The sequence below is a fragment of the Epinephelus fuscoguttatus genome, linkage group LG10 (genome assembly GCF_011397635.1).
Source record: "Epinephelus fuscoguttatus linkage group LG10, E.fuscoguttatus.final_Chr_v1".
NCBI classification, from domain to species: domain Eukaryota; kingdom Metazoa; phylum Chordata; class Actinopteri; order Perciformes; family Serranidae; genus Epinephelus; species Epinephelus fuscoguttatus.
The window spans coordinates 25,648,897-25,720,985 of record NC_064761.1 but is presented as its reverse complement, the minus strand read 5'-3'; the positions used below and the strand labels follow the sequence as shown (position 1 = coordinate 25,720,985).

The 72,089-nt window shown below is 41.2% G+C and overlaps 4 protein-coding genes and 1 long non-coding RNA gene across 6 annotated transcripts; 3 read left to right on the top strand and 2 right to left on the bottom strand.

The window, feature by feature from the left end:
- Positions 1 to 12,809: 12,809 nt before the first annotated feature.
- ccdc50a (coiled-coil domain containing 50a) lies at positions 12,810 to 39,105 on the bottom strand. Of its 2 annotated transcripts, XM_049586951.1 has the most exons (12): positions 38,778 to 39,105; positions 35,309 to 35,371; positions 31,584 to 31,713; positions 28,452 to 28,542; positions 27,685 to 27,787; positions 19,969 to 20,832; positions 19,064 to 19,215; positions 17,966 to 18,010; positions 17,394 to 17,561; positions 17,180 to 17,259; positions 16,938 to 17,050; positions 13,393 to 15,064 (listed from the first exon to the last, which is right to left on the bottom strand). In XM_049586951.1, exons 1-12 carry the CDS (start codon positions 38,830 to 38,832, stop codon positions 15,045 to 15,047), a joined length of 1,884 nt encoding a protein of 627 aa, XP_049442908.1. In that variant the 5' UTR covers positions 38,833 to 39,105; the 3' UTR covers positions 13,393 to 15,044. The 2 variants fall into 2 exon arrangements, with proteins under 2 accessions (XP_049442909.1, XP_049442908.1); XM_049586952.1 differs by lacking the exon at positions 19,969 to 20,832 and having other exon boundaries at positions 12,810 to 15,064; positions 38,778 to 39,101.
- A 3,870-nt stretch (positions 39,106 to 42,975) lies between these two features.
- uts2d (urotensin 2 domain containing) lies at positions 42,976 to 44,460 on the top strand. Its single transcript, XM_049588780.1, has 5 exons — positions 42,976 to 43,130; positions 43,331 to 43,435; positions 43,523 to 43,560; positions 43,820 to 43,910; positions 44,038 to 44,460. Exons 1-5 carry the CDS (start codon positions 43,022 to 43,024, stop codon positions 44,061 to 44,063), a joined length of 369 nt encoding a protein of 122 aa, XP_049444737.1. The 5' UTR covers positions 42,976 to 43,021; the 3' UTR covers positions 44,064 to 44,460.
- Positions 43,792 to 46,121, bottom strand: LOC125896320 (uncharacterized). The gene is made up of 3 exons (XR_007450247.1): positions 45,531 to 46,121; positions 43,983 to 44,059; positions 43,792 to 43,892 (listed from the first exon to the last, which is right to left on the bottom strand). It is a non-coding gene; the product is annotated as an uncharacterized LOC125896320 (long non-coding RNA).
- Positions 46,122 to 47,789: 1,668 nt separating this feature from the next.
- Positions 47,790 to 51,688, top strand: LOC125896316 (platelet glycoprotein V). The gene is made up of 2 exons (XM_049588777.1): positions 47,790 to 48,181; positions 48,793 to 51,688. The coding sequence occupies exons 1-2, from the start codon at positions 48,163 to 48,165 to the stop codon at positions 50,724 to 50,726; spliced, it is 1,953 nt and encodes a 650-aa protein (XP_049444734.1). The 5' UTR covers positions 47,790 to 48,162; the 3' UTR covers positions 50,727 to 51,688.
- Positions 51,689 to 51,941: 253 nt separating this feature from the next.
- LOC125896317 (carboxypeptidase N subunit 2-like) lies at positions 51,942 to 67,113 on the top strand. The gene is given in 10 exon segments (XM_049588778.1): positions 51,942 to 52,146; positions 53,046 to 53,152; positions 57,091 to 57,230; positions 58,126 to 58,232; positions 58,725 to 58,884; positions 62,175 to 62,314; positions 63,214 to 63,320; positions 63,815 to 64,676; positions 64,679 to 65,694; positions 65,956 to 67,113. Coding segments are annotated over 3 exon segments (1,893 nt in total). The 5' UTR covers positions 51,942 to 52,146; positions 53,046 to 53,152; positions 57,091 to 57,230; positions 58,126 to 58,232; positions 58,725 to 58,884; positions 62,175 to 62,314; positions 63,214 to 63,320; positions 63,815 to 63,817; the 3' UTR covers positions 65,974 to 67,113.
- Positions 67,114 to 72,089: the final 4,976 nt, after the last annotated feature.

Below are 72,089 nucleotides of genomic sequence, written 5' to 3'. Positions count from 1 at the left end.
GTACAAGGTACCCTGGGTGCGTTGGTTGTTAACGATCTTGGACTCCGTGTCAAGTTCTGCCTGTTACTTGCATTGTCTTCTTTCAAAATACACTCCTGTTTTCACAGGAAATTTACCTACAGTTTACATACAGTCTCTTTCAAACTAACAACAATCAAATTGCTGTTTTTTCCTCCAACAACAAACGCACAAAACATAGGTTTTGGAAAAAAGAACAGGGTTTGGCTTTATGATCATGTTTGTTGGACCCATCCACCACCCCTCCCACCCACCCCTTTCGGACTTTTGGCGCCTTAACTTTTGCTCTTGTCTCAATGCATTATCCCCTGACGCCGCTGAGTGCTGTAAAATTATAACCGTGACTGGCCACATATCACACCGACGTTAAACGACAGCTTTTTCGTCAATGTCTGACTCCGCGAGTCAACGCCCATGTGCCAGATTTCAATGACTGAGACTGGGTTGGGATATAACTAATCTCTCAAGACAGATTTTGCAATTTACATTATAGAATCTGTCGGCAGCCCTGCGTGAAAGACGACTACAGAGGGGGGAGGGCGGGCTTTGAGTCTGAACGATGGCTGAGACGTGCAAGTGTCCCCAGGAAATGTGTACCTACAGAAACAGCAAGCTCCGCGTCCATAGAGACAACTCCACACAAAACGCCGTCTCATCAACGTGGAAAAAAAATTTTTTTCCAGTGGATGTCTGAGTTACAACATGATTGAGCTAACTGGAGTAGTTTCATGTCGTAATCCGACAACGGGAGGCTTTAAACAGATGACGTCCTGATGTTAGCTTTGCTAACTGTCACTGTTAGCAGCAGCCACTGATGCTTTCTAGACATCGTGATTTCCCATAACTGAATAAATACCACACATAGCAACACAAAGCTGTTTTGTTAGCTCAATCATGATGTAACCAAGATATCCGCTGGAAAAAATATTTTATTCACGGACCGTTTATTGAGTTATTACCTTATTTTTATACAGTCTATGGTTATTACAGACACCGCTAACGGCTAATGTTAACAGCTAATGGTTAGCCCAGCTAATCTACGATAACCATGTTAACATACACACGGAAGTAGTAACGTTTGTTCAATCATTGTGTTTATAGACTTAATAAACATCAGATTAGTCTACATGGTGATATATAGCTAAACTCTGCTGGTTTTCTGCCCGAAGTATTTGTAAACAACACAGCGATTCCCTGGGGGCACTGCCGGAAGTGAAGGGCGTGAGGCCCCTGCACTTCCATTTGTCGAAAAACTCCGGGCTGTGCCTCCAGAGGTAAAGGAAGAAAATTTATTTATTTATTTTTTTTACCGATGGATTTCCAGACTGGGATATAACTGCTTCATTTCCTATCAGAAAGGGCTGTTTAAAGGCAACGTAAAGCAGTGAAAATATTCTGAATGTAGCATACACTTCAGCTGATAGTGATTATTTTAGGTGGACCTTTTTTGGCGGCTCAAATATGTTTTGCTGCTGACCCCGACCACAGCAGTACATTGCTCAGCTTTTGTGGCAGGACTCCTGGCCTCTCCAAACTGGGGATGTGCTGACTGCCATCAACTGTAGGTAATACAATCATTATGGATAAATACCTCATACAAGCCCACTTAAAAACAATCCGAACTATTCCTTTAATTTATATATTTCTCTTGTGACACTTTGTTGCTTCTTGGCATGGCCCTTCTGTGTGGAGTTTGCACAGTCTCCCCATGTCAGTGTGGGTTTTCTGCATGTTTTAGCTTCCTCCCACAGTCCAAAACATGGAGGTTAGATTAACTAATGACCCCTAGGTGTGAATGTGAGTGTGAATGGTTGTGTGTCTTGTCAGCCCTGTGATAGTCTGTCAACCTGTCCAGGGTGTACCCTACTTCTTGCCCAGTGTGAGCTGGGATTGGTATCTGCGACCCTGGACAGGATAAAAGGTTAAATTATTGGATGGACTGGGAAGAATCTTTTATATTGCCACTGGCCTAACTCTGTATTAGTATTTTTAGTTTTAATCCCTGGCATTGAACCTGCTGGCTTTTCACAATTGCTTCCAGTAAAAACGCTGAGGTCGATTCCTGTCTTCAAACTTCACTAGAATGCTTCAGTGCATCTGTACCTGTACCTCTCTGATTCATGTAATTTTAGTCATTAAAACAACCTCATTTCACCACAAAAATAATTTGGTTATATAATGTCTTATGTTGAAATGGTTCGTGTAACTGATCTGCTGATGTTGCATGTCATTCTACAGGCACTTGTAAAGTGTAAAATTCTAAGAGACAGGGCCAGTTGATAACCAGCCTTGTGGGAACACTCTTCTTCATGAAGCTGAATAAATCAAACTGACTATTTTGGACTTTGTAATATAGGCACAAGGATGTCATCTCAAACCACTGCAAACATATGTTTGTTCCGATGTGATGTACGAACAATACTTTGAATCATCTTGACAGATGTGGCTGTGAATCATCTTGAATCATCATGTCGTGGGCATTATGTGTTTTGTAATTTGCAACTAAAATTAAATTAGACCCCTACACTTCCCTTATAGCTGCCCAAAAAGCTGTTTCCTATTTTGCTCAGAACAGAAATGTTGTCATTTAAAAAGGGGAAGAGGCCACAGATTGTGTGTGAATGTATAAATGAATCTGTAATATCAAGTATGACACTTTTTATGACGTGGGTCAAAAAAGGGGAGGGGTCACTGTGTGTGAGTGTGTCAGCTCAGATTAAGGATTAGGTGGTTGGCATGACTGACGCTCGATCAGCGTATACACCCACTCCCTATAGTGGAGTCAGAGTCTGTATGCCTGAGATGAAGACATTTTGGAAAGAATCCAATGTGACGCACACACAGCAAGGACCACAGATACTAATTATAGGTGTCACAACCCACTTCTTACAACAAATCTGATGATGAAACATGCCAGTAAAATGTTGGACATTATAGAAAGATAAAAACATCGATGATCCTTAACCAGTCAACAGGGAACATGTTAGTAGTATGATCTAAAAGTGATTAAGTCTTATCAAATTCTTATCTACAGCTGTAAATACACTGAATCCATATTACAGTTGGGTACAGTTGGGACAAAGACAAACTGTTGGGTTACAATTACTGGATTGCCATGAAATTCTGTACAGACATTTATCAGTCACCAATGGATGACTGACCCTTTGTAACTCTAGTGAGTCCTTGATGGTCCATCTAGCAGCTTTATGTGGTCAAAAATGTTATTTGTTTAATATTTTGGATTGTGGCTAAATATTGGCAAAACTACTGACACTCCCTGTGCTGCGTGTTAAGCGCTCATTAGCAAATGTTAGCATGCTAACACCCCAAACTAAGATAGCGATCATGGTAAACATTGCTCCTGCTTAGCATCAGCACGTTAGCATAGTCATGATGAGCGTGTTAGCATGCCGATGTTAGCATTTAGCTCACTAAGCCACTCAGTCTAGCATGTAGACTCTACCCTAGTTGGAGTCATCCCTATGTTCCCAAGGGCCCAATCTAGCCTCATGTTGAGTTTTGAGCATGTGTCTCTTGGTATAAACTAGGGTTGTCAAACTCATTTTAGTTCATGGGCCACAAACAGCCAATTTGATGTCAGATGGGCACACCCCCATTTATATGACAGTTCTTGTGCCCTGTACTAAAATTATAGCAGTATAGTAGTGAAGTGTGCTGCTCGCGTCACTTGCAATGCTTGCTCATGTTGCTTGCATCGACTATGAAACGGGTCCATGTTATTGGTTCAACAGCCCATTGGTTCGACATCCCATTAGTCCGACTGTCCGCGTTGCTGAATGGCTCGCGGTGGGCATATGGTGCGCCGCGACCGGCTTGAGGTGGAGCAGGCTCACGGCTTATGTGTTTGCCACTTTCTTTTTCATTTTAACTCACACCATGATCTTTTCCTGACCCTAACCAAGTGGTTTTTGTGCCTAAACCTAACCAGACCTTAACCACAGGGGATCATGATGATTTCGGAATGGACTTAGGAACAATGAGTTTGATATGTTCGGAACAATGGGCTGTCGAACCAATGGGCAGTTCCCCTATGAAACGGCCTTTAGTCTAGTCATCTAGTGCAGTGGTTCCCAACTGGTGGGTCGCAGTCCAAAAGTGGTTCTTGGCTCCATTCTGAATGGACCGCAAGTGACTTGCAAACGTATCAAGTTTGGAAAAAACACACTTAAGTTTTTTTAGTGAATTTCCAGCAAAGAGCTTGTATTTTGAAGTGCCATTTCCTGCTGTATAGTGAATGACGGACAGCTACTTGACAGAGACAGCAAACTAGCTTGATGACATGGCTAAACACAAGTATGACGCTGAATAAATTTAACTATGTGGACCTGGAACTAATGACTAAGGCGAAATCTGGACCCCAAATCTGGACCAGTTGGGAACCACTGATCTAGTGGGCAGGATTAGACCGTTTGGCGGGTTGGTTCTGGGCCATGGGCTGTGTGTTTGACACCCGTGGTATAAACCATCACTGTGAGAGAGATTTACATTTTAAATGCAGTCTGAATGGTTGAAATCAATTCAGCCATTGTGTAGATATCGATGTCCGTGAATACTGCCTTACCACAAATTTGAAGGTGTAGGTTTCAGAGCTATAACATCAGCAGACTATGAGCTGTATGTGGGTCATTTCTACATACATCTGACTCTGGGCAAAAACACCGCTGAGAACATAAAACACTTTGAGTGGTCTCCTAATGCAGTGGTTCCCAACTGGTGGGTCGCAGTCCAAAGGTGGGTGCTGGTTCCTTTCTGAATGGTTCACAAGTGACTTGAAAATGTGTCTACTATGTAAAAGTCATTCTTTATTTTATAAGTATGGCAGATTTCCGGCACAGAGCTGCATTGCTTAAGTGCTGTCTCCTGCTGTAGAGTGAGTGACTAACAGACAGCTGCTTAACAGACAGCAAACTAGTTTGACGACATGGCCAAACACAAGCATGACGCTGAATGTATTAAACTGTGTGGACCCTGAACTAACGGTGAAGGAGAAATCTGGACCTCACTTGAGAGCCACTGTTCTCATGTGTTATACGACAATATTGACCTTGGGAACATGGGACCCCTGGGAGCAGAGGAATTATGCTGGACTCCCCAAATGGGTAGAGGAAGATGTTATGCAATGCAAAGAGCTAAGATGACATAATCAAATTTTAACACTTACATTTTTATGAAAATGAAAATTGACTCTTTATCGCTGAAGGAAAATGAGAATTTTATTACACAGCCAAAACATTCCCTGAATTGACCCCCCAAACAAAGAAAGAGGCAGTTATTCCAGTCTTTATCAAAAATCAGCAGGCTGAGATAGTTTCCGCTAACAAGCAAATGTCTGGGTGTTTATGTGGATATGAAATATGGAATGGCCAGAAAGTGTAAATGTGGTAGTTAAAAAGGCACAGCAGGTTGTTTTTCTCAGGAAACTTTAGTCCTTTGAGATCAGTTGTAAACTCTTAACTGTTTTCTATTAAAGCTTTGTGGCCAGTGCCTTGTTTTATGCTGTGGTACTACAGTATGTCGGGGTAACAGCATTGCTTTCGATAAAACGGGAGCAGGATTGTGAAGCTGCAGATGCAACGCAAAATATTTTAGGCTACGCAGTTTCTTTTTTTTAATGCGCTGAGCTGTGAAACGTTTTGACATCTTTGTGTATATCTTTCATCGTGTGTGATTCTCTGTCATCTGTGTGATTTGTTGTTTACGCACAAGTGACCGAACCAGTTTCCCCTCTTAAATGATCTATCATCTTCTATCACACCTATCAGCCTTAACAGGAAGTAAAGATCCCAAAGAAAACACAAACTCAAAGCTAACCTTTTTGGAACTGGAGCATGACTTTATACACATCAATTCACAACTTTCAGTTTAGGGCGGTGTGCTTGAGTGAACCAGTAAAACAGCTGTGATACAGCAGGCCAAGAGATATAGATTGACTGCAATGCATTACATATCAGCAACTGATCCCTTTGGAAGAGGTCGGTGCATACAGTGAAATACAAACGGTTTCATTTTGTGTGACACAGTGCATCACCTCCTGTCTGGTTTACCATAAATGTAGGGTGTCATAGTTCACGATATAAATGCCTTTCCCCCTTACAGTGGAAAAGGATGGAAGTTACGTCCTTTCACTGTGTGACTTCTCTGGACTTCTGTGACCAGCGGTCCAACATGGCTTCCTGAAAGTGTTGCCTAATGCACTCTGTCATTGCACAAAAGGAGGAAGCAGACATTGGGCAGGAGTTGCAGTGTAATCTCGGTTCTGGGAATAGCAGCAAGCCTTGGAGCTAATTGCACCAAAATATTTATTCAGTAGAGTTGCTAAGTAGAGAGAAAGAAACGAAAGTAGGTTAAAGACACGTGCCTTCCTATAATGTTTAAATGTCCAAAGGATGTGACTAAAGGATGTGACTAAAGAACACAGATTCTCAAAGGGGACAGCAGCCAGCACCTTATGATAACAACATTACGAGTATGTCAACAAGTTCCCCAGACCCTGTGAGTAAAGCCCATACACAGTTCCACAACCTGCAAAGTGCTGATAAAGACATATCTTATCAAACAAACACTTATTAATGACCACATGGCCGAGGCTGCTGGGAGTTTGCTTTCAGTACAGCAGATTGAAAAAACTCAACACAGCAGTTATTACATCAAATAGAGACAAAAATCAGCACTTGAAAATTATGTGAGGTGAATGCCATCTAGTGGCTGCTCTGAGCAAGACAACGTCAAAGAGCAGGTGTCACTGAGGACACGCTGAGACACCTGTTACACTTCCTGTTCCTGACTTCACCGGCACTGTCGCAGCAGTTTATAGTTGTGATCTCAGTCTTTTCTTCACATCTACAATATTTATTGCACAAATCACACATGCATGTAGTATATATGGCACATTTACAATACTTATACTGTAATATTAAACTGTTTTACAGACATAAAAGTCAAGTTATCAGTGTGTAGGCAAGTGACTCAAACAAGAAGAGTTAGAAAGGCTTTAACTTAACTGAAACTGGCATTCTTACTTAGTTCTTTAAATACTGTAGGTGTAAGGTACATATAAGACTCAATGGTCAGTTGGCTTCTGGGAGGACTGACTGCTAGTAAGGCTTTCCAAAACTGGATTTTATCATCTTATGAACACTGCCAGAGTGCGACTGTTTCTCTCCCATGCCGACACAGAGACAATGACGCATGCTTTTATCACCTGCAGAATTGATCACTGTGAAGCTCTACTGTCTGATCTTCCTCAGAAAAACATTGCTCAGTTACAGTTATGACAAAACTCAGCTGCACATGTGCTGGCGAGGACCAGAGAGAGAGCACACATTACACCAATTTTAAAGTCTCCAGCTTCCTGTGTGCTTCAGAATTGATTTTTAGATCCTTATATTGGCTTATAAAGCTCTTAATGGTCTTACCTATTTATCAGATTTGCTTTTATTGTATGAATCCTCTGGAACCCTCATGTCCTTTGGTGGTGGCCTTTTAATCGCCCCAAAGTTAGAGCAAAAACCCACAGTGAGGCATCATCTCAAAACTACTGTCTATGTCTGTGGAGCAGATTGTTTTTGTCTGAAAAGTACTGTATAAATAAAGTTTGATTGATTGATTGAATAACATTATTGATGTCTGCAATCCATTCTGTGTTTCAGTGGCAAAGCTCAGGTACTGTGTAACTCATAAATATGCTTGTCCTGCAAAATCACACTGTCTGCTGTGAGGACGGTCTGTAAGAGTGCATCTAGTTTGTACACATACAACAAGGCAAGTGGAGTTAGTGTGGTTTTGAGATCCTGTAAGTGGTTTTGTTTAATATTTACTGTGTAGAATAAGTTGTTAATCTAGCCAGAGAATACTAGTCATTGTCTGAAGTTGGCCGTGTCACTTTGTCTCTGATTTGTCCATGTGTCACTGACATTTTCTACCTTTTACTTTGACATTTACTTTGTCTATTTTTAAGGCTTGTTGGTGGAGATTTCTTTCACTCAGTGCAGGCGTTCCTAAACTGTGTTCTGAAACAACAAAACAGACAAAAAAACTCACCACAGAGAAGGCAGTCTTCTTAGTGCCTTTTAAGGCAGAAGAAACACGATGAGAGGTGCATGGAAAGCATCTAAAATCATGCTTAATTTTGACAAAGAGAGAGGTTAATGCAACATGTAAAATCAAAGATGGTGCAGGTTTTCTTCTCCCCCCACCTGGAGTGCAGCTCCGCAGCAGTATAGCGCCGAGGCCTGCTCCTAGTGGAGGGAAGACGCATTAAAGAGACTGTTGCTGCAATGGAGCTGGACTCCTTTGGGTCCCCTGAGGTCATGGAAGCAACACTCAGAATGTTAAGACTCTCTTTAGCAGAAGCGATAAATGCTGCAGTCCTCATGATGCACTGGTGCCATTTAAATTAAGCACATGAAGCTGCTGAGCAAGAATCCAGAACATGTCTATTGTTAAGTTATTCAGGAGCTTTACCAGGCATCCCAACAGGCCTTTTTCACAGCAGACATTTTGACTTGTCATAGCAGGAAGAGCACAGGTGCTACTATTAACATTAACAGTTCTCTATTTAAGTGCCTCAGTAGGTTGTGACAACACCAGGACCCTGAAACTGAAGCATGTGAACAGAATTAAGCCATCAGAGTTGAATTAATTACACCTGCTTTTACTACTGTGACCACATCAAAATGGTTTCAGTGAAAAGGCCGTTCACTAGCACACTTGTATCAATAAGCTAAATGACTGAAAGCAAACTGTCTCTAAGATGTCTGAAATGTCAGTCGTGCACCTTTATCAGGATTAAAATTATACACTGTAATTAAGAGTCAGCGCCTAATCTTAAAAATAAACAATATGTTTTATAGTTTTTCTCATATCCAATCTTTTTAGGTTTTTATTTGGCCTTTTGCTTTTAACTGCAACTGTATATCAGTGGATCAGTATCCTCAGATAATTTCAGTAGTGGTGTGTCCCTTTGCGCAAGATAAAACAAAGCACCTGAGGATTGCCTTGGCATGCATACAAGGGTGACTCCCTGCAAAGATGGGCCTTGGTGCTGCTCCAAACCAGTCCGATGTCATTCCTGCATCAGGCACAGCACGGAGCGCCTCAGGCCCAACGGCCTGTTTAATTTTTACACCTCACGATGGGAATGTTTGCTTTTGTCCACATGCCAGCACTCAGGAGCCGTCACCTCCTGCAGCTCAGTTTTAACCTTTAAAGCATGACAGACACTCCTTAAGGGCCGTGAGAGCGTCATTTTTCAATTGATTACATTTGTATGAGAAGATTTGAGCCAGGTTAAATTTAAAAAGTGGAAACATGAGAGCAGACATTAAGCATATGACCACAATTGTCATACGTGAACTGGTCCTTGCCTGATTTTAAAGCTCTCGTAAGTACAAGGGTGGATGAGTCGGTTGGGTCTTGTCATTGTGCGCAGGTGTTCAAATATTTCTACCTGTTACTGTAAATCTTTTCTATTTTTATCCTGTGGTTGTTTGGCTGTATCTTTCTGTGTGCTGCTGTCTTGGCCAGGTCTCCCTTGTAAAAGAGATTGTTGATCTTAACAGGACTTACCTAGTTAAATATGGGTTCAATAAAATAAAAATATCACCTCTGACAAGTGTTGTGGAGTAACTAGTTACATATTACTGAGAAAAATATGTAATTAAATTACAGCTACTACTAAAATCTGCTGGTTATTACAAAGGGGTTACCTCTGAATATATCATTTATGGTAAAAAGTTTATATGCAAAATTAAACATTTATTTTGTTGCAGTGCATCTTTTCACCATGCAGGAATAAATTATTTTGCCGTAGTGTATTTCTGCATTTTTCAGCTTTGTTGAAGAGTTTCAAACATTGAAAAGTAATCCGATGTATTAAGTTACATTACTTTGATGAAGTAATTTAAAGTAGTTGCATTACATATTACATTTTTAACAGCGTACTGAGTAATCTGTAACCTAACACTGCCTCTGACATTAGTCTGATATTATAGGGCATATTAAGTGTTGTGCATTTACTAAATGTATTCTGTACAGACTGGTGTTAGACTATGGGCTCTTTTCTGTGAATGCAAAGTGGATAGATGTATTAATATATGGAAACATGGTGTGTGGCTGAAGGTGTGGCACCACAGACAGCTCTGCTGATGCAGTCCTGTTTGTGAAGCATTTGCAGTGCACAAAGTGCTTGGATTAAAAAAGAAAAACTGGAAATGTAGTGTTTAAATAACTTAGTTCAATTCTCTTTTTCCCTTTAATTTACATTTTAATCTGTAGCTGGCTGTAATGATCACCTCCCAACGGAAAAAAAAAGGTCAGAGTTAGAGTTTGGCTGTGCTCTGTTGAGGGTTGGATCAGTTGAACGCCTGACAAAAAAGCTCTCTGACTACCTCCACCGGTTTTTCCTGAAGATGCGCCCCAGGCTTCATCAGGCTGAGAGAGAAAGAGACACACACACACACACACACACACACACACATACACACACATAGAGGGGGAGAGGCATGTGATGCATTGCATTAAAGTGACTGGCACTTTTTCCTTTACAGATCTCCTATCAAAGAGTGGAGGGAGCACATGTTTTATTTCCTCTCTGTGAGCTGGATAGACAGAAACCTGCAGACCTGCAGTATGTAGTGTGTAGGTAGTCCCCCTCCTCCTCCTCCTCCTCCTCCTTTCTCTGTCTCTGTAATAAGTGGGTGTGTCTTCGTGTCTCAACACGGCGTGCAGCAGTTGATAGACAGCAGCACTCACCCTCTTACCTGCCAGGTGAGACACAGGAGAAAAAAACACTCAGTCCTCAGAGATCATTTCACTCACTCGGTGAATACGGCAGCTCCTTCATCACTCTGGTGCCACTTGATTACCTGGAGGACAGGTGAGTTCAATTACCTGCTCATACTTATTGATACTCATTGTTCAGTTTAGCAGTTATGCAACAGTGTCACCTGCTCGTCACGGTGCGTGTGATCGTGCTCCTTTGTCAGTTTTCAGTGCAAACACCTGTCGCGGCTGTTGAATGATCGTGTGCTCCACGGTGATGAGTCAAATTAATGAACCCAGCGCATCAAACGAGTTTGAGCACATGAACATGAATCAATATTTGCTTGCAGATGTGAGCTGCAGGATCAGTGTGTGTGTGTGTGAGTGTTTGTGATGCAGCCAGTGTAAGAGGAGCACGATCAAACATGCAGGCCTCCTGTGACGCGCAGCTAAGCTTTATATTGCTGGTAATAACTCTTGTTTCTTTTTCACAGAGGGGGTTGTCTCGCAGTGTTTCTGTTGCCCATACAGCTGGAAACTTTGCCTGGGAATTTCTGTTTTCAAAAATTTCAGTCATTGTTTCTGGTCGTGTGTGTAACATGCATCCAAGGCCAAAGAGAGGAGCCACAGTGGAGGTTTGGATGGATAGTTTGACTGCAATCTTCACACTGAGGTACAGAATTGATCTCTGCTTTGGACAAATGTCTGATGTCTGTGAGGAGGAAGAGGGCCAAATAGATGCCAGCATAAAACTCTGCTGAGCTCAGCTGCCTGGAGAGCTAAATCTGCATCTTCACTGTAGAATGTATTGATCTGTTAAAGCTGCATAGCCACATGATGGTCCTCCTCTTTTAACACATCTCATCTGAAGAGCATTTTAACTTTCAAGGCCACCAGGAGCAAAACAGATCCTGTCTGCTTTCGACACTTTTTAATCTCCAAACAACAGCAGTGGCTGCTTTTCTGGTTATGGAGGTGTAGCTACCAGTAGTTTAGTTGTGACATATCCCACTGAGGGCATGGCAGTGGTGTTACCACATGCAGACGAGGCATCAGTATGTCAGGTATGTTGGTGAACCAGATCCACTCAGCCATTCTCAGATGATGGGTGTAACTCTGTACTTTCCTCGCAAGTGGCATGATTTATTAAAACTGTTGACAATAAAAGACTACCTGACACTACACACAAGGAAGTGATGGCACATTATTGAGTTTGAGATGAGTCAGGATCAAAGTGGAGTGTTGTGTATTAGCTTCTGCTCACAGTGAATGTATTTGTGTGTGTCTGTTCCTGCAGAAATAAATGAGAAATGCTTGTGAGGAAGTCAGCTTTCTTGTCTCAGCAGTCTTTTAGCTTGTGGTTAGTATTTGTGTGCGCAAACAGCTGGAGGTCTACACAGCTCAAACAGGTTTCTTCAAGCCTGGGTTCATTTGATAAAGCCAAGGTGCAGAGCGAATTTGTGTGAATACTGACCAGCACTACCTGCATTAACACTGCTAACAGGTGAGTGAGACATTATTTAACATTCAGATGACCCCTGGGCGTCAGGCAACACTGCTGCAATTTTAAATATGCTATTTTTGTAATGTAGATTTGCTGTGGGCCTGTAGTTCCAGCAGGTCAGTGGCTGGAGGGACGAGATGCAGCTTAAGATAACACGCACAAAATGCCTTTTCCATCTTTCCTGGAAAGCTTAAAACCTGTACTACAGGTAGACGGTGTGTATTCTCTGTGGTGAGGCAACATTCTGACAATAAAAACGCAAAGTGTGGTGTATAAATGACTCAAAGAAACCTTAAGGTATTCCTCAAGGGTTATATGAGGCCTCCGTTTAACAGGTTGAACTGCGACATGCTGAGCGGCCTCAGGTGTTTCAGGGGCCTCACTGTGACTGAATGAGTCGCACTCATGAACAGTGGAAATGCTGATACAGTTTATTACATTTTGAGATGCTATAGATAAAAGCAACTTGTTAATTCATTGTACTTAAAAAAAAGTTCTGTTACAGCAAGTGCCAACATGAGTTGATTCATGATCTGTAGATTGCATACAAGCCCTGGATTAAAGAACATAAAAAAAACATAGCACTCAATGTTTGATGTAGACAGCACTTGATCCCAAAGTAATGTCTGATGCACAACATCCACAAATACACAAAGAGGCATCCTGATCTCATCAATTTTGTACTTTTCCCCCCCTCATTTTTCAACATGTCCACACGGTGGTGCTCTCACCAAAGAATAAATAAGGAGTCCCACCTCTGTGGGTGTGGTAGCTCTGCTACAAGCACAACTACTTTAAGCTCTTCCCATTTTCAAATCCCTGAAAACAATTACAAACATATGGCACAAATCTCATTCTGTCAACAGTTAGCACATCATATATCTCCATAACATCTGTGTGTTTGTCCTTGGCAACGCAAACATCTCACACTTTCTCTGAACGGGGAGGGAGTCATTTTGGAAGGCGGTTTATAATTTCAACATTTATTACGACGTGTGAACTTGGAAGCAGCACTGAATGGTCAAAGAGTCACTTTGTGGCCACCAGAAAAATATCAGTAAACTTAAAAGCCTGGTTGTGTTCTTCATTTTCCTCATCACCCTTATTATTCCATATGAACAGAAAATAATGGATCCCGGAGTTGTAAAAATGCTAAAATAGGTCCCTTTGAGTAGTAGTAATATAAATTAGAACTGATCGTGTGACTGATCTCCCTCCATCCAGACGCCTTCTATTGTGGGAATGTTTGTCTTTTCTGCAGGCAGGAAGTGACGTCTGCCTTTGAGCTGGACACAAAGAAGAGGACTGGAAGTGACAGCGGGGAAACTTTTAGAGGAGACAATCTGAGGAAAGACCAACAAAATATTGTAAAAAAAAAATAAAATATAAAGGTTCCCTTTCTGAACAAATATAACAAGTGGGAGATAAAGAAAAGGAATGAAAAGAGAAGCGTGTTTTCCACAATGGGGAACAGAACTGGTAGCAAAATTAAGAAAACAAAAAAGATATTTACATTTAAATAAAACAGGAGCAAATATTCAATCGCATGACGTCTGTGCCGTAAGCACAAGCATGAGTTCAGGTTTGACACAGACAAGCAATGTACATGCATTTCATTTTGGTACTGGTTCTTTTACGGGCCAGTTTTGGTTTGTAAATGACGAGGCCGATGTGGAGTGGCAGAAAGGTGATATATTGTACAGCAGTATATGAGCTGACAAATTTTGTTCATTCACAAAGAGAGAGATTATTGGCTTCTTGTGGCTTTAGCCCTTTCTGACAACAAAGAGGGAGCCAGATAGTTTGATATAGAGCTGAAATGCAGGTACACAGTTGTACACTTTCAGTAAGCATGCACATAGAAACAGTGAGTCATACACAAGAGTATCATCCATCCACAGTTTGAAGGGTGACGGGGTTGAAAAGTGCCCCTCACAAGCAGAAGACGACAGCCTACGACAGCCAGTTAAATGTCCATGGATCATCACAAAGCTCCACCTCCTCTGCACTGGAACAAGGTGGTACAACAGGTCAAAGCCAAAACTACCAGCATCTTGATAAAGGCTTATGTTTTGTGTGTAGTTTGAACACAGCAACAGGAGCGTATCCCTCCGGGGTCGTATGCTGTGTGGCACATGGAGAGGGCCTGTTGAGTCTCGTTGCGCAATGTGATGAGAACAGAACTGCAGCATGGGTGTACAAAGCAGCTGCCATGTTGGTATCTAAGACACTGTAGCAGCCAGGCACGTCCCATGAAAGAGTCATGAGGGATTTTGAGATTGCATGGTTATATCCAGCAGAGGCCTTGAGCCCTTGTGACGGAATGGTCCACAGATGGGACGAACATCAGCACATGATGACGACAGAAGGTGAGGCGCCAGTTCCTCGGTTTCCAACAGCTAAAGGGTGGGGTGGGGGGGTGGTGTCAATGTCAGGAGGCTGCCATATTGGCTTGTTTGATGTTGAGTCAGTTAAAAGAAATAATAATAATAATAATATTCATTACAATTAACAAATTAAAAAAACGGAAAAGATGAGTGTGCTTCCAGCACTCACAGACCCACTTCCTTTACTAACTTTGGAGGGTATTAAAAAAACAATCCCATTGCCAACTCATTAGATTGTCCGAAGGCTTTTGGTCAACAGAGTGCGAATGGTTAAAAACAAAAAGATAAATAAGAAAAAAAAAGGGGGACAAAGGAGGATTGACAGCATGTCTGGACATGGTGGAGAGCCTGAGTCACCGCTTGTAATAGGCACCTGGAAAAGATGGAGGAGACAGAGAGATCTATCAGCAGCTTCATACATCACAACACAATTTAAGTTGGATCATAGTTGTTGTGTTGTGTTGTTTTTACACTTTCCAGACATCAGTTTGTCTTCTTTGAGATCTGGGATTTATTTCTGCTGTCTGCTTTCTTCACATAAGTCTTCTGCTCATGTGAAACAAGCACTGTTTATCTCTCTGTGAAATGCATCACTAATCAGGGCGCTCTGCTGGTCGAGAGGCGAAGACCATCTGCTGCTGCAACACCGCTGGTTCATTTCCTGTCATCTCTTAACTGTCATCTTACTAAGAAAGGCAACTGTTTACTGGCTGTTGTTTTATTTTTGATTTTGTTCAGTGTTCTTCCCCTTTGTGTTACACCCTGTGCTTACATATTTGCAAAAAAATCCGAAAGAGTAACGATGAAAAAGAAACAAATGTAGAGAAACAAACAGAGCGCTTTTTAAGTACTCTTGAATTCATAGTATACAAACAAATAAATAATAAACATATATACATATAAACAAATAAACATACATTTTTTGCACCCCTTGTTTTCATACATCAAAGGAATGAGTTTTTTTTACTTTAACACCAACTTCCCGATTAATGCCATTATCTAACAGCCACAACACACTCATTGAGCAAGTATTGTCCATTTTATTTTTTCAGGATTAATACATTATGGTTAGTGTGTGTGAGCAGAGGAAATCTATTGGCATATTTCTAGCTTTAGCAACTTTAGAATCAACACTTCCTTCCCAGAATATTTGCAGTTGGGACAGTCATGTTTTGTGCATGCACACAGCTAAGAGTACCATGAGAAAAGAATCACATTCAGCTATGAAAACTGTCCGAAAGAATAAAGATCTAATATGGTAAAAGAAAAATAGTGAGCAGTAACGTTAACAATATACAATTTGTGATTAAATTAATGAAGAAAATACACTTGCTCAAGTAGTGTAAGTGCAATTGTGAGGTACTTAAATTGCGTATTTCTATTTTTTGCTACTTTATACCTTTACTTAAGTAAGATTGTGAATAAAGGACTTTTAATTGTAACGAAGTATTTCTATATTAAAGTATGGCTACTTTTAAAGGAAAAGACCTGAATACTTCTTTGATCACTGATCCTTACTCTTTCTTTTGGCAGCTCCTGCTGTTCTTTTGTCTCCGTGTTCCATTCTCATCCATCCCCTGCTGTATGAGAAACTATGTCCGAGCAACTTTAAGTTCACTTTGATAACAGCGTAAAGCATAAAATGCGCAGTACTGTACATTTTACAAATCAAACAGCTCATTTCACTGTTGTAAACTGCAAGCCAGTTAGCCTGGCACGTGTCTTTGGCTTGCTGCTTCACTTTACTAACGTTACAGTTACCGGTCTTGGAGACCCAGAGGATCACTGTTGTTAACACTGACAACACTGGCTGTGCTGTTTGTGCTAGTCCCTTCAGGTTCCGCTGCTTTTTTCTGAGTGTAAATCTATGTTTTAGCCCATGGTTCATGTTGCATGCCTTCAAGATAACATCATTGAAACCTGTCTGTATATGTTACTGAGAGATGCGACAACGGCAGAGGCAGACATAGCTGTGCAGGGGACGGAAGTTGGTCTGTCTCATGCAGCATTCCGGCCAGTCCGCCCACAGGCCACATTCCACACCAGTGCAAACACTGACTGAACATCATTTGTTGTAAATGTGTGCAGAAATTTACCACATTTAAGTGCCAGATTTGGGGGAACAGATAAAATTATGCACAATTATCCAATACAATCACGGCGCTGGGGTCCATCCTTATTTAGTCTGATATGACTTTTTGCTGAAAATTAAGCAACACAGCCGCTCTGTCACGCGGACATCATACCTTTGTAAGCAGCCTCAGGCCTAGTGGGAGCGCGAGGCGGAACAGCGTGGTCCATGTAGCCATAGCCACCAGAGTTCACATTCTCATAGTTTGGTGCACGAGGCTGAGGAGGCCTGAGACACACAGAGGGAAGGACAGAGACACAGAGGAAACAACAGAGACAGGAAATTAATGAAATAATTGAGTTTCTTCTTCTTGACTGACTGGAAATATTTGGTCATGAGCAGTAATGAATCTTGTACCTAGCAGGCTTGTGGTTCCTCTGCCTCTGGTATTCATACTCGTCTCGTGTTCGGGGCCGCACTACTTCCTCTGAGTTTGGCTGGAAAGCAGCAAAAATTATGGTTGTGGTACCACAGTGGAAACGCACTTTCACAGAAAATAAAGTCAGAGGCTGCAAAAATATTCCACCCCAAAGCACACATTTTAAAATGGAGTATGGTTAGGGAAAATTACCCTGTAGTCTCCCTCTGCCCGCCTCCTTTCCATTGCCATCCTCTCCATGGCCAACCTCTCCCTGTCCCTCTCCCGTTCCTTGTCTTTCTCCCGCTCTCTGTCATGCTCCCGCTCTCGATTCCTCTTGTACTCCTTCTTCTCTTGTTCCATTATCAGTCGGGCGATTTCCTGCCGGAGCGAGACATCAGACACATCCACATCAACTAGTTCATGAACACGACCACAGAAAAACCTCCAAATCCTTTGTGACTCAGTGTGTAGGCGGCAGGTTGATTCCGTTTCCCGTCACATCATATTTGTACTATACATTCTATAAATATGAGATCTGCATGTAGAAAACACCTGTTTCACAGCCATACTTAAAAGAGCATTAAATAACTATAAGGTCACTTCCACAGTAGTAGAAGCGCTCTTCTTACATAACCTTGGGTCAGTCTGGTTTAGACATGGCTTTATATACTCAGGGTTATATGACAATAAAGTTAATTCAATTGGCTTGGCTCTGGAAATGAAAGGGTATAAAAAGAGGACACAGAACATAAGGAAAGTTTCCATACTTCATACCCACTCACCTCATCCTGTGCCACTTGGGCTGCACGCACATGCATCTTGCTGGCCTGAAACCAGAGAACAATCAAAAAGTCACATTCTCCCCGGAGTAGAACACAAGAACACACTGTCCCGACGTTATATAACATAGGAAACGACTGAGGTTGAGGCTTTAAAGTATGTTTTTTCAGGCCTCAAGTCATTTACAGCAAAGACTGTTAGGCGTATTTATCACATCGTGCCATTCCTGTGCGTCTTTCTCACAACATTTGCTCCAGATATTGAAGCTGCTGCAACAGTGTAGTTGCATGATTATTTATAGATATACTACGATGTGTAGACTCATACAGAAGTAATCCCTCTCAACTTATGACCCAATAGGAGTGTGTGGAGGTGTATTTATCTGCAGAGACTCTACCCTCTGCCTGTACTTTCTTATCTTCTGTGCATTTATGGGCGTGTCCCCCCACAGCACTCAGGTGAGGTCTGGACTTTATAAAAAGGACGTGACCAGGTGCCAGGCTTTACTTTCACTTTCACCGGTGGGCATGTTTACAAACAGCAACTGACAATCCTGCATAGTACACCTTTAAACATGCCAAATGAAAAGTAGACTTCACACATAATTTAAGTGACCTTACATGCTTTTTCTTTTATAATTTTTCTCATGCTATTAAAGGAATTCTATAGACGGCTGAAAAATTCCCCATGAGACCAACAGTGTACAGAACCGATACTGTACTAGTTACAATGAGCCTATTATTTCTGTGTCAGACTTATCATAAGCCTTCTGTCAGACTCTGATAACAAATTTATTATCAGCTCACTAACGTTTTATATCTGACCTGACTTCCCATTCAAGCATCATTCAGAAGCTGGGTAGCTCTTTGTAGCCTTCAGTAATATCAAGTTTAATTAGATCTTGGTTTACATGCACAAACTGCTCAGCAGAACACAGCAGCTTAACGTGGGAGCAACTGTTAAACGCATAAAATGTATGTACGATAAGATACCTGTCATTTTCTCTGGGGTCTCTGGGATTTGATTTTAATCTCACGCATAAAACTGTTTACCTTTTATATGCACATATAAACTAAATACTTTCCCAGTCCCTTCCTCACCTTGATTTCCTCCTCTTGCAGTTTCCTGGCCACCTCCATGTCCTTCAGCTCCTGCTCACGGATATCAAGCTTTGTCAGCCCCTTGGTGGCCTCGCTCACTCCGTACTCCGTTTCTGCTACCACTGCCCCACTCACTCGGTGCACGATACGACCTGCGGATGTCAGCAAATTTTATTAACAACAGATAAGGGCTGCCAACTAAGGGTTATTTTCATTAGCCAATAATCTGTTGATTTCTTTAGTCTTTATTTTCAAATTTTACAGACATCAGGAAATCATCCAGGGCTGTCTTTCAATTTCTTATTTTGCCTGATTTTTGGGGGGAATTTTCTCTTGATAAATGACAAAATAATTAGAATGATCAGAATAATTCTTTGACTGATCAAGTGATTCATCATTTCAGCACTAAAACAGATACATTCACAGTTGGATTAATGCCACAAGGCACCAAAAAGGGCTTAAGAGCGCTACTGGTGTTCGTCACTGTGTTTTGTTAAATGCAACCAGCTCACCAGCCCTGAAACCCTTTGTGAATGCCAAATTTTAGCTCATCAAAATCCAGGAAGCTATTCTACTCTAAAAATCACAGCACACATTTCAGTCTCAGCAGTGTAATCTTGTCTTGCTCAATCCAAAACCCAGCAGACAATACAAGAGTGAGCAAACCCCACAGCACAACAGCAACAAATCCAATTATTCCAAACCATCAAAATCTGAATCACATCACTCATCAGAAATTACTTTTGGAATAGTTGTCGCTCTCATGAGAAGAGAAGAAATTAGTGTGTTCATTAGTGATTGCGATGCTAGATCAACCCACCACCTGAGATTGCCCAAGCAAAAAAGCAATTGCAGCACACCACACAAACACCCCCGCAGAGCCCAGAGGGGGGCTCAGGCGGTACCTGTATCTTCGCTGGGGTGAGAATGACTGCGCTCCCTGCCAGGACCCTCACCCTGCTCTTCCAGCTCGTCAAACACCTCGTCAGGGCCGGAGTGGACGCGCTGCCGGCCCCCAGCCCTTCTCTCCCTCTCACCATCATCCCCTTCCTCCTCCCAAGAAGCCCTGCCCTCCCTCGGCCAGTCCCTGCTGTGCCCAGGCTCGTCGTCAAGTCCTCTCTCCATACTCCTGGTTCTCACTCGTTGTCTGTCTTTGTCTGTCTGTCTCTGCCTGTCTCTTTCTCGTTGTCTGTCCCCACTCAGTCCTCTCTCTCTGGATCTTTCTCTGTCTCTTCCTGCTGCTCTTGCCCCCCTGAGGTCCTGCTCCCTGTCTCTCCTCTGCTCCTTGCCAATATGCCTCTCCCATTCTGGGTCTCTGCCCCTGTCTCGGTTGTGTTGCCTGTCCCGTTTTTTGTCCCAAGCCTTGTCTCTATCTACTTGGCTTTGTGGTGGAGGTGGTCTGCCTGGTCTTTCCTTCCTCCTCACCACTCTCTCTGTGTCCTCCCAGCTTGGGCCCCTGGCTCTGCCAGTCTCTGTGGGCTCATAATGTGGGTACCTGTCCCCATGCTTGGCTCTAGAGGGCAGCAGGTGCTCTGGATACGGATCTGCATGTCTGCTTCGCCCCCCTTCTGCCACTAGGTAGTGCTCAGGGTATCTGGAGCGGCTGTGGGGTGCTGCTGGGTCCTGCCTTGGGTACCTGCTCCTTTTGGGCTCTGTTGAGCTATAATCTGGGGAGTAATCCCTATGTGAGCTCACTGGAGCATAGGCATCATGTCTGCCCGGGGACTTGTGATGAGCGGGTTTGTCCAAGTCAAGGGGTCTTCGTGCAGCTGAACAAGGCAGAGAAGAAGGAGCGAGGGTGGAATGAGGGCGGTGTGGAGAGAATGATGAAGATGATGGTTGATGCAAACATGGAAATGTGAAAAAAAACATAGATGGGATTGGAATGACGTAAGGTAAGATGGTTAGTAAGCACTGGGTTAGACAAGCACCTGTGAGGACAGTGATGGTCAAAAGACAAGTTGTAAAGAGTGTAGGAATGAGCTGCTCCCAAAATGTTTAGATGTGGTTACTACCCTGGAATTATTTTAATAAAGGCAACAAGTGTTTAAAGCCTAAAGATTAGGGATGCACCGAATATTCGGTAACCAAATATATTCTGCCGAATATTGCAATAAAACACACATTCGGTATTCGGTGGAATAAGTTAAAAGCAAGGCCGAATAATAGCGGCGTGTTTTGATAATGCAATCAAACAGCGTGCCATGACGGGCAGAATAAAATGTCGGCAGTGTGGCGATCCGTCCATCACGGCACTCGCATTTGCGACTAAAAATAGTTTTGAGCAAGCAAAATAGGCTTAAATCATTCAGCACGCTGAGCGAGCAGCCTACAGATTTCAACCAGCAGCAGAAACGAAAGGCGAATCCCACCGATTGTGGGTTGAACGGGGGTCACAGACACAGACAGTAATGTATTCCTGTCAAATACGGCAGCCATCGGCTTACCGGCGACGGAGAACTCGGTTCCAATAATATCCTCTTCTTGGTGTCATGACTGCCAAAAAGTACCTGAACAGCCGAGCCAGCCGAACACAGGTATGTGACGTTTCAGAGGAGAAACGAGCCGTTCACATTACTCTTTCTGGCAGTAACAGCCCACAAACCTCACTGCACTTCAGGGACTGTTCTTTACTTATGAAGGGACTGTCAGGGGAGGAGGGTGGCTGGTTGATTCTTATTTCATTTATTTATTTTATTTTGATCCCCCCTATGTTAATCACTCATTGATGCTGTTTTTGAAGTATGAATAAGTCCATAAGTAATTTATTCCATTGAAATATCATTGATGTGTTATAGAAAATCTTTTTATAAATGACAAAAGGCACATCTGCCTCATTTTCGCTGTGGTATCGTGATACTACTCAGAACCATGATATTTTCATTGGTATCGCACAGTGGGTCCCAATTTTGGTACCGTGACAACACTAATCTGGAGGGTGTTCATCTGCAAAAACTAATGAAAAACTAAACAATGATATTCGGTATTCGGTACTGGGTATTCGGCCAAGCATTCAATAATATTCGGCTTGGGCCACAAATTTTCATTTCGGTGCATCCCTACTAAATAAAGATGGTATATTAATGCAGGATAGTCCTAAAGAATGGAAAAGTTCCAAACACTTCAGAATTTTTGTGAATTAACACTATGTTCTTTAACAGCTTGTTGTTTGATGGACATAATTCAAAACTAATGTGTGGCATACAGTACAGGCCAAAAGTTTGGACACACCTTCTCATTCAATGCGTTTTCTTTATTTTCATGACTATTTACATTGTAGATTCTCACTGAAGGCATCAAAACTATGAATGAACACATGTGGAGTTATGTACTTAACAAAAAAGCTGAAATAACTGAAAACATGTTTTATATTCTAGTTTCTTCAAAATAGCCACCCTTTGCTCTGATTACTGCTTTGCACACTCTTGGCATTCTCTCCATGAGCTTCAAGAGGTAGTCACCTGAAATGGTTTCCACTTCACAGGTGTGCCTTATCAGGGTTAATTAGTGGAATTTCTTGCTTTATCAATGGGGTTGGGACCATCAGTTGTGTTGTACAGAAGTCAGGTTAATACACAGCCGACAGCCCTATTGGACAACTGTTAAAATTCATATTATGGCAAGAACCAATCAGCTAACTAAAGAAAAACGAGTGGCCATCATTACTTTAAGAAATGAAGGTCAGTCAGTCCGGAAAATTGCAAAAACTTTAAATGTGTCCCCAAGTGGAGTCACAAAAACCATCAAGTGCTACAACGAAACTGGCACACATGAGGACCGACCCAGGAAAGGAAGACCAAGAGTCACCTCTACTTCTGAGGATAAGTTCATCCGAGTCACCAGCCTCAGAAATCGCAAGTTAACAGCAGCTCAGATCAGAGACCAGATGAATGCCACACAGAGTTCTAGCAGCAGACCCATCTCTAGAACAACTGTTAAGAGGAGACTGCGCGAATCAGGCCTTCATGGTCAAATAGCTGCTAGGAAACCACTGCTAAGGAGAGGCAACAAGCAGAAGAGATTTGTTTGGGCCAAGAAACACAAGGAATGGACATTAGACCAGTGGAAATCTGTGCTTTGGTCTGATGAGTCCAAATTTGAGATCTTTGGTTCCAACCGCCGTGTCTTTGTGAGACGCAGAAAAGGTGAACGGATGGATTCCACATGCCTGGTTCCCACTGTGAAGCATGGAGGAGGAGGTGTGATGGTGTGGGGGTGTTTTGCTGGTGACGCTGTTGGGGATTTATTCCAAATTGAAGGCACACTGAACCAGCATGGCTACCACAGCATCCTGCAGCGACATGCCATCCCATCCGGTTTGCGTTTAGTTGGACGATCATTTATTTTTCAACAGGACAATGACCCCAAACACACCTCCAGGCTGTGTAAGGGCTATTTGACCAAGAAGGAGAGTGATGGAGTGCTGCGGCAGATGACCTGGCCTCCACAGTCACCGGACCTGAACCCAATCGAGATGGTTTGGGGTGAGCTGGACCGCTCAGTGAAGGCAAAGGGGCCAACAAGTGCTAAACACCTCTGGGAACTCCTTCAAGACTGCTGGAAAACCATTTCAGGTGACTACCTCTTGAAGCTCATGGAGAGAATGCCAAGAGTGTGCAAAGCAGTAATCAGAGCAAAGGGTGGCTATTTTGAAGAAACTAGAATATAAAACATGTTTTCAGTTATTTCAGCTTTTTTTGTTAAGTACATAACTCCACATGTGTTCATTCATAGTTTTGATGCCTTCAGTGAGAATCTACAATGTAAATAGTCATGAAAATAAAGAAAACGCATTGAATGAGAAGGTGTCCAAACTTTTGGCCTGTACTGTACATCATGCAATAAAAGCCAATACTGTGTTTTAACCAGAGCACGATTGACTTAAAAGGGGTAAAACAAGGGGCGTCGTTTCAGCAAAAGCTAAGGTATGGCAATATGACATGATGCCAGTCTCAAAAATATGAACTAACTTATAAAAAACTTCACTTTGGTCTTTGACCTGTCAGAAGTACATACTATGCTACTGAAAACTGTTTCAAAGGACATGAAGCTGTTTCTCACATTCATAATACCTCATGTCTGCATGTAATGCACGACTTAGTGAGAGCAGTGAAAACATAGGACCTATTTCGGCGCATATTTCAGCACCACGGACAGTGAGCGGACGTTTAATTATCATTAGTCATGTGTTTAACTTCACAGAAAATAAAGAAAATAAATTAATTACAAGCTCATTTCTAGAAGATAACCAAGGGGCCCGGTGTATGAAACACAGTAAAACATAGGCCAATTTGGTACAATACTGTATAGGCGAATTTATTGGAGTGTCTCTCCAGAGACCAAAAATACAAGCTTAAAATGCCGACATGAAGGAAAAAAAACCCACATACAATCAGACAGGCTTCAAGACATCATTTAGACAGGCTGTCTACAACAGCACAGCAAAATGCTTTTACAACACACAGATAACTCACATAAATCATAACTTGCAGAGGAGCGAAGTGGCCAACAATTTGATTCAATAACACTCGTATTCACTGATGAGCATATTATTGACCTATTTAAGTGCAATACAATGACTACAGAACCTCTCTCTTTTTTTTCCTCCCGATTCCAAGGTATGGCAGCTGCCATACCTTGCCATACCTAAATGACGCCTATGGGTGAAACTGTACTTGAGTTTGAGAACAACATGTTCATGTCTTACGAAAACCATCGTGCTGGGAGTTGGCCTGTGACTGACAAACGTTTGAATGAAAACAAATGAGTGGAAAAGCACCTTGAGGAAGCACACAGCAGAGGCCAGCACTCAGTCAGCTCAATGGAATTCAAGTAATCTAACTGGCTGTTTGACGTCTACTCGACGAGACTCTGTTCAACCTTTTGAAAAAGTAGGCAGGTACAAAGACAGCCTGACTCGTACCTTCTCTGGGCTAGCTTCAGCATTTGCTCTCTTCTGTCCTATCTCACTTTCAAATACACTTTTTCTCCTCCTCCCTATTTTTCCCCATTGGTGTATCTGTCAAGTGGAGACAGGTTCTCCCCCATGCTGGTTTGTCTGCAACTGTAATCCACTGGATTAAGACAAACACAGCTAGCAGCCCCTCATTTCCTGAGAGGAGCAGCCAATTACATGGCTGGATGAAAAGCAACATGATTTCTCAGAAGTGTGTGTGTGTGTGTGTGTGTGTGTGTGTGTGTGTGTGTGTGTGTGTGAGCCCATGTGCCTAAGGAGGATATAAAAACTAGTGGGACGGAGATTTAAAATGAAATACTCACAAGCACAAGATGGTGAAACTGCTCAGAGATCGAGCCTCAAGCTGAACACTTTGTGCAGAGTGACAAACCTGTAACCTGTATGAAATGTATCTGATCACTCACTGTGACGTCAGGCCTGATAGATGGAGGGTAAACAAAGGAGCTGAATCTCTGTTCTACTGTGTGTACATTCACACTGCCACAGTTGAATGCACACACACACACAAAGAGTAGGGACATTATAGGTGAGCAGTTATGCAACTTGCAAGGCAATACTGCAAACATAGTGAGCTTGGCAGTGGCACAAATATTCTAGTATAAATACAGCAGGGCAGAGTTGCACGGTCAGCAAGGACGAACTGAGGCTGTATCCTGACCACCTGCCATGTGTGACATCTTTAGATGGAGGTAAAGCACCTGGACAGCTGGTGATCTATACAGACACAACAGGACAGGTAGACTGACAGCTGGGGACATTTTCGCAGTTGTGTTTATGTCAACAAAGTGCAGACAGAGACACTGCACTCTCTAAACCACACCTCTACAGCAGTTAGTCTTTGTTTACCACTGTGCCTGTCCTTCTGTCCTGTTTTGCATCCCATGTTTAACTTCCACTCATATCCTGAAACGCTGAGAGATAGAAAAACCTTAAACTCCTCTTGCACTGGTGCTCCATGGTTGCAAAATGTGACTAAAGAGTGGTGGTTTGCAGCTCCGCAGATACAAAAACACACGCCTCACCTGCTCACACACTATCGGCCAGAAGAGAGTGGCCTGGAGGAGTGTAGGAGTGTGTGATGAATCACGTTTGGGTCTTTTTTTTCTTTTTGTGTTTGAGAGAAAGAGAGTCATAAAGAGCAAAGGAGAACTGAAACGCTGAAGCATGTCTTGTACCGGCGAGTTAAAAATGAGGTGATAATTTTTACTGTTTGCGATGCAGTTTTTTTTATACATGTCAAGTGAAACAAGCCACGATACATCAAGTATAATCGCTCACATCTATTTTATCTACTTTGACTAGAAACACAAACAAATGAAGTGCAGAATATCTATCTGTCTGTCTGTCTATGACATGAGTCAAATGTTGCATTATTTGACAAATTCAAAAGTTTTACCACTAATACAATTTCAGAATCCTTTATTTCATTTGAACAACCCTACTGTATGATTTGATCCAATTTGAAAGCCGAAATTTGATCAGATTACTTCTGAACAACTGGGCCCTAGGCACCGAAAAGCAAAGCAGAGAAAGTCGAGACTGATTGTTATTTTCCTCCTCTGCTAACCATCTTGGAATGATATGAGTATGGTGTGTATGCTGAACACAAACAAAATCCAAACACAACATGGCCAAGGGTTGAAGCAGCAAAACTGGGAGTCAATCTGCCAGATTAGAGTCAGCAGGCTGACAAAGCTGCGGAGAAAAAAGCCAAACTTTTATGAGTCAGAAGGGAACATTATAAGTGTGTGAAATATGCTTTCCTCTTATACTCAAAGTCACACCTACGGGTCAAGAACTAAAACTGCATTCAGACCAAGCCACACACTGTCAGACTGCTGCCGTTCTCATGCTGACAAGCTGATAGCACTTTACTATAAAAAGAACCATAATTGAACCTGCATTTGTCAACATGGAGATGACGCAGGATGTAGGATCAACCCCGATCTTAAGGTGAATTGCCTGCGCAGGTTACCTGACACAGGGTTACACTATTTACAAAGAAGTCAAAGAAGAGAGGGAGATTATAAATGAGCTGCTGTTTTTCTTTCAGCAGAAAATAAACAGACCTCCAGTGGGATGAATCACGCAGTCGGGTGACGTGTGCGTGAAAAGACTTGAAACAGATTCCAATATGTGACACTGGGACAAATATGTTATAGAAGCATAACAAATACAGATTTGCGGGTATGTGACATCTAAATGCTTTCCTCAATGCATTCATTACCCACTAACCAGATATTCATTTAATATCTGAGGTAAAATCTGCTATCAATGCACATTCTAGCTGGATCTTAAAACTGGAGCACTGTTAAACCCATTTACGCCGGTGTTTGCTCTTGAATGGGAGCGAAATGACAAATTATTTCTCTGTAGGAACATGTAAGCCTCCCTTCAAGGTTAATTATAAGCTTATAAATGCATTCCAAAATCATTGCCTCGAGTCAGCCACAATCTCCAGCACTGTGCAGCATCAAAAGCACACCCTCACACATCCTGAGCTGAAAAAATACCAATCCACGGGAGAGGAGCTATATCTTCTCGTGTCCTGACAGAGAGGAGACAGACAGACAGACAGACAGACACACACACACACACATAGAAACAGCCACACATCAACATGAGCCACTCGTGCTCTCCCTACCTCCGTGATCCTCAAAGTACTCCTCCTCAAAGTTTGCTTCCAGCTGCTTCTGTCTCCTCTTTTCCTCTTTCATCTCCTTCTCCTGCAGCTTACGAGCGATGGCCTACAAACAAACAAGGCCACAGTAAACATGTCGTCCCACGGGTGAATGAAAAAAGTCTCTGTTTGAGCCGATCTGTGACAAATATGTCACTTTGGTTTGAGTTGCAGTTTTTCTCTTTTGCCAGTCAGTGTAGCTTCACACAAATTACTGTGGCAAGATGCATCTGTCCCTGATGTGTGTGCCAAACTTGGGCCAATTAGTGCATTTTTTTCCCACAGAACCACAGAGCGATGAGACCCAGCATTTCCTCAATTTAGGGCAAGAAATAATCCGTGGCATCTCAGCTATTTTGAAAGATTCACTGTCAATTTTAAAAATGGTGGAGCCCACCCTTGAGGACTATACATGTAATACCTTACATGTCAAATTATTTATTTATGGACCCCTACTGAACCATATCCCTTTGTCTAATCTCATTGTGTGTATAATAATAAACTTAAATCTCTGCTCTTAAGTAGGGTATAAACATTGTGGAAAAAAATACAGGTCAGGTGACTGTAGCCGTCATTCCATTAACACAATGAAGAGGCACAAACAAGGTGATGATTCAAGTGGAATGACCCACCCAGTACAGAACATCGATACTAGAGGTCATTGAAGGCAGCATGTGACCACCATTGTGCTTGACTGGGCAGAAATGTCAGTATGGGTGCGTGTTTCTTACCGCATCCTTCTCTTCCTGTTGTCGCTGTTGTTCTGCCTGTCGGACCAGTTGATCCTGAATTTCCTGGGCGATCTCAATGTCTTGACGCTCACTGACGTTACCAAGGTTCATGTGTACATAGGGAGGGATTTTGGAGAATATTACAACATATATACAACTGGTAATAGCTTATGGATAACAATACAAGCTCTAACTTACAATGTTTAATTAGTAACGAATGTAATTGTATGAGGAAGAATGTGGAGGATTATCTTTGTTCCTGTGTTTCTCTCCAAGATATTTGTTTAGTACTTCAATGTCTCTCTTTCTGAGTACTTTCTGCTGATGCTTCAGCTGCCATCCTTCTGATCCTCAATACTATTATCTCACTTCTTTAGATACTACACATCATATTTACTCTTTTGCACCAAAATTAGTGTGTATGTGCAGATTTTTTAAAAGTGGGGAAACCCCTTAAAATAGATGATAGACTCATTTTCCATGGCCTGCAGTAACAAGTATGCCTTTCTTATATCTCTTATTTTTTATTTTTATTTTTTTTTACTGATGTGTCACCTTTGATGTCACAAACGCACCACACAACGGCGTTGTAACAGTAAAAAAGAAAAGTAAAAAGAGGCCAGAGAAAATGTTAGTTGCTTCCTTTTTGTATCTGTTCCTTTTTTGTATGTATTTCAAACTCAGCGCAGACGAAAGTGCTGCTTGGATGGAGACAGACGCAGTTTGTGGTGGCCTGTCATTGCATCGTGCCACAAAGGGGCACAAATTAGTGATCTACCCCGGTGTCATGTTTCCATCACGGCTGACAGGAGCTGGAGCCAATAAATACCCATGAATACTGCAGAGCAATTTGTCTCAGGAATGAATGGCAGTTGTAACCTTTCCCACTAAAGACAAAAGCCAGATGTTTGTGGGTATAAGTGGCTTTTTCATCCAGTTGGAAAGGAGCTATAGAGTACATTTAAGCCTAACGTGCCATGATGTTAAAGATAACTCTAGCCTCTAGCCTACAGCAAACTAAGACTTAATAACACTAAATACATGACATTTCCTAATTGTGAAAATATAAATTCACAATGTAGTATACATGAATGAACCCACAGTGAAGTAATATCTGCACAACAGTTGAGTTAATCATGTAACACCAGAGAGAGACAGAGCAGTGAACGCACTACATAAGACACTGAAGTTATTTAATATGTTTTGAGAGCGTGCAGAGTGTGTGCTTCAGGCAAGAGCAGGAATATTCTCGCCTGATGCGATGTTGATCTTAACAGCTCGCTTTGGCTCACTTACGTCTTTAAAGACGTGATTTTGATAACAACACCATCTGCCTGGAGGGCTGTTATTAAAGATTATTCCCAGTTTGTGAGTGTTGATGCACACAAGTGTAATGCTTTACTTAAAAGGACCAGTGACAGCTTAACTAGCTTGTGTCGCACCTGTATTTGACCCGAGCAGCCAACAGCTCAGGAGGACTTAAACTGACAAAAGTAAATGGTGTGTAGCATGCCTTCAACAGATCATACTAAGATATTAAGTGATACTGTGTGTGTTTTGTTAAGCTACTCAAGAGTGGGTGTATCTGAAGTGGCATTGGAAGGTGCAGGGTGGATGGCAGTGTGCAGCATGACAAGCAGTACTGGCCTGCCTGCATCGTGGAGGAGCATCTGGCCTCTCTCTGGGGATGCAATCCCACTACTAAATGTCTGCATAGCTTTTGACGTGCAGCTGAAACTGACCCAAACCCAACAGAAAAGATGATTATATATCAGGGCTATGGGGACACCGCACAGAGACCACAAAAACTGTGAAGTATCTGCTTGGGCTGCTTGTGTTTTCTCCTCTGTGTTTATTAAAACAACACATCAAGCTGAAGACAGGCTCCCTCTCTTTTTCAGTAATGCTGGAAAAATGCGTATTTCGTGATCTTTTGTTAACACAAACTGAGCGCAGACATTAAAGTCAGCTGCATCTTGTGGATACTGAATGTATAACCCAGTCTCCTCAGTGATCAAAAGTATATCTAACCTGGACAACAAAGCCAAACATTCACATCTATGCCCTCTAGCTCAAACTGAATGAAAGAGCATAGACAAGCTGGTAGTGAATGAAAGACCTGACCTGCTAATTTATGACAATAAAAGGGTTAAACCTGCTCTGAACGATAAATCATTTTGGAGTTATCTACAGCAGGAGTGATGGATCAGTTTGCTGGTGAAGCATAAATCTGTCTGGTTATAGGGTTTGGGAGTAATTACATGAGATTACACTAATCTGAAACAGATGCTATCAACGAAGCGGCGAATACTGTACACAGCTATCACTGCAAAAGTATTCTGGTGACTTCATGAAGTGTTTGAGGGTCATTTAATTTCAGGAATTAGACCAATACAAATTCATGATTCTACATTTAGGATGGTTACAGCTACACCTAGATGATTAAATAAAATTACAACCAGATAAGCGCTTTCCAGTAAATGCTAAATCTAGTGTAATTTATCATATTATATATGTGCAATTAACTTATACAGTGTTTGTGTACAGTTTTATTATCAGTTTCTCCCAATGGAATTGTACTAAAGTGAATCACATTGTTCATCTTGTTATAATGCATATAATGACCCAAGGAATGCGACAAAGAGCTCAAGGTATCACCTTGGCCTCCAAATTCCGCAGATACCAATCCGATTAAGGGTCTGTAGGAAGTCCGGGTACTTCAGCACACAACCCACAGGAATCAAAGTATACGCCGCCAACACCCTAATGCTAAACACCACAGGACATTCTCAGTGGTTGTCCGTCCCATGACTGCTTGACTGGATTGGGATCTTGGGAATCTGAAAGGCCAGATTGACACCTTGGGCTTTCTGTCAGCTTTCTGATGTGGCATGGCGCATCACTCTGCTGGGGAGGCCACTGCCATCATGAAGGGGTGCACTTGGCTAGCAACAGTGTTTGGGTGGGTGGTGCATGTCAGGTGGCATCTACATGAATGCCAGGACCCAAGGTTTCCCAGCAGATCATTGCATTGTAACGAGATGATCAATGTCACTCACGTCACTTCAGTAGCTTTAATGTTGTGGCTGAGTGGTATTCATAACTGTGTGTTGGTGTGTGAGAAACACTCACATTTCAACATGGTGTTTCTGGGTCTGGACCTTGGCCCTCTGATCCTCCTCCTCCTGCAGCTTCTTGGCCACCTGCAAGTCTTTCTGCACCAGACGGCTCTTGTTGACGTTTGACGCCAAGTGGCTCTCGACTGTTAGACACAAACATATAAGCACTGCTCTTAAAACATATACATACAAACCAACAGGAGTAGGTCAGCTGACTGGACTGCACTAGTGAAGAGGAATTAGATGAGTGATGGGCAGCATAGTGCTGTGGAGTTTATTTACAGATCCACACGTTCTTGATGTTTTCCTCTGAGGAGCAGTAGTGTTGTGATGGTCTGAACAGAACAAGATAAACATTGAGGACACAGACGCTTCAGTCTTTGGTGATAAACAGAGAGCGCTCTTAGTCACTGAGAAATGAATGTTCACAGCTGAGGTGCCGTTCCAAGGTTGTGTGATGGCACGTTGTGGGCCATAACAGATGATAAATCCTACTTGCTGACGCACATCGAACACTTGGTGAGCATGGAGAGCATCACTCACTCGCTCAGCTCTGTTTCACCTGGCTATCGATCTGTTCCCAGCTTTCATGTGAAGAGGACCAAATTACGTTTGGCAATTTACCCGAGAGAGGCTCCATAAAGTTTCTGCTTTCTGACCGGTGGGACTGAAAGAGGAAACTGTGAGTCACAGCTGTGGCAACCTGATAAAAAGTCAAGGGGTTGACATTGATTTTTTTTTGGATGACGCCGATCAATTGTTTAAGTTTATGACACCTTACGAAAAAATATCTGAGGGGAAAAACTGATGTCACAACTTAAGATAGGGCTATCATTTATCCGCTGCCATATTTTTCAACAGGGAAATTGATTCATTTTCAAGGCAGCAAAAAAAAAAAAAAAAAAAAAAGACCAAACATCATGACATTCGTTCATTCAACAAACTCAACCTTGAAGAGGTCTCGCATCATTGAGCAAAAGGGGAATTAAGGTTAGAAAGCTGGACTATCTGAACCTCAGACATATCAGTGAAGAGCTGCACACTGAAACAGGGGAAACACATTCCAGAAACAAACACGCCAAGTGCTGACACAACCATAAAGAAATGTTTTCCATGCGACATTTGGATGCTTCACTCTCAGCATTTTAAATGGAAATAAAAGCCAGCTTTAACTCCACGTTATCTCAAAGTGATTGCACTAAAAAGCCTCTTTTGGGACGGCCATCTGTTGATGTGATCCAGGAAAAAAGGGACACTGCACATTAAGAAAACTATCAGGCTTTGTCAGCCAGCATTCTCCTCAGTGACCTCCTGGGTCAAAAGCGAAACAACGATTTTTCCAGCTCAGTGCAGATCAGTTAGTGCAGCAACAAAGGGAGCAAAGGGAGATGAGCCTCGGTCATGGATCACAAAGGCTTTTAAAGGGTTAATGACAGCACATGGACAGGCGGCCAAAGTCCAATTAATCACAGCTAAAACAGAGCCTGATCTGCACTTAGGGTACAGCTGGGTGACATCTGGCCTTATTTCTTGTAGAGCTTGTTGCAAAATTTGCTCTAATGGTGACTCGGAATGACATATTTATGGAAACATTAAAAAAAACTAAACTATTGTGCTCATGTTACGACTGTCTACACTCTGTATTTATCAATCCCTGCAAATCAAAAGCTCACCAAACACATCTGAACCGAACCAACTGCAGTTGCATTACACATTGTTTGGGTTAAACATGAGCATGTTACAGTCCTGGAGGATTATTAATGTGCACCTCCTCCTGTGCTGCCTTAATATGCACATTCAGCACATCCAATGCATCAAAACATTGTTTTCTAGTTGGAGCCGCGCTTCGTTTTCAAACTGTATGGTTTGACTAAAATGAGCAATGACAGCAATATAGTCCACGATGAGCAGCGCTAAAATCAACCTGCGTAGTTGTCCTTCCATTGTGACATTAGAAAGTGTCACATTTATCCTGCAAGTGTACTCTCCTTCAATGTTTTGTTTACTTCCTGGATTTTTCCCACATGGAAATTCTGACCAGTCAAAAGCAGCTCTCTTGTGCAAGGCATTTTATCTGGTTCACTTGTACTGTAAATGCTGCTGTGAGAACACAAACCAACTCGAGGCAATTATGCAACTTTGTCATAAAATTAGTCCCTGATTCAGACCAAAGCAAGACAACTCTAGGCCTGAGAGCAGAGCACCCTAAGTTCTTGCATAGCCTCATAGCTGAAGCCTCTTTCCGTTGCTTCCTGTCATTTCTTTATGTGCGTGTGCAGGTGAAGGATATGAGGAGGTGTGGTGGCTATTAGCCATCTGCAAATATTAATTTGTGTTGATTCTTTCATTCATTCATGTCTGGGTCACAAAGTCTCGCTCCAACCCAATCCAGCAGGAGACAACAGACAGAGAGGCGCGAGCAGTTCCTGAGAGAATTTCAACGACAAAAAAACCCTGAAGCAAAATAATATTAATCTTATAATGATGATAATATTTCAGAAATTCATTTAATGCACTTATGGGGGCGGGGGGATTCAGCAGCATGGGAACAAACCCTCCTTAGTGAGTCCCCAAAGTGCCTTTTAACTCACGTGAAAAAGATGCCGGCTAATTACACACGTATGAGCTCACATAAAAGCACCAGCTAATCTAATGAGGCATGCAGGGACAAACACTTGCACAACACGTACACACAAAATGTTCCTTTACAGACACACACACACACACACACACACACACACACACACACACACACAGTTAGAGACAATAGTGTCTCACAGAGTGTTCCCTTGCTGAGCTGACTGTGCCGTTTAACTTCAGATCCAGCTTCTCTGTGCTACAGCTGCGGCACACACAAATGAGTGTGATCCAAACAAATCACATGCACCAGCCCACTGTAGTCTGCCTCAGCCCTGCCCTGATACAGTATCGTTGTGGCATCCTGCACTATTCACACAGTTAACTGTGTGGCTGAAGCAGGGTTTATGTAGGCTTTAGCAGGCTGCAGCCACTGACGCTGCAGTTTGTTAGACTTGACAAATTTTCCAGAAGGAAAAAAGAGGAGCATCGTGGACCACATTCATTTCCTACTGCAACGTTCTTAAAACCATCATTCATAGTTTGTTCTTTTGCAAGGTAAGCATTAGGTGACCTAGAGGAGGAATGCAGCAGGGCAGCTAGACAAAACAGTCTACAGTGACGCAACGGTCTGATGCAGAAAACATTACAATAATAAATGACTTAAGTGTTTAAACAGACTGTCAGGGGAAAGGGAACAGACCTACAGTATCTGTTTGAAGCAGACGTCCCCTGTTTGAAGCTGGAGATACCTGTCTCTTAAGGGGATAACATACTGTCTGGAAACCAGACAAATCTGTGAGCTCATGTTTTATTTGCTCTGGGAGATGCGTCTGGTTCCCCTTCCCAGGCCAATCACAACTCTTGATCTAATGTGGGGCCCTTGAGGCATTTTTGAAAACAGCAAATAAGGCTGCAGCCAAGTTCTGCCATAATGTGCTGTGATTGGCTGGTACTACTGAGCTGTGAGTGGCCATCTACACCAGGCAGACTTGATTTGCTCAGCGCCACGTGTTGAAAACTAGTTGATAGTGGCCCTTGGAAACTGAAAAAGGACCGAAAGGTTGCAGACGAATTTGCATGTGCGATTTGGTTGAGTGAAAAACAAAAAACAAACAAACAAACAAACAAAAAAACACTGGCTAATGTGTAGTTTCTTACTTTCTTGCTCCTGAAGGTTGTAGGCCAGGCAGTGGTCCTCCAGCACAGCAAAGTCTCGGCACACTGAAAAAAGACAAAAGAAAATTGAAAAAGAGTACTGAGAAAGCCAAAGTTTAGAATTAGTTTCAACTACTGTATGCTTGTCGACTCAGACTCTGAAGTATGTTAGTTAAGATGTTAGATCTCTATCTGACATTCACAGTTTCAGGTGTGTCACATCCGGCCCATCTGCCCGCACACATGCTTACACAGAAAAATAAATAAAATCTGACCCACGATCAAGAACAGGAAATCAGGCTAAATGGATGCAACTTAGGAGAGTTACTCTTGCTGGTGTTGTGACTCATATGATGAGCTGATAAGTCTGCTTCACAGCAAAAGTAATGAAAAAAATTGCAACATAATTAGTATTACCATAAATATTACACAATTTACAGTGTGAAGCACGGATTTGCCCTGAGAGGCTACCGGATGATACCGAAGCAAAATCCAAAGATGTGTTTCATATCATGATGCTAACATGAAGAGACATTTAAAAACTGTACGTCTAGTGGCGTGTGGTTTGCTTATTTTCTGACTGTAAAGACGAAGTGAAACTGTGAATGAGGAACGATCGCCCTTAGCCTGTAAGAGCCTAAATAAAGACTGATGTTGAGGGAGCTCTTAAGCTCTTCCTTGAAAGTTATTTAGAGTTGCGAGAGGCATTAAGAGAGAAGTAGGTTTATTACTGACAAGGTGCTGGTTTAAATCCACAAAATGTGACAAGCAGGCAAATACAGTACATGTGTAAAACTTCCCACAACGAAAAACTAATTGTGTTTATCAGCAAGGCACAGACAGAGGAAAATGTAGTTATGTATATTTTAAATCAGATGATGTATCCTAAATGCTCATGTGGTTATATACATCATACAGGTCTAACCTAAAATATCACAGTCAGCATGAGACCTAAAAATCTGAACAAACCGATCCACCAGTGAGTCATATTTTACTAAAGTTTCTGGCAGCAATTTATAGCTGATTTTTTTTACTAGGCCCATTATCTTAGTCATAAGCTCACTGACTCAAACTGCACATGCATGGATAAAATCATGATCTCAAATATCTGCATACAGAATGTGAGATATTGTACTGCTTGTTTTCCCATCTTCACTACAACTCTAAAATCTCCAGCGGACTTTCCGTTAATAGTTTCAATATTACAGACTCTGCCAAAGTGCTGTGAACATTCATTCTGGAAACAATGCTTGTAGGAGGGGAGCTTTCCTCATAAAAAACCCAATACCATCACCACACATCCATCTGAACTGTTCTAAAAACGAGGCAGCTTTTCTTCTTTTGAACATTGTGGATCTCCCAGTGTTCAAATGCTGACAGTTTCCTGTGTAGGAGACGGGGGAAGCTAAGGGGACCTTTAAGACCTTTCTTACAGCCTCAGCTAATTATGGATGTGGACCTTATAGCGTAGGGCGAACGTACCCTAAAGCATGTGCCTCTACAGTTCAGTTGACATGGATCTACCTACCCTCTGCTTAGCATATTTCTCATAATACTGCACTAAGAAACTTTTCTTCAGCTGCAAATCTTGTGTAAACATCACTGCATCAAATATAGAAGGACAAAGTTAAGCCATGATTTCATCTTGCAAGCAGCCACACACCGCTTTGCTGTTGGCTGTGGTTCTGTTCAGTGAAGACCAAAATAAAGAAATATTTAACTTCCTTAGAGTCTTTCATTTACCTACTCTTGTTACATAATGAGAACTACTCACATCATACATCATATATAGTCTGCATGTTAATCCTTTCTGTGACACTTGTCTTGTATTGTATTTACAGCTTTTATTACAGAGCCTAGCCACACTCAGCCTCACACTACCAAGCCCACAGCACATCATCTGCTCTCACAAAGATTACTTCATCCCCATAAAAAATTAATAACAGGCAACAGTCTATGACTATGTGTTGGCGTGCATTATTGACAAGCACCAAAACGCCTGGGACTCAAAGACAACACTGATGAGTGGTCCAGATTGTCTGGTTTAATACGATGGGAGGACACTGCATGGATGCTTGGGTTTAAACAGATGCTGTGAAGAGGAGGGCGAGACCTCCACAAAGCCCCCCACTCACTGCCTCCGACCAGTATGGGATTTGATTAACACAGAGCATTTTTCAACCATATGCCTAATCTTCTTAGCCAAGAAACCTGAGATTTGTTTTGGCTGGTATAGCTCTACAAACCAGTCGTTTGAACTACTTTTCAACAATTTGGGTTCCTCAAAAGCTCGTAGGAGTTAGCATTGAGGGAGAATGCTGTTTTTAACTGGGGTTAGTTTTAATGACACTGGCAAGTGACAGAAGGATTACAGCTGCTATAGTTCTCACACCATCCTTTGATCCCTTTGTGCTGGAAACAGAAAATCACCCTGACACCACAATGCACAAAGGACCACAAGAGTCAAGTCTTTGTGCTCCATGTGCAGAGGGAAAAGGCAAATCACAAGCTCGGTTCATCTGTGAGTTACAGTACAGCAGTACAACTCGACAGCTCACAATATTTACTATTTTCCCAACGCATGAGGGATGAAACTTAAACTTTTCCAGCAGCTTTCTCAGTCTTTCCCTCTACAGACCAGCCAAGCAGTGGCAATGCACGTTCCTTCTCTCTCTGACCAGAATAACAAGCATCCTGCTGAGCAGCTGCTTCGCAGTAACAGGACGGGTCCTTCCTTCCAGCACAGCATCCCATCCAAAACCTGCTTCAGCGTGAACGCAACACTTTCCACCTGCGCCTGTGCAGTACCAGCACACAAAGTTTTGGGAGCTATAAAAATTATGAGGGAGGAGGGGTGACAAAGTCTTTCAAGATAATGTTTCAAAGCAGTTGCAGATTTTACAACCAAAGGCAAGGTGTAACCGGGTATGTCAGATATGTAATTCAAAAGGAAGAGGCCACTGTTAAAGGTGCTCTCATCACAACAGACAAAGCATCTTGTCCTCCATATAACAACAGGCAAACACCTCCATGTGGGCAGCACTGAGGCTACCTGGCTCCTACACTGAATTCACACACACCGGTGTCGTGCCAGATTGTGTATACCCATCAGTGTGTGTCCCTTTGCCCACAACCCCTTTCACCATAATCCAAACATGTATAACATGAAGTGGAACCTGTTTTCTCGCTGCTAAAATAATGTCTCGCCCTCCAGCCTTGCCTGGAGACGGATTTTGACACCAAATCTGGCACGACGCCTGTAACCCAGGCTAAGAAGTCTAATCAGTGCTGGCTACCTGACTCCAGCATTAACTCTACTGACCTAGCATCAACTAGCAAGCTGTGCTAACAACCATCACACCAAAGAGAAACACCTGTGTTCACAAGGTTAGCATTAGCCTCGCCTGTGTCACCTAGCTACATATGTGTGATGCTAAACAGCTAGCAGCAGTAAATATGTTGTAGACTTTACCCTCTTTCACTCCAGGTAGTTTATTCTTGTCGATGCTAACGTTACATTCAGCCATGTTGTCACCGATAATAAGTCAAAAGACCCGTTGACGTTGAATTACGCTTCCGCGTATCACCGAAGGTTAACCGCAGGCTGATTGATCGCCTTAACTCATAAACCCGATTGATGGTTCAGGTGCCGGACGGCCCTTTTGATTAGTTTCGGTGGCCACCCTCTCTCGGTGCGTCGCTGCTGTACGTTAATTGCCTTGCAGCTACTCTGATGAAGCTAGCGTGTCAGGGTTTTCTACGAGCGTCCCTCCCTCCCTGAACCTTCATACAAGCAGCCAGCCAACTGTCCAGGGCTCAACACACCACTTCCGGTTACACATGTCAAAATAAAAGACTCGGAATTTTCAGAAGCAGTGTACGGTTAATCACAATGTAGGTTATCACTTACAGGGAGTTTGCCCTGGTGTTTGGTGCATACAATAAACAGATTAAGAGGAAATAAAATTAAATGCAAAAGTCAAGATCATATAGAAATAGAAAACTAGAATAAGTGCCTCCAGACACCAGACAAGTTTCTCTCACAGTTTACATCCATGCCTGTGAAAACATGATTGCTTCACACACATCTTACCCCCTCATTAATTTATACAATTGGCAGAGTTTAAGGTGCAACCAAGATCAGTGTCACTAATTCAGTATCTGACCAAATGTTTCCCCACCGATTCCTGAGATATGACATCGTGTAATGGACAGAAAAGTGTTGAATGCAGAACATTATCATGTCAAAATGAAGCTGACCTTTGACCTTTTGGATATTAAATGTCATCATTGTATCCTATAAGACATTTGTGTGAAGTTTTGTCATACTTAGCACAAGAGTTCTTAAGCTATGACCAAAAACATGTCTTGTGAGGTCACACTGACCTTGATCTTTGACCTTTGACCACCAAATTCTAATCAGTTTTTTCTTCAATTCAAGTGGATGTTTGTGCCAAATTTGGAGAAATTCCCCAAAGGTTGTCTTGAGATTTCACATCCACAGGAAAGGGATGGATGCAAGATCACATTGACCTTGACCTGTGACCTATGGCCATTAAAGTCTAATCAGTTCATCCATGAGTCTATATAAACGTTTGTGCCAAATTAAAAAAATAAAATAAAATAAATAAAAATAAAGTCCGTCAAGGTGTTGTTGAGATATTGCATTCACAAGGATGAGACAGACAAGGTCATAGTAAACTTGATTTGTGACCTATGATCACCAATATCCAATCAGGTCATTGCTGAGTCCAAGGGGGATGTTTGTGCCAAATTTGATCAAAATTGGCTTCATAGTTCACATCAATAAACTAAAGCTACATTACCTGAGAAAGCTGTGGGATATTGTGGAAACCTAATGAGTGAACTTTGACTTTTGTTTTTTTGATTGAATGTAATTTTTTTTCTTCTACATTTTGCTGTTTTAATTGTTGTTGTTATGTATCCGACCTTTACATCAGATTCTTTTCTTATTATTTAACTTTTTCATCTTTATACTTTTCATTGCTGTTTTTAATTGTTGATATACATTGCTGCTACCTTTTTTTTCCCTGGACTTTCTTCATTACTTGTTTGCGATTGCTATTATATATTTGTATCCTTCTGTCCCATTGAATGTGAACTCAGGGCATTGATGTAAAAGAGCTTAACGCTCAGTCAATTTTCCCTGAATAAATGATGACACAAAAATGCAGGTAGTGCTGTAGTTTGTTAAAAACAATAGTGGCTTAAACTCAAACCGTTTTAAAATGTATCGTGTACTCAGTATTTATGGCATCCAAAATAACAAAACTGTACAATTATAATTCACAAGTGATACAATCGCTGGAAGAACAACAATGTTAAAATACTTTTCTGCCAGTTTTCCAAAAGCCTACCAGCAGCCGTGCTCTCAACTTGCAATTTAATTTTGAAGTATAAATGATCACACTTCCGGTATAAGTCTGTCTACAGCTCGTTAACTTGACGCAGCTCCCCTCCTCGGTGCTCAGTGACTGTAGACATCTGCAGCTGCAAGAGATCTTCAGCACGAAGCGAAAGGGAACACACCTCCCTGGGCTAAATCTATGGTGCACATGCAAAATAATGCCTCGAGGCGCTGCACGCGGCTAAAACTGCAACAGTAAAATGACTACAGACGTGTTTGTGTGAATGAAGAGGACACACATGTATGAGATAAAGTGGGCTATGAGCTGTCTCTGTGCTCTTCATGTTTTCCCTCTCTTTATCTACACCATTTCAAACCTGTAAAGGTTACACACACGTGTCATGTGTTCTGACAGCTGCTGTTATTGTCAATGTATTAATGTCAGTGCGCCCTCTAGTGTTCAGCATTTCAATCTTCAGGTATCTACTACACCTGCACCACGCCTGCTGGCAGTTCATTTTCTTTACTGAATAACAGTTAGAACTGTTATCAGGAGGACAACATGGCCCTGACCTATTCCCATTTCATTATTGATGCAGTGGACTGGTGGGGAGCAGATACAGGATTGATTAGTACAGTGGTTCCCAACTAGTCCAGCTACGGGGTCCAGATTCCTCCTTAGTCATTAGTTCAATGTCCACACAGTTTAATATGTTCAACATCATACCTGCGTTTGGTTATGTTGTCAAGCTAGTTTGCTGTTTCTGTTGAGTAGTTGTCCGTTAGTCATTCACTCCACAGCAGGAAATGGTGCTTTGAAATAAAAGCTATGCGCCAGAAATTCACTTTACTTCAAATACTTCAAAATAAAGTTCACAAACTTGACATGTTCTCAAGTCACTTCCATTCAGAATGGACCCGCGACCCACTTTTGAACCATGACCCACCAGCTGGGAACCACCGGATTAGTGCACACATTAATAGAAACTCAAATTGTTTCACCTGTTTGCAAAAAGCTTTGAATTATGATGCTGCATGATTCAGAGTACAAAGAAAGGCCTGGGTGTATGCAAACTAGGGGCACAGCACCAAAATGTGGGCCCTATGCACAAGCAGTCTCTGAGGGTGCCCCGCTCTTCCTCTCTTGATCATCTTTCTCAAACACCTTTTGAATTTAGTTTGCTTTCTAACCCTGTTTTCCCTTTCTTGGTCCAGCTGCATTTAGCAGAGGGGTAGATGAAACCATTTTGCGCTGTTAAAGGGTGAGAGGAGCCTCAGGCAGCTTTTTTTTTAAAAAAAATATATATATACAAAGTTCATTCTTTCAACTGATTTATTCAGCCAATTTTAATTTTGTTCTAACACCAATAACTTAAAAAAAACTGCAAACAAAGCCAAACTTTTCGTAACACTGTTTTTCTAGGTTCCCCTTTCCACTTTGTGTAGTTCGTCTGTTTCAGGTGCTAAAACTCCAAATTGGTGATTTGACCCCCAAGACCCCACATTGCTAGTTTTAGTCTTCATCAGACTCAGTCTTCAGCTGTTGTGTGTTCAAAAAGTTAAGTCACCGAAGTGATGGATTCATGAAAGGATCTTGGACACGTAACACCAGACGTCACAGGCTCCTAAGTCAAGTCTTAAGGCCTACAAGGCAGCTTTTATGAGGCCCTCACCAGCCAAATTCAGTGGGTGCCAGCCAGCTCATTTCCCTAACACTGCACACGCACAATACCTGCTCCTCTGGCAGAGGTATGAGATGTGATTTCCTTGATGCACAAAAAAGACCACAGTGACTTAGGAGGTGTTGGGTAGTTGGCTCGGCCGCAGTGATGGATGTTCCTTCAGCTCCAAATCAGACCTGAAGCCAAGATTGAGGATCTCATCTCCGGGTATGATGCACTTAGGGACCGAATCAATTTACTTCCCCCCACCCTCTTCTCCCAGACCAACACACTCCCATGTATCTATTTAAAGAAGCAATTAATGTAAAAGAAAAAGACTTGCAGGTGCCAAGAACATCTGATTCTGGTCCCACATAACCAACAAGCTGATTGATAACTTCCTCTCTTGGTTTGATTTGCACGTGTCAGAGTGATGTAGGGTTACTGGCCTTGCCTACAACGTCACATCACCGTAATTCACTCAGACGCTCCATGGTCCATGTGAAAAGGTGGCCCATTGACGAAACCCACGATGACTAGCTATTGATTCAATACGCAAGGGGCCGACTGGCCCCTCCTCCTGATCCCGGAGAGGATAAATATATTGACGGGATGGACTCAAGGCAGTGGATTGCCTGTCTTGCTTGAGGGAGTGCTCATAGTGCAGCAATAGTTTGGGACTTTACAATGCGTACTATGGATAGGGTTACAGTTGTGAACTACTGCTTTGGACTCCTGGGTTTGTTATTACTGCAGGGAATGCTAAATGTGGAGGGACGGAGCATATTTAACCCTGGTAAGTGTGCAAAAATGGCACTGTTTTAACTCCTCCACCCCTTAAATTAGTGATGTCAGTTTAATTGTTTGGTTTTGCCAAAATGCAAGAGGTTAAGAGGTGATGTTTGACTATGAAATAGGATGCATGTGACACTTTCTGTTTGTTTGGTGATATCTGGGGTGTTTAAAGCTGCATTTTTATTTGCTTTGTTTGTGCAGGGAACCATGTTTTTAATTCCAAAGAAGACGCAGATCCTCAGAGCAAGATTCTAGCACTGTTACTACACAAGAGCTTAGTTCCTGTTGAAAAGGATGATGCTCTAGGTGAGAGGTTAAGTAAAATGGTGGTGTTAACATATATAAAATAGATGCATTTCTTGCTTTGACGATAACTGGTTTTCCTGTCTGCAGGTCTCGAGCTGGCCAATAAATTAGCAGAATTAGAGGAGGTAAGAATATTTACAGATTTACCTTGAAGTCATTTGGAAAAAAATGTAGATTAGAGAGAAAACCTGTTATGGTTTACTGCAGTGTAAATTTTTGGTGTTGACACTGTCTGATACTTCTTATTTTCTCAAAAAAGCAAAACAATTTTAAGCAGATATGAGGCTCTGAATGAAAACCTGCCTCCTGAATAGATGTTGTGTCAACACTGAGATGACGTCTACCTGTCGTGGTGCGCTTAATCACTCTGATCTCTGCTTGTAGCTGCGTGCGCTGAGGGAGGACCTGGAGCTGGAGAGGGAGCTCACAGCCAATTTGGCAGAAGGCAAATCCATAACTAGGAAGAGGGGTGAACGTGAGTTAAATTCAGTACTTCTGGATTAAAATGCATCACACAAACTCATTAATATCTGTAGTTAATTCTAACCTTTGCTGTATTAATGTTCTGCATGTACAATGTCTTCATCTTCTCTCATCTGCAGCTTGCTTCTGGAAGTACTGCGTCTGACACAGATGCACAAGGAGGAGGACCACTGTGAAATCTTGCTGCAAAGCCCCACATAGCCTTAAGACTCAAAACACCAGTAATATAATCACTCTGCATTTATCCCAGCAATATAGAGTTGTGTCATAATCAAAGTCATTAATAAACATTTCCACAGCACTGAGGTGCCCTCATGAGAGATCTAAGGACTGCGGCTGTATATCTGTAAATAATTAGCTACTCACTGGAAATACTTGAGGGTCAGATAAGACAAATGTACTTGACTGCAAAGACATTATTATTGTTTTCACAGGGATTTTATTTGCCTGCTGCTTGTGTTTATGTCGCTCCCTTGTGGCAAAATTGGGCATAACATTGTTTTTGTACTGTTGCCAACAAGCATCACATCTGTCACTGCTTTCAGAAATGCTGACCTGCTGTTTATTTTACAAAATAAATAAAATTCTAATGAGAATATGTACTTTTTGTTTGTTCTGCTCTGTAAAAAAAGGATCAATAAATGGACTCTTTTTTGAGGTTTGAAAATGAGACAATTGGTTGCACAGCTTTCCCATCAAAAAAGGACATTACTTAACATGTTCTAATAACCCCTCGTACTCGTACGATTGACCTCAGAAAATAAATACGTTAAACAGTGGCAATAAGTCAAGTCAATTTTATTTATAAAACACAGATAAAAACAACTCATATTGTCCAAAGTGCTGTTTGGACCATATCTAAAATCACAAAAAAAAAAAAAAAAAAAAAAAAAAAAAAAAATTAAATAAAATAAATAAATAAAATAAAATAAAAATAAATTAAATAATTTTTTTTTTAAAAAAAGAAGGTAAAAACCAATGCACACAATTCATACGCACAACACAAGTAAAAAAACAAAACAAAACAAAAACAGCCACATCAGGAGGATTCAAATATGTTTTGAGCCTGGATTTAATAGAGTCAACAGAGGGGGCAGATCTAAGCAAAACGCTGAAGTGAAGGAATGTGGCATATGTTGCACATCTGCAGTGACGTGGGAATTACTGCACAGCAGAGTTCATTTGGCTGGTTCTTTCAGAGGAGGGTGACTGAGCTGACTCACAGGCTTAGTCTAAATAATGGGAGAGCTGCTGTGAAAAGATCTGAATCCACACTATATTTGATGAACCGAGGAAGTTTCAGGGAAACCAGACTGAATCTGTCGCTCAGCTGCAATCACAGCAGCATCAAAGAAAGTGATGAGTTGTGCTTTGAGCCACTGAGTCATTAAGTAACCTGTACACAATAATAGCCACATGCATGGACATTACGATTTATGCCATCAATTAAATCTACAGTAGGGACTGTAACACATTATTCTGTGTAAAAAAAATACTACTAATAATAATTTGATCATTGAGCACTTCAACAGCAAATGCCTAAATTTTCCTTTTTAAAGGATAGATTTTCAACCTGGGGGCGGCACAATGGTGTGGTGGTTAGCACTCTCACCTCACAGCAAGAGGGTTGCTGGTTCAATCCCGGGCGTGGGAGCCCTTCTGTGTGGAGTTTGCATGTTCTCCCCGTGTCAGCGTGGGTTCTCTCCGGGCACTCCGGCTTCCTCCCACAGTCCAAAGACATGCAGATTGGGGACTAGGTTAATTGATAACTCTAAATTGTCCGTAGGTGTGAATGTGAGTGTGAATGGTTGTCTGTCTCTATGTGTCAGCCCTGCGATAGTCTGGCGACCTGTCCAGGGTAAACCCTGCCTCTCACCCGATGTAGCTGGGATAGGCTCCAGCCCCCCCGCGACCCTCAAGAGGATGAAGCGGTTAGAAGATGAATGAATGAATGAATGAATTTTCAACCTGGACCCTATTTCCCCGTGCAAATTAATCAAAGAGACTGATGTGAACAACAATTTTTGAAGTTGGTCCAGTACTGAGGGAGCTGGCAGCCGCAGAATGAGCTGCAATGAAGGCACTGCAATGTGTCCATTAAAGGTGGTTATTTTTGACACAGAGCGGCTCAGATTTTATTATACGTGTCTAAAGTGTCTCTTTACCTTTCACTTGATCCGGTCTGTTTGTTATTGCCTTGTTCAGCAGAGGTCTCTCTCTGAAACATCACAAGATATCACATGATGTCACTTACTGCACGAAAACAACAGTGGAAACGTGTGTGAGTTTTGGAGTAAGTATAGTAATCAGAGTAGTTCACGGTAACTTAGCGTTATCTAGAAGATATTTATTGTCATGGATGATTATTTACTTGATTTCAATAATGTGGATGACACCTTTGGAAGGCAGCAGAGGCTCTGCAGGACGTGAAGCAGGGGGACCATGGAGTTCCTGGAGTTGCTGTGACCCTCTCCTACTGAGGAAAAATGCCTATGTTGTAAAGAGTGGTTCGTGTTTGCGCATTTCCGACCTGTGGCGAAAAAAATGAGGAGTTATACTTCAAACAGCTGTCATAGACTTTGTTGGATATGGATGCGCTAAAGTTTTGGCTAGTTGTGCTACAAATGGATCCTGACACTAATAAGATTATCAATTGTTATTCCTGCAATGGGGAAATTTGTGGTGGTACAGCAGCAAAGATGATGGCGTAATAACAAGTAGCATCAGCAAGACGTAATGAATATGTGAATGGTAAAATAAAAACCTCTGCTGCATTTTTTTCTCTCTCTCCTCTTCCAATTGTTATGCGAACACTTCGTCACAAATAACAGTGGCAATAGAAATCAAAGGCCTGAGACACATTTGAAATCAGGTAAATAAACACTCATGATATTGAAAAGCTTTTAGACAACACTAAAATACATTTTCTATAAACCACTCCGGTTATTATACTCTCTCTAAATCTCACACACATCTCGTGATATCTTGTGATATTTCAGAGAGAGACTTCTGCTTAACAAGGCTCAAGCGGAAGTTAAAGAGACACTTATAATAACAATCAAAAATAACCACTTTTAATGGACATACTGTGACGATGTTCAGTTGCCCCTTCTGCTTCTATTACAGCCTGCTGCGTAGCTGCCAATCGCTGCCAGCTCCCTCAATACTGGACCAATTTAAAAAACTGTTGTTCACATCAGTCTGTTTGATTAATATAAACAGGGAAATAGGGTCCAGGTTGAAAAACGCCAAAGGTATCCTTTAACTTTTTTTTTTTTTTTTTTTTTCCAAATACAGGACTATATCTATTTCTATCCCACTTTAACTACATCGGTTAAGCAGTTAATGGCAACACACACTCACTGTTCATCCCCATTACTATCAGCTCATGGAGTTTTTTAAAAAGACAGACATGAAAAATAATTATAACATGAAAATGAGCTCAATTAAACTAAAATTAGCAATTAATTGCAGGTAATTCTGACTGACAAATCTGTCCCAAGTTAATAATTCAATTAATCTGTGCACTTTGCTGATATGATAAATATGCCTCTGAATTCAAGGGGGTGTGAGCTGATTCAACATGCATCACACATCTACAACATCTGAATAAACTAGGCTAACATGAGATGTTTTTCTAAACCTGTTGGTATCCAGTAACTCGGCAGTTAATCATCACTGCCTGGTGCTCATATTAACTGTGACTGTCAGTGAAAGGCCATCGAATCACAAACACTAGCTTTCTCTCTCTACACACACGACATGTTGAGAGGTGACGCATTTGAAAAGGTGCTGCTGTAGTTGCCGAATCTATACAAATCTACAGCAGTCACCTTTGGTCATTTTATATGCTAAGTTCATGCAACCGCTCTGTCACAGTGCAGGCATCAGACACAAAACACCAACTGACTCCATACAGAAATGTGTGTTATCTGTTTCAATTCAGTACATAAACTGAAGCGCAGGAAGAGAGCGGACAAACATCCCGTCGAGATAAGTCAAAAGGAAATGACCCAGCATCCTCTGTGTCACTCATACAATAGCAGAAGATGTAACCCCATGTCAAGTAGAGTTTCTAACGTCAGTGGTTGGGCAGTGTGAAGGGTGTGAGTGTGATGGATGACTTTTGGACGGGCATTTTAGTGGAGTGGCAGAGGGGTCACTTGATAGAAACGGTGCACACCTCTTTAGGACAGCTCTGAAGAGAAGAAGAGTAACATGATCACAATATCAAACGGACAATAATGGATTCGCACTTCAGAGGTTGGTATATATTTCAACTTGTTTTGTTTTTACCACAAGTCAGGTTTGGTCTTTTGACTATTATTTAAGAGCAGAAAAAAATATCTTAAATATTTTTTCTTTATGTTTTTATTATTATTATTTGAGAATTATATCAAGAATTGGAGTCCAGATTTGAATTAAAAATTGACTTGATAAAATTTGAGTTGAAGAAGAATGTTGGCCTTTTGCATACACAGTTAAAGATCATTACTATACACTGCTGTTTGGGGTGATATTATGGGACAAACTTAATTTCAAATTAGGGCTATTCGTGTATTGGCGATAACGATGATATTCAAAAATGACACACTGATATCATGCTAATAATACACATCTTATAATATGTAAATACATCATTTGCCTTTCTTTCTGTTCACACTTTGTCTCCCTCTACCAATGCTTGTCCGTGTGTAGTTGCTCTTCTTGTACAATCTTGTGCAGTCATGATTACAGACTCTGTCTTTGCACGTCCCTACACTGTCATGAGTGTAAATCATTTGTCAAAAAGATGCCATGTCATGCCAGCCCTATTTCCGATTGAATCTCATGTGTCAAAATGTGTCTTTGTGTGTGTTATTTCAACTTTGCAGGCGCCTTGTGGACGATACTCATCCTCTTCACACTGCCACACCTTACCTACAACATGTTCTGCCCCAGCAGCTGCTTGTGTAACTTTAAAGGTGCTGTGAAGTGTGTTGGTGACACCATCACAGATATACCAAAGCAGCTGCCTGTCCACACATACCTGCTGCAGCTTAACGGCACAATAATGAACGTCATAAATGAGCAGAGCTTGGCAAACAGGGACCTCTTGCTGCGTTTCAGTCTGACTCACAGTCATTTACACACAATCCATCCCAGAGCCTTCCATGTGGCTCCACAGCTCAAGTCTGTCAAGCTGTCGTACAATGATCTCTCTACCCTCCCTGCGCGGGTTTTCAGTCCAATGACCACTCTGGAGCAGCTGCATTTAGATGGGAACCAGTTGGGGACCATAGCCCCGGATATGTTTAAAGGACTTGTCGGGTTACTGGATCTGGACCTGAGCCGGAACAAACTGAGTAGTCCTTCTTCAGATGTTTTCGATAAACTGTCCAGCCTTATCTTTCTGAACCTCGGCAGGAACTCCATAAAGAAGCTTCCACCTACCATCTTTCACTCCTTGACTAATCTCAACCAGCTCATGCTCTATAACAACGAGCTAGAGGTGCTAGAACCTGGGATTTTTGACAAACTTATCAACCTTGAGGAGCTGAAAATCCATCAAAACTACATTACCAGCCTTTCACCTCAGGTGTTCTGGTCACTGAAGAACCTGAGGGTCCTCACCCTGTCCTCCAACCGACTTCAGGCTATCCCAGAAAAGAGCTTCTACAACATGCCAAAGCTGAGAAAGCTAACCATTTACAACAACCCCCTGTTATCTCTGCCAGACCAGCTGATGGGACACATGCCTGACATTATTGACTTTTATTTGTATGCCACTAACCTCACCACTGTTCCTGGAAATTTGTTTGCCAACATGTCTGGACTCCTGAGGCTTAACTTCCATTTAAATGACCATCTGAGGGAGTTGCCCTCAGACCTCTTCTGCTGCCTTCCCAAGCTTGAGAAACTCTCACTGAGATCCAACAACCTTCATTATCTACATCCTCGGCTGTTCTCCGGACTAACCACACTTGGCATACTGCTTCTTAATGATAACAAGCTGCAGAGCCTTCCAGATGACATCTTCCAGGACCTTAGCAGGGTTGTGTCAATTGATTTGAAGAATAACCAGCTTATGACTCTTCCAGGAGATAGTTTCTTGTCAAATACAGCTTTGAAGGCTCTTGGACTGAGTGGCAACCCCTGGGACTGTACTTGTAGTATCAGAGGTATTGCAAAATGGATAAGACATAATGAGCATGTGGTTCTTGAGGGACAGGATGTGATATGTCACAGTCCAACGTACCAACTGCTCCGTACTGTTGGCTCACTGCGTGATGAGGAGTTCAACTTTTGCGACACTATGAAAGTCACGCCAAGTTATTTTTTGACACACAAGCCAATAAAAACATTCCACACCACTTCAACTCGTGGACAAACAACTGTTGTAGCTTCTACAACTACACCGTCCCCAAAAACATCTACCATCATTCAAGGAGCTACTCAACAATCCACCACTCCATCTTCACAACCATCTTTACATACCACGATCCTACCAACAACTCTCCAAACTCCCACCCCTACCCTGCCTAACAAGGAGTTTCTCTCCATTCCTGAGACTCCCTCACCTCCTTTCTATGAAATGTTGGTGATTGAACAGGGGCCCGAGTTTGTTCACCACAACCCTCACAAGGCCTGGGTGTATGTGTGGTTTCTGCCCTCAGATATGACCATGACCGGACTTCTCGTGTTTTCTCACATCCTTCTTGTGGTCACAGGCTTGGTCCTCATTCTTGGTGCACTGTTTTACATGTATCGCCTCAACAAGACCGTGAATGAACTGAAGACTGAGTGTAAACATCCTCCAGGGTTATGAAACACTTTGTCAGGCTAGGTGCACAAGAGATCAAGATTAAGCGTCCTTTTCCCGAGGTTGCAGTTTATAAACGATTTCTCTGGGGTGTAAGTTTTCTTGATGTTGTGCTAAGTTGTATCTTCAAGTGTTATGTGAGGACGGTCAGAATATGGGATTTAAAATATTGTGACAAAGCTAAAGCTAAAGGATATTTTAAAGAGCAAAGACTTAGGCTATGGTAAGACAATACATATGTAATATTATATAATACAGTTAAGCATATCATACAGTACGTAAGCTTCACAAACAGCTGAAATTAGCTTTTTTTAAAACATATTTTTGGTTGTAACTTTATGTTATTTGTAGAGCTATAAGGTGCTGCTTGGATCAATCAATTGATAAATCGAAAAAAAAAATGTAAACCTATTTTGAGAATTTATCAATAATTTCAGTGATTTTTCTGTCAGAAATGCCAGGCATTTGCTAGATTCAGCTTCTCAAATGTAAAGTTTAGCTGCTTTTATTTGTCTTGTATAATAATAAATCAAATATTTTTTGAGTTTTGGATTGTTGGTCGGACAAATCAAGCAATTTGAAGACATCACTTTGGGCTCTTGGAGGTTGTGATGCGTGTTTTTTTGACATTTCATGAAACAAATAGTTAATCAGGAAAATATTTGGCAAATTACTCAATGATGAAAATAGTGAATATGTTTTACAAAAATCAAATAAATTACCAATTAATGATTAGTTCCTATGTCCTTGTCTTAATGCGTCACGCAAAAAGTGATACATAATAATGTCTCACAGTCTGTTAGTTAATCTGTGTTTACCATATGAGCAAAACCTATGTAGTGTGTAATATTAAGCTTCATAAAGCAAAGTCAAGCCAATGTAGTCAAGTTATTTGTTTCTCTCTAGTGATCATAAATGTTTGTTGTAACCTTTGCTTAATCAGTCTGAATAAAATGCATTATGTGCAAATGGCAAATGTCTTTCTTCCTTGTTGGTGGATACGAGATGCTTGTTTGTCGACAGAGGATTAGATTTCCTGCTGCTGTGGTGTGTAAAAATAAGATGTGGTGATGATGTTATTCCTGCCTCTCCCATCAGGAATTACAAATGCATCTTTTTTTTTAAAATTGTTTTTCCATCTGACCAAGCCCCCCCCCCCGCCAAACACACACACAGGGTAATCACGGGGATTGGAAGTCATACTGCAGGGGTGGTTTCAAACGGAAGGAAAAAGTGAAGTGATTAAATCCTGACACTTGTTTTCATGTCTCCTCACATGCATTCAGATAAGCAAAATTCCCCCAAGGGTGGGGCTTCTTCTTGTTTTCTTGCTCTCATACCGCTACATCAGGCAAAAAAGGAGGAAATTACAAAGATATCACCAACTCAAGGTCTCTGTCCATTTTATCGTCAGCCTCTACTGGAGGTAAGTTCTGCAAAACTTCATGCTGTCCTGGTTAACAGAGTGCTGATCGTTACTTACTTATACCATACTGTTTGAGGATTGTTAGGCAGGGAGATAGCAGGATGAAATTAATCATAGGCTAAGGATAATGATTGCTGTAGCTTTAACAGCTAGAACAATAAGTCAACTTTTGAATTCAGTGGCTCAAAATGAGCAGCCAGTGTTCCTCTTCATGTGCGCTGTAAAAGAGAACAGACTGAGGCACAGGTTCAAAATAGGGGAGAATTAGACAGGGGAAGCGCAATAGCCAATAGTTCTTAACAGGTCATGAAATAGTCTCAATGTAACACTGATGCCGTCATGACCCTGTTTACATTTGGTTTTAGGAAGTGTTTTGGTGATCGTAACACAAATGTACAGCTGAGACATCGTTCACACCTGTTTCTATCATGAATCTCCAGCTGACCACTTATATTTGGATTTCATTATGTTTATGTCACTTCTGCTACAATGTCAAAGGGCCTGGTGCACAGTGATCACTTTCACACTCTTGCTAGTCACCTTGTGTCTGCACAGCAGGAGATATCATGAAATACATTGAGAGACATGGTTTTACATTAAAATATGAATTTATGCTGGTGGCTAAAGCAAAGTTGACTTTGTTTCATCATCATCAAATCTTAGTTATTATCTTACATAGTCAAAACTAGATACATGACCTCATCACTATGTGTCCTGCAAAAAGCTGTGTTTAAAAAAAGTAAGTTGCACTGTTCTTTTACTCACTTTCAAATCAAATGCACATGCCAGATCAAGATCTTTACGACAGGTGGTGGGGCGTCACACACTTCCCCCTGACTGAGGCTATTAATTACAAAGAAATCCATATCGTCCTCTTTCTCTTTTTCCTCTTTCCTCAGCTCTCTCCTGCTGACGCTCCCATCAACCCCTACTCCTCCACAACTCGGTTGGACGCTGCAGTCAGAACTGAGGAAAACTGCTGCTGAAGGTGCATTCATTATAACAGGTAATCGTCAATGGTTTTTTTAACCCTTTGGTGGTCTTCCTTGTGCCTACAAAGTCATCCATCTTGTCACAATTTCATACGCTAGACTACATCTCTTTGTAACCATCTGTTAACCAAGCATTGCATTCATTCTTGTCTTCATATGTTCAATGAGGAGTACTAGGAGTACTGTGCATGTTCGTAATAGTTGAGTAAACCTTCAGTTCAGTGACAATCAAATTAAATTCTGTTATTTAATACAAAATGAATTCTTTCTGATAGCATGAAGTTGAGTGCAATCACTCTCCATCTCTTGAACCAAATTATTTGTTTACAGTAAATATTATTGTGACAAAGCAAAGCCTTTATGTTACTGATATTTCACCACTTATATATTATCACAGGAGAGTAAAAAACAAATCATACAATAAACTGCCTTCTAATATGTATACAAGATCTAAATCTAATCTACTCCATTTTATAATTTTTTTAAAATTTTTTTTATAGTGAATGAACATGGCAAGAGGAGAAATCGTGGTTCTTTTTCTGTCTTTACTGTTTGAGTCCTCATTAACTCAAAAACAATGTGAGGAGACAGACTGCCCCAAAGAGAACCAGGCTGTTTTCAGTACCTCTACAACAGAAATCCCACGCATCCTAAAACCAGGTGTGACAGAAGTTTTCTTTGTGGAAAGCCTAATTGACACAATCCCCAAAGCAGCCTTTGTTGAAAACCCCCATCTTGAAAAGGTGGAGTTCATGAGCACTACCACGACATCTATCGAGCCAGGAGCTTTCGAAGGTTTGGTAGACCTCAAGCATATTGAGATCTCCAGCACTCCATTAAAGTCGATACCAGTGGGAGTCTTTAAAGACCTCAGCAACCTGGAGAAGCTTGTAATAAAGCTTAACAAGCTCCGTAGTCTGGAGAACGGCTTGTTTGAGGACCTTACAAAATTACGAGAGCTCCTTTTACACATGAACGAGATAGAATCGATTGAAGATGGCACTTTTGATGATCTCGACAACCTCACAGTGCTCCATTTGGCTAAAAACAACCTCTCCGCTGTATCTACCAGCTGGTTCTCAAACCTAAACAAACTACAGACGCTACGGCTTTATGAGAATCAACTGACCACCATTCCTGAAGATATTTTGCAGAATCTGCCAAACCTAAAGGAAATTGGCTTGCAGGGAAACAAAATAGCAGAATTGTCACCTAATCTATTTCCACATAAAGACAAACTAAGTAAGGTGTGCCTGGATAGTAATCACCTGACTAGTTTACCTGAAGGATTCTTTGTTGGCTTCCCTCTGCTTAAAACACTGACCCTACAGAAGAATAAACTGACGAGTCTACCACCTGTGCTTTTGGAGAAATGCCTAAATTGACAGAGTTAAGCCTGAGTCAGAACAATCTCAGCGCTCTTCCTAAAGGAATATTCAGCCCTCTGAAGAAAGTCAAGAAGTTAGATCTGTCTAAGAATCAATTTGTCACCTTTTATGCTGAGAACTTTGAAGGTCCTGAGAGGCTCACAGACCTGAATCTACAGTACAACAAGATAAAGTCACTGGACGTAGATGTGTTTGAAAAGCTACAATCACTGATCACACTCAAGCTAGCTCACAACGACCTCCAGACGCTCCCTGGGGATATTTTTGAGCCTTTAACAAAACTGAGAAAACTTTACCTCAATGACAACCCTTGGCACTGTGACTGTAATCTGATAGAGCTTCACCTCTGGATGAAGACGAACTCTGACAAGCTTGTGTCTCCTGCTGTCTGTGAGTATCCAGAAGATCTAAAAGGACAAGAAATAAAATCATTACCAGAAGATCAACTTATCTGCCCCACCCTCCCCCCACAATCACAACCATCATCACCACCACCACAACTCCCAAAGCACTCCTAACTACAGAACCAAAAACCACCATCGTTACTACCACAACACCAGCAACCACTTTGTCAGCTACAACAAACACCCCTGGCTCAACCATGCCACTAGCCACAACCATTACAAAGGCACCAACAAATACTATAACAACAGCTCTAGCCACCATGACCACCACCACAACACCAACACCCACAACAACTTTAACAAGTACACCCACCACAACCACTTTGAGTATGCGCCCACAACCATTACGACTACGCCTACAACAATTATGCCTACAACCATTCCAAAGGTACCAACAAACACCATAACAAAAACTCCAGCCACCATGACCACCACCTCAACACCAACACCCACAACAACTTATCCACCAACACCACTTTGAGTACAACCACAACCATTACGACTATGCATACAACAATTATGCCCACGACCACCAGCTTCAGCACACAACCGACCACCACCAAGGTACCAGTGCTGGGCTGGGTGAAAATAAGCCAAAGTGTGGAGGAGAGGGACCAGGTAAAGAGGCCTGACCTCCGGGGAAGGCCTTTCTCCTCTCCCTGCAGTGAGGGACAATCTTCACTCCACCCCCTTCCTCAGCTGATTGTCTGCCCCCCCTCCCTCCCTCCCTCCCTCAGCTTCGCCTATCTTTTCTGAATTTTTTTAAATCAAGCTGTGGGCGGAGTAATGCCCAGAGAGGGGGGTTTAGTTCCCCTGTATCTTCAAGTGTTATGTGAGGACAGTCAGAATATGGGATTTAAAATATTGTGACAAAGCTAAAGCTATAGGATATTTTAAAGAGCAAAGACTTAGGCTATGGTAAGACAATACATATGTAATATTATATAATACAGTTAAGCATATCATACAGTACGTAAAGCTTCACAAACAGCTGAAATTAGCTTTTTTTTTTAAACATATTTTTGGTTGTAACTTTATGATATTTGTAGAGCTATAAGGTGCTGCTTGGATCAATCAATTGATAAATCGAAAAAAAAAATGTAAACCTATTTTGAGAATTTATCAATAATTTCAGTGATTTTTCTGTCAGAAATGCCAGGCATTTGCTAGATTCAGCTTCTCAAATGTAAAGTTTAGCTGCTTTTATTTGTCTTGTATAATAATAAATCAAATATTTTTTGAGTTTTGGATTGTTGGTCGGACAAATCAAGCAATTTGAAGACGTCACTTTGGGCTCTTGGAGGTTGTGATGCGTGTTTTTTTGACATTTCATGAAACAAATAGTTAATCAGGAAAATATTTGGCAAATTACTCAATGATGAAAATAGTGAATATGTTTTACAAAAATCAAATAAATTACCAATTAATGATTACTTCCTATGTCCTTGTCTTAACGCTGCGTCACGCAAAAAGTGATACATAATAATGTCTCACAGTCTGTTAGTTTTACATATTATATTAATCTGTGTTTACCATATGAGCAAAACCTATGTAGTGTGTAATATTAAGCTTCATAAAGCAAAGTCAGGCCAATGTAGTCAAGTTATTTAGTTATTTGTTTCTCTCTAGTGATGATAAACATTTGTTGTAACTTTTGCTTAATCAGTCTGAATAAAATGCATTATGTGCAAATGTCTTTCTTCCTTGTTGGTGGATACGAGATGCTTGTTTGTCTATAGAGGATTAGATTTCTGCTGCTGTGGTGTGTAAAAATAAGATGTGGTGATGATGTTATTCCTGCCTCTCCCATCAGCAATTACAAATGCATCTTTCTAAAAAAAAAATTTTTTTCCATCTGACCAAGACCACATGTTACATTTCACCAATGAGAACCTGCAATATTGTTAACATAATCAAGATGATTTATGGGTCAGAGAGCAAAGGGAGCTCTGGACGACACAGCTGAATATATGAGCCACTAAAACAATGTTTACTCATGTTTGAAGTGTTTTCTGTCTTGCACAAAATGACACTACAAATTACACGGAAAGAGAAAAAAAAAGGATTGCTATCATACTGCAGGGGTGGGGTCAAACAGAAGGAAAAAGTGAAGTGATTAAATCCTGACACTTGTTTTCATGTCTCCTCACATGCATTCAGATAAGCAAAATTCCCCCAAGGGTGGAGTTTCTTCTTGTTTTCTTGCTCTCATACCGCTACATCAGGCAAAAAAGGAGGAAATTACAAAGATATCACCAACTCAAGGTCTCTGTCCATTTTATCGTCAGCTTCTACTGGAGGTAAGTTCTGCAAAACTTCATGCTGTCCTGGTTAACAGAGTGCTGATCGTTACTTACTTATACCATACTGTTTGAGGATTGTTAGGCAGGGAGATAGCAGGATGAAATTAATCATAGGCTAAGGATAATGATTGCTGTAGCTTTAACAGCTAGAACAATAAGTCAACTTTTGAATTCAGTGGCTCAAAATGAGCAGCCAGTGTTCCTCTTCATGTGTGCTGTAAAGAGAACAGACTGAGGCACAGGTTCAAAATAGGGAGAATTAGACAGGGAAGCGCAATAGCCAATAGTTCTTAACAGGTCATGAAATAGTCTCAATGTAACACTGATGCCGTCATGACCCTGTTTACATTTGGTTTTAGGAAGTGTTTTGGTGATCGTAACACAAATGTACAGCTGAGACATCGTTCACACCTGTTTCTATCATGAATCTCCAGCTGACCACTTATATTTGGATTTCATTATGTTTATGTCACTTCTGCTACAATGTCAAAGGGCCTGGTGCACAGTGATCACTTTCACACTCTTGCTAGTCACCTTGTGTCTGCACAGCAGGAGATATCATGAAATACATTGAGAGACATGGTTTTACATTAAAATATGAATTTATGCTGGTGGCTAAAGCAAAGTTGACTTTGTTTCATCATCATCAAATCTTAGTTATTATCTTACATAGTCAAAACTAGATACATGACCTCATCACTATGTGTCCTGCAAAAAGCTGTGTTTAAAAAAAGTAAGTTGCACTGTTCTTTTACTCACTTTCAAATCAAATGCACATGCCAGATCAAGATCTTTACGACAGGTGGTGGGGCGTCACACACTTCCCCCTGACCGAGGCTATTAATTACAAAGAAATCCATATCGTCCTCTTTCTCTTTTCCTCTTTCCTCAGCTCTCTCCTGCTGACGCTCCCATCAACCCCTACTCCTCCACAACTCGGTTGGACGCTGCAGTCAGAACTGAGGAAAACTGCTGCTGAAGGTGCATTCATTATAACAGGTAATCGTCAATGATTTTTTTAACCCTTTGGTGGTCTTCCTTGTGCCTACAAAGTCATCCATCTTGTCACAATTTCATATGCTAGACTACATCTCTTTGTAACCATCTGTTAACCAAGCATTGCATTCATTCTTGTCTTCATATGTTCAATGAGGAGTACTAGAGTACTGTGCATGTTCGTAATAGTTGAGTAAACCTTCAGTTCAGTGACAATCAAATTAAATTCTGTTATTTAATACAAAATGAATTCTTTCTGATAGCATGAAGTTGAGTGCAATCACTCTCCATCTCTTGAACCAAATTATTTGTTTACAGTAAATATTATTGTGACAAAGCAAAGCCTTTATGTTACTGATATTTCACCACTTATATATTATCACAGGAGAGTAAAAAACAAATCATACAATAAACTGCCTTCTAATATGTATACAAGATCTAAATCTAATCTACTCCATTTTATAATTTATGATTTTTTTTAAATTTTTTTTATAGTGAATGAACATGGCAAGAGGAGAAATCGTGGTTCTTTTTCTGTCTTTACTGTCTGAGTCCTCATTAACTCAAAAACAATGTGAGGAGACAGACTGCCCCAAAGAGACCCAGGCTGTTTTCAGTATCTCTACAACAGAAATCCCACGCATCCTAAAACCAGGTGTGACAGAAGTTTTCTTTGTGGAAAGCCTAATTGACACAATCCCCAAAGCAGCCTTTGTTGAAAACCCCCATCTTGAAAAGGTGGAGTTCTTGAGCACTACCACGACATCTATCGAGCCAGGAGCTTTCGAAGGTTTGGTAGACCTCAAGCATATTGAGATCTCCAGCACTCCATTAAAGTCGATACCAGTGGGAGTCTTTAAAGACCTCAGCAACCTGGAGAAGCTTGTAATAAAGCTTAACAAGCTCCGTAGTCTGGAGAACGGCTTGTTTGAGGACCTTACAAAATTACGAGAGCTCCTTTTACACATGAACGAGATAGAATCGATTGAAGATGGCACTTTTGATGATCTCGACAACCTCACAGTGCTCCATTTGGCTAAAAACAACCTCTCCGCTGTATCTACCAGCTGGTTCTCAAACCTAAACAAACTACAGGCCTTTACGGCTTTATGAGAATCAACTGACCACCATTCCTGAAGATATTTTGCAGAATCTGCCAAACCTAAAGGAAATTGGCTTGCAGGAAACAAAATAGCAGAATTGTCACCTAATCTATTTCCACATAAAGACAAACTAAGTAAGGTGTGCCTGGATAGTAATCACCTGACTAGTTTACCTGAAGGATTCTTTGTTGGCTTCCCTCTGCTTAAAACACTGACCCTACAGAAGAATAAACTGACGAGTCTACCACCTGTGCTTTTTGGAGAAATGCCTAAATTGACAGAGTTAAGCCTGAGTCAGAACAATCTCAGCGCTCTTCCTAAAGGAATATTCAGCCCTCTGAAGAAAGTCAAGAAGTTAGATCTGTCTAAGAATCAATTTGTCACCTTTTATGCTGAGAACTTTGAAGGTCCTGAGAGGCTCACAGACCTGAATCTACAGTACAACAAGATAAAGTCACTGGACGTAGATGTGTTTGAAAAGCTACAATCACTGATCACACTCAAGCTAGCTCACAACGACCTCCAGACGCTTCCTGGGGATATTTTTGAGCCTTTAACAAAACTGAGAAAACTTTACCTCAATGACAACCCTTGGCACTGTGACTGTAATCTGATAGAGCTTCACCTCTGGATGAAGACGAACTCTGACAAGCTTGTGTCTCCTGCTGTCTGTGAGTATCCAGAAGATCTAAAAGGACAAGAAATAAAATCATTACCAGAAGATCAACTTATCTGCCCCACCCTCCCCCCACAATCACAACCATCATCACCACCACCACAACTCCCAAAGCACTCCTAACTACAGAACCAAAAACCACCATCGTTACTACCACAACACCAGCAACCACTTTGTCAGCTACAACAAACACCCCTGGCTCAACCATGCCACTAGCCACAACCATTACAAAGGCACCAACAAATACTATAACAACAGCTCTAGCCACCATGACCACCACCACAACACCAACACCCACAACAACTTTAACAAGTACACCCACCACAACCACTTTGAGTACGCCCACAACCATTACGACTACGCCTACAACAATTATGCCTACAACCATTCCAAAGGTACCAACAAACACCATAACAAAAACTCCAGCCACCATGACCACCACCTCAACACCAACACCCACAACAACTTATCCACCAACACCACTTTGAGTACAACCACAACCATTACGACTATGCATACAACAATTATGCCACGACCACCAGCTTCAGCACACAACCGACCACCACCAAGGTACCAGTGCTGGGCTGGGTGAAAATAAGCCAAAGTGTGGAGGAGAGGGACCAGGTAAAGAGGCCTGACCTCCGGGGAAGGCCTTTCTCCTCTCCCTGCAGTGAGGGACAATCTTCACTCCACCCCCTTCCTCAGCTGATTGTCTGCCCCCCCTCCCTCCCTCCCTCAGCTTCGCCTATCTTTTCTGAATTTTTTTAAATCAAGCTGTGGGCGGAGTAATGCCCAGAGAGGGGGGTTTAGTACCCCTTTAAGTTGTATCTTCAAGTGTTATGTGAGGACGGTCAGAATATGGGATTTAAAATATTGTGACAAAGCTAAAGCTATAGGATATTTTAAAGAGCAAAGACTTAGGCTATGGTAAGACAATACATATGTAATATTATATAATACAGTTAAGCATATCATACAGTACGTAAGCTTCACAAACAGCTGAAATTAGCTTTTTTTTTTAAACATATTTTTGGTTGTAACTTTATGATATTTGTAGAGCTATAAGGTGCTGCTTGGATCAATCAATTGATAAATCGAAAAAAAAAATGTAAACCTATTTTGAGAATTTATCAATAATTTCAGTGATTTTTCTGTCAGAAATGCCAGGCATTTGCTAGATTCAGCTTCTCAAATGTAAAGTTTAGCTGCTTTTATTTGTCTTGTATAATAATAAATCAAATATTTTTTGAGTTTTGGATTGTTGGTCGGACAAATCAAGCAATTTGAAGACGTCACTTTGGGCTCTTGGAGGTTGTGATGCGTGTTTTTTTGACATTTCATGAAACAAATAGTTAATCAGGAAAATATTTGGCAAATTACTCAATGATGAAAATAGTGAATATGTTTTACAAAAATCAAATAAATTACCAATTAATGATTACTTCCTATGTCCTTGTCTTAACGCGTCACGCAAAAAGTGATACATAATAATGTCTCACAGTCTGTTAGTTTTACATATTATATTAATCTGTGTTTACCATATGAGCAAAACCTATGTAGTGTGTAATATTAAGCTTCATAAAGCAAAGTCAGGCCAATGTAGTCAAGTTATTTAGTTATTTGTTTCTCTCTAGTGATGATAAACATTTGTTGTAACTTTTGCTTAATCAGTCTGAATAAAATGCATTATGTGCAAATGTCTTTCTTCCTTGTTGGTGGATACGAGATGCTTGTTTGTCTATAGAGGATTAGATTTCCTGCTGCTGTGGTGTGTAAAAATAAGATGTGGTGATGATGTTATTCCTGCCTCTCCCATCAGCAATTACAAATGCATCTTTCTAAAAAAAAAATTTTTTTCCATCTGACCAAGACCACATGTTACATTTCACCAATGAGAACCTGCAATATTGTTAACATAATCAAGATGATTTATGGGTCAGAGAGCAAAGGGAGCTCTGGACGACACAGCTGAATATATGAGCCACTAAAACAATGTTTACTCATGTTTGAAGTGTTTTCTGTCTTGCACAAAATGACACTACAAATTACACGGAAAGAGAAAAAAAAAGGATTGCTATCATACTGCAGGGGTGGGGTCAAACAGAAGGAAAAAGTGAAGTGATTAAATCCTGACACTTGTTTTCATGTCTCCTCACATGCATTCAGATAAGCAAAATTCCCCCAAGGGTGGAGTTTCTTCTTGTTTTCTTGCTCTCATACCGCTACATCAGGCAAAAAAGGAGGAAGTTACAAAGATATCACCAACTCAAGGTCTCTGTCCATTTTATCGTCAGCCTCTACTGGAGGTAAGTTCTGCAAAACTTCATGCTGTCCTGGTTAACAGAGTGCTGATCGTTACTTACTTATACCATACTGTTTGAGGATTGTTAGGCAGGGAGATAGCAGGATGAAATTAATCATAGGCTAAGGATAATGATTGCTGTAGCTTTAACAGCTAGAACAATAAGTCAACTTTTGAATTCAGTGGCTCAAAATGAGCAGCCAGTGTTCCTCTTCATGTGTGCTGTAAAAGAGAACAGACTGAGGCACAGGTTCAAAATAGGGGAGAATTAGACAGGGGAAGCGCAATAGCCAATAGTTCTTAACAGGTCATGAAATAGTCTCAATGTAACACTGATGCCGTCATGACCCTGTTTACATTTGGTTTTAGGAAGTGTTTTGGTGATCGTAACACAAATGTACAGCTGAGACATCGTTCACACCTGTTTCTATCATGAATCTCCAGCTGACCACTTATATTTGGATTTCATTATGCTTATGTCACTTCTGCTACAATGTCAAAGGGCCTGGTGCACAGTGATCACTTTCACACTCTCGCTAGTCACCTTGTGTCTGCACAGCAGGAGATATCATGAAATACATTGAGAGACATGGTTTTACATTAAAATATGAATTTATGCTGGTGGCTAAAGCAAAGTTGACTTTGTTTCATCATCATCAAATCTTAGTTATTATCTTACATAGTCAAAACTAGATACATGACCTCATCACTATGTGTCCTGCAAAAAGCTGTGTTTAAAAAAAGTAAGTTGCACTGTTCTTTTACTCACTTTCAAATCAAATGCACATGCCAGATCAAGATCTTTACGACAGGTGGTGGGGCGTCACACACTTCCCCCTGACCGAGGCTATTAATTACAAAGAAATCCATATCGTCCTCTTTCTCTTTTTCCTCTTTCCTCAGCTCTCTCCTGCTGACGCTCCCATCAACCCCTACTCCTCCACAACTCGGTTGGACGCTGCAGTCAGAACTGAGGAAAACTGCTGCTGAAGGTGCATTCATTATAACAGGTAATCGTCAATGATTTTTTTAACCCTTTGGTGGTCTTCCTTGTGCCTACAAAGTCATCCATCTTGTCACAATTTCATACGCTAGACTACATCTCTTTGTAACCATCTGTTAACCAAGCATTGCATTCATTCTTGTCTTCATATGTTCAATGAGGAGTACTAGGAGTACTGTGCATGTTCGTAATAGTTGAGTAAACCTTCAGTTCAGTGACAATCAAATTAAATTCTGTTATTTAATACAAAATGAATTCTTTCTGATAGCCTGAAGTTGAGTGCAATCACTCTCCATCTCTTGAACCAAATTATTTGTTTACAGTAAATATTATTGTGACAAAGCAAAGCCTTTATGTTACTGATATTTCACCACTTATATATTATCACAGGAGAGTAAAAAACAAATCATACAATAAACTGCCTTCTAATATGTATACAAGATCTAAATCTAATCTACTCCATTTTATAATTTATGATTTTTTTTAAAAAATTTTTTATAGTGAATGAACATGGCAAGAGGAGAAATCGTGGTTCTTTTTCTGTCTTTACTGTTTGAGTCCTCATTAACTCAAAAACAATGTGAAAAGGAGACAGACTGCCCCAAAGAGAACCAGGCTGTTTTCAGTACCTCTACAACAGAAATCCCACGCATCCTAAAACCAGGTGTGACAGAAGTTTTCTTTGTGGAAAGCCTAATTGACACAATCCCCAAAGCAGCCTTTGTTGAAAACCCCCATCTTGAAAAGGTGGAGTTCTTGAGCACTACCACGACATCTATCGAGCCAGGAGCTTTCGAAGGTTTGGTAGAACTCAAGCATATTGAGATCTCCAGCACTCCATTAAAGTCGATACCAGTGGGAGTCTTTAAAGACCTCAGCAACCTGGAGAAGCTTGTAATAAAGCTTAACAAGCTCCGTAGTCTGGAGAACGGCTTGTTTGAGGGCCTTACAAAATTACGAGAGCTCCTTTTACACATAAACGAGATAGAATCGATTGAAGATGGGACTTTTGATGATCTTGACAACCTCACAGTGCTCCATTTGGCTAAAAACAACCTCTCCGCTGTATCTACCAGCTGGTTCTCAAACCTAAACAAACTACAGACGCTACGGCTTTATGAGAATCAACTGACCACCATTCCTGAAGATATTTTGCAGAATCTGCCAAACCTAAAGGAAATTGGCTTGCAGGGAAACAAAATAGCAGAATTGTCACCTAATCTATTTCCACATAAAGACAAACTAAGTAAGGTGTGCCTGGATAGTAATCACCTGACTAGTTTACCTGAAGGATTCTTTGTTGGCTTCCCTCTGCTTAAAACACTGACCCTACAGAAGAATAAACTGACGAGTCTACCACCTGTGCTTTTGGAGAAATGCCTAAATTGACAGAGTTAAGCCTGAGTCAGAACAATCTCAGCGCTCTTCCTAAAGGAATATTCAGCCCTCTGAAGAAAGTCAAGAAGTTAGATCTGTCTAAGAATCAATTTGTCACCTTTTATGCTGAGAACTTTGAAGGTCCTGAGAGGCTCACAGACCTGAATCTACAGTACAACAAGATAAAGTCACTGGACGTAGATGTGTTTGAAAAGCTACAATCACTGATCACACTCAAGCTAGCTCACAACGACCTCCAGACGCTTCCTGGGGATATTTTTGAGCCTTTAACAAAACTGAGAAAACTTTACCTCAATGACAACCCTTGGCACTGTGACTGTAATCTGATAGAGCTTCACCTCTGGATGAAGACGAACTCTGACAAGCTTGTGTCTCCTGCTGTCTGTGAGTATCCAGAAGATCTAAAAGGACAAGAAATAAAATCATTACCAGAAGATCAACTTATCTGCCCCACCCTCCCCTCCACAACCACAACCACAACCACCACGACAACTCCCACAACTACCATGGCACTCCCAACTGCAGAACCAACAACCACCATTGTTACTACCACAACACCAGCAACCACTTTGTCAGCTACAGCAAACACCCCTGTCTCAACCATGCCACTAGCCACAACCATTCCAAAGGCACCAACAAACACCATAACAAAAACTCCAGCCACCATGACCACCACCTCAACACCAACACCCACAACAACTTTAACCACCAACACCATTTCGAGTACAACCACAACCATTACGACTTCGCATACAACAATTATGCCCACGACCACCAGCTTCAGCATCCAACCAACCACCACCCAAACAATGCCTTCTAAAAACAACACTCCAGTGATGATCTACTTAATACTGCTGGTGGTGGTATTAATCGTCTGCTTGCTGGCACTGGCTAAGTTCACCCCGTCTCTTTACCACCTGCTGCAGCGCAGGAAGAAGATGAACCAGATGGTCAAACTCATCAGCATCTCTAACATGGAAGAGGTAATGCCCATGCCGAGGCAGATATGAAGGCTAACATGTAATAGTTGATGCTACAGTTAATATTTTAAAAATAACAATGGATCAAATGGCAATATGTTAATGTGAGGTGTTGCTCAAAATATCTAACCGTATATAACCTGTATCTGCAGCTCCCCTCAGCATTATGGAGTTTTTACTGACTTTTATTCATTGTTTAGCTGTCCAACAGGAATCCATATATGTATAAGGTCTGAAATTATATATTTTGATGGATCTATGCAGGGACTACAACTTCTCTAGCCTACATTACCTGATGGTTCAGCCACCTGGGGGCGCTGGAAACGAGCTGTGAACATGACATTGACAGTATAAAGTTAATGCAAACTTGTCACTAAACAGGTGCATATCTAAACAGCCAGCTGCTACGATCCTGTTTCCAGTCACCTGACAGATGTAAGTCAAATATTAACTTCCTTTTAGTTGGGTTTTTGGTCTCTACCAACTCCTGGGGCAACTATTTGTCTTTTAAGCAGCTAAATGCTTCACTATGTTCACCAGCAAGTGTGCTGACCGCTGTTTGGTGCTGAGCAGGTAATGAACAGATAATGTTTTAGAGAGTTTTCACTGTAAACAGCTGTCTGCTGCAGCTGAAAAACAATGCTAAGAGAGTGGTGAAAGTTGCAAAGTTGAGGGTTGTACAACCAACACAATGACCTTAAAATACACAAATGGACTGTAGAGCTAAAGGGAACTGCAGAGTTGGGTGTTTCTCTGTGGTTTTGTCACTATGAACCACCCTTTCACATACAAGTAGTCATATGTTCAGTTGTTAATATGAAAATACTGATTATAGTAACTTTACATAAAAACATTAAAGGTATACTATGCAAGAATTATTGATTACTGTTTGTAAATGATATTGCCAGCAAAAGTGAAAGTGAAAGCCAACCCTAGATTCACTCCTGTTTGCTATATTTGCACTTCTGTGTTGCTTTTGTGCACTGTGTCTGTACCTGCTGTTTACATGTCTGGCACCTGGTCGCTACCTTTTCATGAAGTCATGAACTCAACTGCAGGGTCTCGGCAAATAAATATACTGCCAGTCTGCCACACACTTCTAGTTGGTTTTAAGTGATGATTGAGAGGCATTACTTTTGTATGAGTCTATAAACTGTTATTTAGGACAATCCTGCACACTGTACTGCACATTTATGATACTTAATTCACATTTCAGGGAAGAGGAAAAAGTCTGGGGTTTAGATACCTCTTTAATTAATATATATATAAAAAAGCTAATACTATACATTCCTCATATGAACATGTTACTGATCACATGCTTTAGCAGCCTGTACATACATGTCAAAGTGTCTCATGTTGTACTTTTTGCTTGATGAAAAATAACTATTTTTGTAAGCATAATGCATTAAAGATGATTAACAAAATTCATCTTGGATATCTGTTTGTCTTGTTTAAACTGAGGTCCTGGCACTTGGCCACAACAAGCACCCTCTTTCACCAGCAGGGGGAGACAAAGATCCTTGGGACTATATTCTGTGTCTCACTTCACAGAAAACAAGAAACTTTTCACATCCTGAAGAACTCTCTGTAAAAACCATCAAATCATCATAGTGCTTTCGTTAAAGTTCAGTAAGTAAGGATCTTGTCTTTTACTTTCTGCCACTTATGAATCAATAGAGGACTTTCCGAACTTTTCTCCTACTCTAAACTTCTCAGTCACTTCGCACTTTGTCAAAGTCCCAACATTCATAATTCTGACACCACCATATCTGGCCAATCATCATGTTTCTCCCGTCATTCCTCGAGCCAATCATTCCCTGAGGCTGCTCTTTCAGACCTGCTATTGCACAACCCACCACCTCTGTGATGTTCAAAAAGATTTAACTGAGAGTTTCCATCAACCACCTGCTGACTTAACTCCACCACCAGCATCTTAACTCAGGGAGCATTTCCCATCTCCTACCTCTCTTTGTATGGGTCTACAGTGAAGTCTAGATATTAACGTTTCTCTCTGTTGCCTCAGCAAACATCATTACACACTTCCAATTAATCTCTAATTACTGACCTTTAGCATACTGGCAGTTCCAGTTGTGCATTCAAAAATTTGTATCTGACATTCCAGTGCATCCGTCTGAATGTCTGCCTTTACTTCTCGCAAACAAACATATCATAAGTCCACACTGAGAATGAAACTGATAAGAACAGAATGGGAAATATATCAAGGTATATTAAAATGTTGTATTAATCAAACATGATTATTGTTGAAAGCTCCAACAGACTGCTTTTCATGTATACCACATCACTATAAACCCCCAAATAAAAATAAGCTACACACTAGCAGCACTTTGAATCTTGAAATTTTGACTCTCTTGATGTTGTCTTCACTGATGTGCAAATGTTAACTGAAAGCAAAGTGATATCATGGCTTTTTATAGAGCTTAGAGAGATGAGATGACGAAAGATTACAATTTGCATATAAAAGAGTGAATGGAAAAAGCTAAGTGGGGCTGGCTCTATCCTCTTCTGTCATTAGGTTGGCTTAATATGCCAGTCAAGACATTTAGTTTGTGACTGTTACTGGCAACATGACTGTCTAAATGTGTGTAATTATCTGAGTGTCCAGCAGGATACAGGAGCATAAGCACACCGAGAAACCGAGACTCCTCCTGACCCAAAAACAGCTGATGTGAAACTCACTCAGTGTGTGCTGGGGTCTTTTTGACGCTGCAGAGGATGAACAGGTATAGAAAATGGATGGGTAGTTGCTCAGAGCTCCCAAACGTCACATAACGATGTCTCAGCCAGCCTAAGCCTGCCAAAGTCAAGCCAGTGTAGTCAATATTGATTACAAGTTATTTGTTTCCATCTAGTGGTGAATTCTTTGAACTGCATGAAGAGACATCACAACTTAAAAACATTCTTTACTGTAACTTTATTTTTTAAATTTCAAAATATTTTTATTAAGGTTTTCAAAAAGGAAAACAAAAAACACCAGGGTTAGGCAGACACATTCCACAGCACCATACAGTATACATCAGTGTGCAGAGCAAACATGACCCTGAGGCGATGACAGTAACCTTCTACAATACAACAGCTCTTCCCTCCCACTCCCCACCTATCCTCCTGTCCCATATTTTTTCCTTCCTTTAAATATTCCTTCGGCACGATGTCTAAAATTTGATATGGAGAATAACAACATCCATGGAGTCAGGTTTTACACTTTTTTTATTTATATGTCAAGGGCTGTAGACCTTTTTACTGTTAGTAAACAGCATGACGTTTATTGATGGATGGAGTTTAGCTGGCTAGCGAGTTCTGTTGGTTTGTTTTAGACAATGGAGGGGGATGATATGAGTGGTGCATTCAGAAAAACTCATTCTGAACCGAACTAAACCGTTGGTAAATAGCTTGCAATAGCACAAAGCTTGCATCTAGCTCTGTGTGTGAATTGGGAATCCTTGGCAAACCAGTGTTTATATAAGGTATTGTCAAGCCATCCATCCAAAAATTTGCATCTACTCATTGTGAACCACGTGAAACTCGTCTTCTTGTTGATGGTGCAGTGTTGGAGTGAAACTTGATACCTGGGGGGCTGGAGGAGGGTCATGGGGCAGCGGACTGGACATACCACTTGTCAATCAGGTAAAAGGGGCGTTATATTTTCTGAGACGTTTGCTCTCACACAAACTGTGCTTAGCCCACCATTGGAAATACCTAATTTTCTATTTTAGAAAACAGTATTTTAGAAACGTGGTAATAATCTGGAAACATAAATATTTTTCCATACTTCATTTTTAATTTTCCATACTTTTTAATACCTGGAAATTGATCAAATTTATTTCCATACTTTTCCATAGTTTCCATACTTGTGTAGGAACCCTGGGTCTAGTTCTATTTTTTTTAAAGGATTTTAGAAATGGTATGGAAGATATCTTTCCAAAATTAGGGCACAGCCAGTACATATGGTGGCATCATTGTTTTTGTCACAGGTGGGGGTTTTATCAGGGTGGATGCTAGATAGCTTAACCTTAGACATGTGGGCCCTATGGACCACCTTTAAATGCAATAAGCAATGTCTTGTGCAAAGTGAGGATTTATGTATTGGTGAAAGAATAGAGACCCATAGGTCCTCAGTTATAGGTCCCAGAACTTGTACCCAGGCTTCCTTAATCCCATCTAGAGGTGAACATATCAGCATTGAGATGCTTCTATATAATTTAGAAAGTGCAGCTCTAGACAATGGATTAAAGGAAAGAAACACGTCAATGGGATTGGTATCAGGAGCTGCAGGAAAACAAGGTATGTTTAAACGGAAATGTCTTTCCTTCTTTCTTTCTTTCACCATGTTGGTGGATAAGAGAAGCTTGTTTGTCTGCAGAGGATTTTATTTCCTGCTGCTGAGGCGTTTAAAAATGCCAAGCTGTCATTGTGATATAATTCCTGCCTCTTCCCAGTTACGAGTTTTTATTTTTTTAACATCTGTTAACTGTTTGAATCTGATCAAGGCCACACACATTTTAGCAATAACAACCTTCAATATCAATATCATGGAAAAAAGGGCTTATGGGTCAGACAGTCAGGTTTATTGAAATCTGTTGTTCTTATTTCTCCCCTAATTCACCTTAGCACACTGGAATTTAGTAAAGGGAAATCTTATACTAATGTCACCTGGTCCAGCACTGCAGTGTGTGTTCCAGCCCACTCTTGTGATCACACAGCTGAATCTATGAACCAATAAATCAATGTCTACACATGAACTGGAAGTATGCCGTTTCATAAACTCGTGCCAGGCACTGATTGTGTTTGGGAAGAGCCGCTTCCATAAACATCCCTCTTATCTAAGTTTCTCATCCTCAGACGGGAATGAGAGAGAAATGTGAATTCCCAAAATGATTCATACTAAGAAGTGTAACACCGTCATCATTGGAACATCCTTCAAAACAGGAAGCTCAGATTTAGTCAGTGTCTAGATTACACAAGGACAAGGAACAAAATGACCGCTGAGACGACTCTTTCGCAAAACTGTGCCCCCGTATTTTCACCAGCTATTATGAAACAAAACCACAACAGTGTGTACGCAGTTATGACTCCCTTTTACTGAGTAGTCCAACACCACGTGTACTGTAATTTACAATATAGCCTAGAAAAAGATCAAGACAACAAAGTTGCTCCTAATTTTACCTAAAAGTTTTCATACACGTTTTTTCTTCAGGAGAACTTTAGAAAGTGTAATCCATGAAGCCTATATAAAATTTGTGTGCATGAAGATTTGTATATAGTTTGATGTCTGTTACTTTTTATATAAACTGCTTGTCCACTATAACTCGTTTTTACTTTTTCATGCACAAAGTTCATGCATAAAGTAAAAAAAATGCATTATGAAGTGTTTATGCTTCTTTAATTCTGTGTCAGTAATACTGATAGTGATTCTGTATACCTGAGAGGATACCTCTGAGTGTCAGCTTCAGTAGAGCCCAAAATCATAACTGTACATTGAAGCGTTCAAGAACAGCAGCCTTTTTACTATAGGTATGTCACCACAGTAACCAAGGGTCCTTTTGGAGTCTCAGAAATGTCCTTTTTGGAAATGCCAAGACATATCCTTGGAAAAACATGTGTAAAAAAGCCATTTCTGTAGTACTGTTATGAAATTTTAACTTGGACTAGATGAGCTCTTAATTCTTTGTTTCCATGGTGTTTAACAGCTAATACCTCCCAATTACAGTCATCTGCAGCATCTTTTTTCAAGAAAAAAAAATTCAGGCGAGATACAAAACCTTCCTATTTCAGTATTGAAACTTGTATAACTTAAAGGAGCTATATGTAAGAAATCTAAAGCAAATAGTCATAAAATCATCCTAATATGTCACAGAGACTAAGGAATAATGTTCATATAACATACTGATCTCACTGACAACAATAGTACAGCCAGAATATTCGCATTTAAAAAAAGATTTTACGGTCCGCAAATCATGTTTATGTTTTGAATTTGTGTTTTGGCCTGTTGCACCACCCACCGCCGTCTACCAGTTACGCAGTCAGTAGAGTCTCAGCATCAGTTACAGTTACGACTGAGCTACAGCAGCACGGCAAGCAGCGTTAGCAGTGTCCCAGTACATAGCATGAGCATAGACTGTATAAGAGCATGAGCAGCTAGCTTCTCCTCAGCTGTATCCCGGCAGCAGCGTTAGCAGCAGAGAAGCCGGACTTGCTCGAACGGTCCGCTGGAAAACCGAAGATCAAGGACGCGGCGACGTGGCCCTGCCACGGCAGCCGCCCGTGGGCAAACAAATCAGTCTCCAGTGTGCTGCTGTCCAGCAACCTCGAATCTGTAGGAGAGGGGTGGCGGACACGACTTGCGGCAGTATTTTGAATTTGAGCGCAGTAACCGTTTTGGC

Coding starts and splice junctions, on each gene's coding strand:
- ccdc50a (XM_049586951.1), bottom strand. CDS start 38,832: ATGGCTGAATGTAACGTTAGCATCGACAAGAATAAACTACCTGGAGTG. Junction 17,562..17,965: donor CCCAAGTGGCACAGGATGAG/GTGAGTGGGTAT, acceptor TCGCTCCGGCAG/GAAATCGCCCGACTGATAAT. Junction 15,065..16,937: donor GCCTGAGGCTGCTTACAAAG/GTATGATGTCCG, acceptor CATCTTTTCCAG/GTGCCTATTACAAGCGGTGA.
- uts2d (XM_049588780.1), top strand. CDS start 43,022: ATGCGTACTATGGATAGGGTTACAGTTGTGAACTACTGCTTTGGACTC. Junction 43,436..43,522: donor TGAAAAGGATGATGCTCTAG/GTGAGAGGTTAA, acceptor TCCTGTCTGCAG/GTCTCGAGCTGGCCAATAAA. Junction 43,911..44,037: donor AACTAGGAAGAGGGGTGAAC/GTGAGTTAAATT, acceptor TCTCATCTGCAG/CTTGCTTCTGGAAGTACTGC.